The sequence below is a fragment of the Podarcis tiliguerta genome, assembly GCF_965153285.1.
Source record: "Podarcis tiliguerta genome assembly, chromosome: 4".
NCBI lineage: Eukaryota > Metazoa > Chordata > Lepidosauria > Squamata > Lacertidae > Podarcis > Podarcis tiliguerta.
This window is the reverse complement of record NC_139537.1, coordinates 67,813,329-67,885,417: the sequence shown is the minus strand read 5'-3', so window position 1 is coordinate 67,885,417 and position 72,089 is coordinate 67,813,329.

Here is a 72,089-nt window from a genome sequence, read left to right as displayed (position 1 = left end):
CAAAGGAGGTTTGTGCTTCAGTTCACATATTGTTTTGGAAAGTGTGAATTAAGTAGGTTTGTTGGGAGAGCCTATCCCCATTTGCCTGTGCAACAGGGTTCAGTAGTAGATGCTTATGGAAACCAAATTTCATTTCAGTGAACTATCTGATAAATAGCCCTTCTCTTGAAGGTAGATAATCTCTGTAAATGTCTTTAGGAAGAAAACATGGACTTTCAGCACTATGCTACGGTGGAGGGTGCAAGTAACAGGAATGCATTTGATAACACATTTTTGAAGTCTGTAGCTTCTTCCACAGCTTTTCATTTATATCTGCCAATGCGTTTTGACATTAACAACCTAATCTGAACTTTTTACCTATGTCTCTCAAGTGGTTCAAGATATTTTTACTTGAACTGTTCACCAGTTTTCTGGCCAATAGGAACATGGACCATTAGCTGCAAGCTTGAGCTTTTCTAAAAGCACACCCTGCATATTTTTAACAAGAGGGTATTTTTGGACCCTAGTGGTTCTCTAGAGGACTATGACCAGGATACAGAAGCTTTTAAGCCAGGTGAAACAGGATGTGAACTCTGAGAGCTTCCTGTAAAAAAACTCAGATTGAATACCCCTTAGAGTGCAGCTGTCTAGATAGGTTTACTGTTCTAATTTCAGTAACAGTTTACACTAATGGTGCCTTGCATCTGTAATTAGGATCAGGTTTTTCGACCATCATTTTAACGAAATCCTGTGGGAAGATGAGATTGAAATATCACAATAACTTCTCCTGTCCTCAGAAATTATGTCTCTTCTGCCTCTATAATTTTTATGCTGTTCTGTTTGTATGCAATAACTTCTATGATTTTATGGCAAATCATTAACATATGATTGTCAGACTGTGAATCAGGTGTAGAATTGTGATAATGAAATTGCTAATTTAATCAAAATCCTGGTTTTATGTAACTTCCATATTATTCATGTAGGTGAAGACCTGGATACTTAATTAATGACTCCAGCCCTGGTCTACTTGTAGCATCCAATAACTGTGGTGCAGAATTGGAATGTACACATCTGTTGTTCAGGTGGTATTCAGAAATTCAGTGCAAATTTATTTATTTAGGAAGATTTTTATACTGCTTGATCATCAGAAACAATTTACATTAAACCTTTACATAAAACAATTTAAAATATACAGTAAAAATACTCATAAAATCAAACCTTAAAAACAAGTTGACATAAAAATGGAATAATCTGTTTTAAAAACAAATATAGTTAATAAAATTATTTGGTAAGATTGCGTGTCTGGGGAGGCTTGCCTAAACAAAAAGTATGTTTTAACAGGCACTGAAAACAAAGATGTTGGCATACTTCCAGAGGAAATATGCAGGTACATCATCATTAAAGCATCTTTCTACATGTGGCTCTTCCTTGCTGGACTGGTCCAAATGTGTTTGCAAATTATTGGTTTCCATACAAAGCTGCAAAATGACAGGCTGGTCAGTTTCCAGCTTTGTGTGAGCACAGATCAAGAAGGTAAGGTAAGCTTCTCATAAAATTGACACTGTACATTTCAACATTTGCCCTTCATGAGTTTTTGTTTCAGTTGCTTGATTTCCAGCCAAAAATGTCTCCTTCAACTAAAATCCTTGGAATAAAACAGCAGAAAGAATAAATAAATAACACATTTAAAGATAACTTCAACTGTTAGGTGGGGGAGACATGCACACCTCAAATAATATACAATGACTGAAGGTTCGAAATGGAATGAACCTTCTGAGAATCAACATTCTATCATGCCTAACAGAAGCTTTCCACATTATGAGATTTCCGAGGCAAATAAATGAAATATTTGAGGAAGTAGCCATGAAGTAAAAGAAGAACAAAACAAACCCTTGGAAAAGGTCAGGCATCCAATGTATGCTGAAGAATACAGATTGCAAAATCTGTCAAGAGCCTAGGACACAATCTAAATGAGAGATTAGAAGGAGCAATATAGGTGATAAAAGTCAGAGTGTATACCGAGGAAGATTTCTTGTATACAGGTGGAGAAAATGCGTAATAAAAAAGTAATCGAAAAGAGATGGATTGAGACACACAGAAGTGACGAGCCAATAAAAGGAAGGCTTTGCATTTACTAGTTATGAAAAAGTAACCTGAGTGGCTGGGATCATCAGAAGTGGTGAGATTATGGCATAGTGAATCCCAATTTTTGCAATAGCATTCATTTATTAAGCACCCTCCGCACAATTCACTGCAGGGGAAAGGAAATAAATCCATTCATGGATTTATTGTATGCAACCAAATAGTCCTGTTGGTTCAAGGACTTGTCTGTACAAGAGGACTTCCTCTTCCCAGATCTATTCTGTGGGTTCCCTCAACTGTCCTGAGTATTTTGGGTGTGGGAAAGGGGAAGGGAAAGGAAGTATTGTTGTACAGGTGGAAGTCTTTGCACTGAGAGGATGGCCTTATGGAATGCAACCCACAATCTTAACTATAGTATAGACTCAAGTTGATAAGTATTTGGGAAGGTATCTATCAGTCTAAATACAGTGATACAATAACTATGCATAATAAAAAGTATAATTGTATCACTACAGCATAATACCACATACACACACATACACTTAATAGTTTATTTAACATAAATTGGAATTTAAGTGAGCATAAAGTGAAACAATATGTCAAGTAAAAAAATATGTAATAACTTCAACATCCAAAAGTAGGCCCAAAATTTATAGCGTTTGTACTGACTACAATGTGTTCCATACTGGTGTCCCCCACTTAGGTGGGGATTACGTTTTGGGTCCCTGCACGCATAAGTGAAAACACCCTCTAAAAAGCTTCCAAAAAGCCTGCTCTCTCTCTCCAGTCCAGACCAAAATATCTAGAGGCCAGCTGGAGGCTGAAGGACACACAGGAATGTGGCTGCTGCAATGGGTCCACCCCACACATCAGCGGTTAGGCAGGGAGGCTGAGCAGCCTAAACAAAACTCCATTAAGCCTCAAGTGTCTTCAGGGCTTCCTCCACCCTCACTGACATCTTCTTCAGGCTGCAGGGAAGCCCTCCTCACAAGCCACAATGACTCTTCAGCACTCTCCCACCAGTTCTCTCTGCCTGGTATGATCCTATTTATTTATTTGCTGGCACTGTGCATAGATGCGGTCACGCGTGAGTTGAATGTGCATAAGTGGGGGCGGGGTGCCTGTATTTTATGACTCAGATATCAGAGTTATTCTGGAAGCAACTGCCTTTTGAAGGCTCTCAAGGCTAGATGATGGGGCAAGGCAGGTGGAAATAATTGTCCTATGATGAGAAATACAACGTCTCTTTTCCCTCAGTGTCAGGCATGGTCAGCAGCTTTGGCCCCCATTGCCGTCCTGCTTCCCATAGTACAACAGTGATGTTCACCATCTGTGAAAAAGCATAGCTGTGTACTTGATGTAGTGTTGCAAAGAACATTTACAGACTGGCTCTCACTGACAAGGAGTCCACATGTGTAGCAGATTATCCATTTCTCTGCAGCAAGAGCACAAGGGGCATATTGCCCTTCTTAGGAGAGCTTGCAGTTTTCAATCCATCCTCTAGATACACCTATGGCACATGAGGGGCAATTTTGCCTGCTTTTATGTCTTAAGCAAATTCCTCACATTGGGACATTTTGGTTCCTTGCTCATTATTATATGGGGGGGGGGGGAGAGAAGAGTAAAGTTTGACATTACATAGCTTGTTAAGAGCTTTCTTTGCTTTTAACAGAACAATGGAAGCTGTCTTTGAAAGCCAGATTAAAAGAGACTCAAAAATAATTGCTGACTCAAAAATGCTATTCATTTCCCCATTTCTGGGAAAAGCATACTTAGCATTGATTTCTACACACACACACACACACACACACACACACACTTCCCTACAATTACTATGATAAAGAAACAGAACTTTATGCAACAATAGAAATGTGTGGCTTAAAAATTGTTTCCTCAGTGAGCAGAAATTTGGCCTCAAATGTTTATGTTTTCTGGAAAAAACACCAGAGTTTTCTTTCTTTGCTCTTCATAGAATGGGAAGAAGAAAACAAATTTATTAAACCTTTTCTTGCTTCCCAGGAGTTAACAGTTGGTTTTGGCACTCTTCTTATCCATTCTGCTTTCTAACATAATACATGCTGCCTCTTCCTGATATAACTTTTATCTCTGGCCACAAGAGGGTCTTCCGTTTTGACCACACATTGGATCAGTCACTGTTCAGCTCATGAAAGCCTCCCAAATCAGACCCTAATAGTCCACAACAATCATTTTTTGAGCCCAGATATGGAACTCCACTGCTGCAGTCTATATGACAGCCTATTACAATTGTGGTACATAATGTGAAAGAGATCCCAACAAATGGTGTAAGTACTTGGCAGAGCAAGTAAAAAAGAAGACACTCCAGAAGGGCCTCTTACAAAATGAGCATCTGTGCTGGCTTGGTGAAAATACACCCCACGTTTGATATTTTGAAGAGAGTTTAGTCCCCATCCCCCCCCCCCAATATCTACAGGTCTATACAAATACACAGAGAGATCTTGCAAAATGTGATGGTTTTACTTCTCCTGCATAGTCTTAAAAGGCCTTTTAAAAAAATAAATAAATAGAAAGGCTGTATAAAATTATTGGTAATATGTTACTTGCAGAATGATAGCTACCTCTTGGAAATAATATCTTCTAGGAATAATTAAAAATGGAGTAATAAAAAGTGTATGAAGGAGATATATAAGCTGACATGGTAAAAACAAAACAGATCCTTTGAAGAGAAACACACACATGCTGCAAGTGAAACCTAGAATAAGGAACTGTTCTGCAATTTTGAGGTTGCCTGAGTTGTGTTATAGGGATCAAGAATCCTAACATTCACACACACACACACACCCAAGCTGCATCCAGTGCTAGCTCTCTGATGAATAACTGCAAGGTACACGTTTTCAAACACTTATTTGTTACATTCACACTTTATATTTTTTGGCATGCACTTAGATGTACTGATAAAAAAGTGATGAGGCCTAAATATCATAAAAAGTACAGGCAACAAGAAAACCCAGTTAAATCTTGTGACATTCAAGTGGCACCCTCTACCTATTGCTACAATTTTCAGAATTGTTTCAGAATGGTGGGAACAATTATATCCTCATTTTTTTTGAAATTATGGTAAACCAACTACTCTTTGTATTGTGTGCAATGATCGAAATTTCAGTCTAAAATGAATCTGTAATTTGAGACAGCCTCTAAAACCTGCTGCTGCTGCTGCAGACTATTCCCACTGAGACAGTGTCAGGTTGCTGCTAACTGAACAAACTGTTCGGTTTTCAAGGACATTTAAAATGCAAGTCCACAACAATGTATGTAAAAATGACTCCATGATCTGGGGAAAATTCTTTGTTATCTTGCTTTATGGGAACATATACCATTTGCAGATATGGGCAGTATGGAGGCCATATGAAGCACATATCTGATTCCTAGATATCAGGCTGGTTCACACATGCTGAGGACAGAACCAGGTACCGACCTGTAAGTGCAAATGAGATGTCATAGACCAACACAGAGAACAACATCCAGTTGGTGTTCCTAGTACCATAATTCCAATAGGAGGTGCTCACTAATGGGGGTGCAGGAGGAAGGGGAGATCTTTGCCCATTCCCTTGTACCCCCAGCAACAACCAGTGCTCCTCAAAATCTGTTATAGTGGAACCCAACATTGTAAGGCTTAGCTTCTTGACTTCTTTCCTGAATGGCCACAAAACAGTATATTCAACAGTGTCTCTCTCTCCACTGTGGAGTGGAAGATATTAAGGATTTAAATTTTTTAGGTTTCTCCTCCTCCTTCCATGTTGACCTACTGCTCTGAACAGAGGAAACTACATCCAGCAATCTCAGTACTATAGGAAATAATCCTTCCAAGCATGTCATTTCTATTTCAGGGTCTTGAATGGCAAGCTGTATATCTATAGAAAGACTGGTCTCCTTCCTTCTCTTTTGAATTTCCACCCCCCACATGTAATTGTAATTACATGTTCCAGGCTTGCATCGCAACACTGGAAACAAATTCAAGGGCTTAACACACGTAAACGCCTGATGTTGTTGGACTTCCAGTTCCATTATCCCCAACCATTGTCTCTGTTGGATGGGGCTGATGGGAGATGGGATCTGACAACTTCAGGACACCTCTGGCTTAAATAAGCCCTGTATAGGTTAAAGTAGTCACCAGTTAGAGATGTAAAGAAAACTGTAGAAACGGGGAAGAATAGCCATCCATGTTTCTTTGCTTAGATACATAGATCTAAACCAGGCTTCCTCAACCTCGGCCCTCCAGATGTTTTGAGACTACAATTCCCAGCATCCCTGGCCGCTGGTCCTGCTAGCTAGGGATCATGGGATTTGTAGGCCAAAAACATCTGGAGGGCCAAGGTTGAGGAAGTCTGATCTAAACTCTGCATTACTATAATCTCAAAAAATCTGAAATATCCTGAACCACATCTACTAAAGAATTTTCAACAGATTTTCTTATTTTAAGCATTAGTTGAGTAGCTTCAGAAAAGCAATAGGAAAGAAAAGGGTTTTTTGTGAAAGATCTGATTTCTATATGCTGATGTCATCCTAGGCTGGGTAAATCTTTGGTCTAAGGCAGATCACTGAGCCATTTCTTGCATTATGAGTACGTGTCCATCAGTCTCCACAGGCACATTCAATCCCTTGAAAAGCACATTTCCCCCCAGCCACACAAAAGCTAAAGACTGCCCTATTAAGCCTCAGCAGAGGGTCACCACAGAGATGATACCTCATTCAATTTCCACCAAAGGTTCCATATTAGGGATGTGAATTGGCTACATTAAGTTACTGCACATGGTTTAGCAAAAGTGATTGAACATTAAACAGTACAGAAATGGTCACATTGACATTTTAAAGCTTTACTCAAATCCATGTGTTTCTTAAATTCACATTTTCTGAAACCCTTGGTGGTTTGTGTCATTTCTAATTGTTTGAATAGATGTATCCTACTCTTCTGTTCAGAATAGATTGACAGGGTGGCTTACAACAAAGATTAAAATACACCATCCCAAACATGCAAGTTAAAAACAACAAGCAGATAAAACAGAACATTCCTGCCATCTAATTCTGTTATAGATTTGCTTTGAAGTTTGTAAAGTTCAGCTAAGGATAGATACAAAAATTGTATGTTATCAGACACTTGCCATTAACAATTAGGATGTAATCCTATACACATTTCCTGGGAATAAGTGCATTTGCATTCAACAGGGCTTAGTTCTCAATAGATGTGTATGTGCACTAATTAGCTGATTAAGTAATCAATTTAAAACATTTTAAACATTTTGACTGATTGCATAGGTGCCTATGACAATTCAGGAGCAGAATTCTCCCCTTCCCAAGAATACATGTATTTGTTTGAAAAAAGAAAACTGATGACACAGTTGCAATCTTTGAAGGGACACTCTTCCTCTTGTAGACTAAAGGGAATGACTCTATTAAGATGGCAACACCTGAATGCCTCACTTAAAAACAAAGAGAAGGGCCACCCCCCTTCAGAACTATTGTATTCTTCAGCTGCAGATTTATTCACAGTACACCTATTTTTCTTCTCCACAGGATACTCCCCCCCCTTATTATTTTTCAACATTGTTTGCCGAGGGAGATGCTGAATGTGCAGAGTGGAAAAGTCGCAAGCCTACTTTTCCAGTCGACACACAAATATCCCTCACTGATCCTGAGGGACAGTCACCCAACTTCCCCCTCAATAGTGACCAGTGTCCTCAAGACTTAGCAAAGCACTGTAGGGGAGGTTTCCCCAAATCATTTCCCCAAAGACTGCTTGGCAAGCAAAGATGGCTTGCCACACATTTCACACACATTGATGTGACTGCTGCTTTGTTACCTCACACCCTCAGCCATAGTCTGTATTCAACACATGCATAGAGATGTCTGGACCAATGATGTGGGGACTGCATAACACCACGAAGACAGATATCTGGGGTCATTGTTTGGTCAATTAGGTTCTAAGTACTTTGCAGAAATGAGCAACAATTTCCCAATAACAGTGCTGGGGGGGACGGGACAGAAAAGTCAATACTCTTCCGTTTCCTCTGTAGAGTTATTTTATTTTTCTCTCTGTAGGTTTAATGGCCATGCTGGCCTGCTAAGAACCAAGTTGTACTTTCAATGTACAGTCCAGGAGAGATGGTAGTCAATCAGACAGGATTTCCTTTAAAATGTCCCCTCTTTTCAAATCAGCAGTGAAGCTAGTTGGGTTGACTTGAAAGGAAGGATTGGAAAGGGAAAGGAGCCTGTTGCCATGCAAGATGGGGAGAAGTGCCAGTGAGAATGGGGTAGCATTTCCATTTCTTAACCACCTTTACCTTGCACTTCTGTCACTTTGCAAGAGGCGGCGAGGGGGGGGGGCAAGAAAAACAACACAGTGATTATCCAGGATCTTAGACTTGAGCATATACAACAATTCCCAGTCAATGCAAGCTCGGATTCACAAAATTACAAAAGCATGATTAACTGTCCAGGGCAAGTTCAGACATTGAAACAAAGCATAATTCACATCTTAGATTTACATGTAAATGCAGCCAGTGAAGTTAAATGTCAGTATTTTAACAAACACCTGCTATATATCTGGGAGGAATCCCTTTTGATATGGGATTCCTCCCAGGCACACCCCACATTGCTGCTTGAGGTGAAACGAAAAGAGCCAGCCTGACCTCCCGGTGCATCCCCTCCCACCATCACCATACTTGCCGCTGCCAATGCTATCTGTGCACACCCTATCTGGTGGTGCAAATTTCAGGTAAATTGCACCCATTTTGTGTGAGATTTCACCCAAAATCAGTACCGATGGTGGTGCCACTTATCTGCCAGTGGCAGGGGCAGTGTGGCAGATGGAGTACCCACAGGAGTGCTGCCTGGACGTCTTCTGCCACCTGAGGCAGCGGCCTCACCCTGTCTTATGACTGGTCCAGCTCTGATTCCTCCCCTTACTTTACAAAACCATATAAATAGGGGGCAGGTGAGCAAATTGGCAGCAAATGGTGCATCTATTCTCTTAGGAGTCATGAAGAATGCCTGAAGATTGTCTCTGACATTATATATGCATACACACATAGTATGGCTTATGCAATTTTCAACAGGAGCAGAAAGTGTGCTGGGTTGGCGTCACTCACCTGACCACCTGACAGCTGAGTCACTGCTGTTTATAGATAAGGAGATGGTGGGGAAAGCAAGAACAGTGAGGTGATGGTGGTGGTTGTTTTATTTATATCCCACCCATCTGGCTGGGTTTTCCCAGCACTCTGGGGCAGGGTTTAGCTGATCCACCGGTACATTTGCACTTCACAACCTGGCCCATCAACTTATCCCACTCTTTTCAGACAACTAGGAAACTTTTGCCACACATTAGGAAAAGATGGAAAATACAAGCACGAGTGCCCTTATTTACCACCTAAATGGAATTCCCCTGCAACCTGGCTTCCGTCACGGTGTTCTGTTGCGCCGGAAGCAGTATAGTCATGCTGGCCACATGACCCGGAAAGCTGTCTGTGGACAAATGTTGGCTCCCTTGGCCTGAAAAGCGAGATGAGTGCCGCACCCCACAGCCACTTAGACTGGACTTAACCATCAAGGGGTCATTTACGTTTCTACCTTACCTATTTACCACCTACAAATTATCTGAAAATCAAGTCTTTCCAATCACATGTTTGGGCCTCAGCTGCCTGAATGGATTGCTGTCCTTTCTGCATCTCCATTCAGGTCAGCAGCTTCTTCCAAAGGCAGCGGGTGGGGTAACTGTAAACACCTTTCCCTTGACATTACTCTGTTGATTATATCCTTATGTTTACCTTAGTGGGGATTTTATTGCATTTCAGAGACAGGTGGGGGCATTAAGTGCTTCATTCAAGCTTTTGCCAATCTGATGCTTTCCAGATATTTTGGACCACAGTTCCCACCTTTGCAGCCAGCAAGGCAAAACTGGCAGTGGCTCATGGGAGTTGCAGACCAAACCACCTGGAGGGCACCGGGCATACAGCAAATGTCGCAAACACCCTTGTATTTAAAGAGGTCAGATTAAGTGGGGGGATTAAACTTTGAGGAAGTTTGAGATCTATTTTAAGCTAAGCAGAATAGAAATCTCTTTTTAAAAAACGTTGCCAGTAGTTGTAAATTGTATCCCCCACCCCCGCCTTGGGAACTGTCAAGATAGCAGCTGAGTGATTTCCTCCAGGGGTGAAGCAGCGCTGGTATGCCACAGGGAAAAACAAAACAAGAATCTGGAGCAGTGGAGGAGAGGGAAAGAGGTACGTTTTTAAGCTATTGAGGCTATAAAGCTGTGGCAGTGACCTAACATGTCAACCTTTGCCTGTTAGTCATGAAGAAGTAGTCAGATGTGCCATTTCCCCCTCCCTTTCTTCATCCCTTTTGACAGATTGCACCTGAAACAAGAACGTCAGCCAAGGAAGGTAGTGTGTGTGCCTTGTCACTTCCTTGCTGGTTTATTATTAAGAGTGCTTGCTACGTAAGGAGACTCCCCCTCCCAATGTCAGTATTAGGATAGACATAGCCTGGGTTGAACTTGAGATATGTGTATTTATCATAGAAACACTGAATCATAGACTAGGAGAATTGGAAGGGACCCTGAGCATCATCAAGTCCAACCCCACGACAGGTGACCATCCAACTTCTGCTTAAAAGCCTCCATGGAAGGAAAGTCCACCACCTCCCAAGGGAGACCATTCCACTGCTGAACAGCTCTGTCAGAAGGTTCTTCTATCGCAGCCCAGAATCTCTAAATCCCATTCAGGTGCCCATATATGACTTAAAGGAGAAGGAAGGACATCAGGTTTGAATATCCTGGTTCCTCCCACCCCTAATTGCTGTCCTAGTTGCCCTACCTGAGCCAGAAGGCAACTGCCTGAAGCAGGGAGTCTGCATTCCTGGGGGCTCCCTGTGCATCTTAAAGCCCATAGTGGGAGACTAGAATGGCAGTGGGTGCAGAGCTACTACACTCTAGTAGTACATCTGCCTTGGATGTTCCTTTATATTGTTTTCACTTTTGGATTTTCACTCTGACTTGTGGCTCGACCAAGAAATATTTTCTTAGGGGTGCCTAAGATTCGCACATGATGCCATTCTCAAAGGAAAATGCCATCTTCCAGGAAAGCCCAGGTGCTGTTCTCATTCAAAGTCTTGCTGTTTTTTAAAGGGTCTCAACTAATCGCTCCACCAAGACTTGCGAATTACCCATCTCTCCCAAATTAATCTATATGTTCACAACAAAGTTCAAACTGCAGAAACAGGGTGAGTGGGGGAATTCAATTCAATTCACATTTAAATGCAAACCTACCAAATTCCCACTTTCTGAAAAAAAAAAAAATGAAAATCAGAATACAGCAATCCCTCAAAAGTCACACTTGTCTGAATTTTGCAATGTGGTTTTCCAGCAAAGTAATGTGTACAAAAACGCACATACTAGGGTAAAGTGTGCATAAAAAAGCATACATTTGTGAAAATAGTATTTTAAAATGCACTATATTAGGGGAAGTTGCTTTGCAAAAATGTGTATATGAGGCAAAATTGCATTCAAAAATGTTTATTGGGATGAATTTGCAGATAAATTTTCATGAGGACCTTTTTCCCTTAAAACCAACAAACGTGCAAACTGTTGTGGAAATGTGTAGAACTGAAGTTCAGATTGGAAATATATTGATTGATTGATTGCATTTATATCCCACCTTTTTCTCCAATGATTTCAAGGTGATTTGCATGATTCTCCCCTTCCTCATTTAACCCCCACAACCACCCTGTGAGGTAGGTTAGGCTGAGAGGCAGTAACTGACCCAAGGTCACCCAGTGAGCTTTATAGCCAAGTGGGGATTTGGCTCTGGTTTCCCAGATCCTTGGCTCATATTCTAAGCACTACACCACACTGGCTCACACTAGGTCCTCACATGCGGAACTGAGAGAAACCAAAATTGAAAGTTTCACTCATACCAGATGTGGTTTTGGGGTAGTACAACCAGTTCAGCTGCCACTGCAGGGAGCACCACAACAATGTTGTGGAATGGCACGTGAGACGCAGGGAGTGCACAGGGAGCTGATGAAATCTGAGAGCCCAAAGCCCGCCACAGCTCATACAAAATAGAATAGCCTGTGTTGCTTAGGCCTCCCTTGAAATCTCCTACCTCCTATGTCTGTCTTTTACAAGACTCAAGGTATGTACATGAACAAAGAAAGGGGAAACAGGTGTTGTACACCCAAGGGGGTTTGTTTTCCTTAAGTTCCACATAATTTACCCTAATGCTCCATGAGAAACCCCTTTTGAAAAGAAAGAGAGATACATAACAATTTGCACCTGCAGCAGCATAATTTAGGTGAGCCCATAGTCACTCTTTAAAGTCTTGCCAAAGACTAGACATGACCAGATGAGGAATGGTGAGAACTCAGATCAGCTTCGCACAGAACAAATATCATTTGTCCATGGTTTGTTTATGTACTGATATCAAGCTATCTTCCATATAGGTTTTGTGTGGATGGTCAAGTTTAAGCTCAATAGCACCCCAAACTACTAATACTGTACTTAAAGGGATACCTGCTAACAGTTCTTCCATTTAATATATTTTATCAGAAAGATGGATAGATAGCATTTGTGTTGGAGTGGTATAATCATCCTAACTGTTCATCTGATGTAGCAAATAAAAATGAAACACATTCAAGAGAAAGGTTTAAATAAATATGTTAGAATTACAGCATTTCAATGGGGGAAATGCAACTTGTCCTGTTTATGACTTAATCTTGTTCTTCTTCACTGGTTTGAATAAGGAAATGGGAAACAGTATGATTATTAGTTACCCCTTTTTGACCTCTTTTTCTCATTCTTGAGCACTTATCATGCAAATAAGATTCTGAAGTATTATTTCATCTGTTTATCTAATCAGATGGATATGTTTAGATGCAATTTTCAACTCTCCGGTGTTTCTGGTGGGTTTTTTTTGGTTTTGACTGAATGAATTCTAAACTCTATTAGTACTTTTCAAACCGTGAGACAAAAATCATTCCTTTATTGCTTTCTGTAATGCACCAAACACATCTTGTAACTGAAATTTATATGGAAATCTCTCGCATTTCTCATTATGCTCAAAACATTTTGTAACATGGCTTCTTGATAATATTTTTAAGCTTGAGAAAAAGCTTCAGCATCTAACAAACTCAACAAAATGTTCTCTGAGCCGTACATTAAAATGATCAGATGCAGATAGATTGGATTCATTGAATGTATGATGTGTTTATATGAGATGTTAAACTGGGTAAGTATAAAATATAAGCCCTGTTCTATGAAATTCTGAAGTAAGAATATATACTGAATCTAGAAATCAAAATGCCACAATGCTTAAAAACAGAAAGCTTCAGTTGACAGGGCATTGATATTACTGTTTTAAGGATGGATAAAATGAGGGAAACCTTTTTGCCTGTTCTGAAGTTTGTGTCCAATAGTGTGAATGGAATACAAATCTATATATTAGATATGTCATATGGGCCTGCTGTGAGACAGAGAGGAATCGCCCAAAATTTGGTGGAGAAAACCTGCACTCTGTTGGTGCAAGATTCCTCCTCCTCATTTGGAAATGATCCCCACTTTCCACTGCAGACTCATATGACACAGCCCGCACTATATAGTAGGTCTGTCTAGTTTCTTCAATAGCCTTCAGTTGCATCTCAAGCTTGGGGACCATATGTGGCCTATCTATCTGACCCCTGAAATTCTCCCCAGCCACACCCCTCACTGTCCCTGACTTACATCCTCATTGAGTGTTTTTGCCTTGCTGGAATGTGTTCTTGAACTCTGATAATGCTTCTTGCTTGCCTGGATGAAGGACAGAATGGGATGCCAGCACCATGCTGAACTTCCCAAACCTCCCTTCTTGGTAACTAGCAGTGGTGCTAAGCCCCTGGAAACCCAAGTGAATCGTGTTGGCCTGCCTGCATTGTCCCAATGACCGCTGCTGCCTGGTAGGGTGTTCAGAAGCATGTGACCATTAAAGTGAAAAAGTTTTCCCATCTCTGCCTATCACCTCTTTTCAACTATTGCCTCATCTTTTCATCTACACTTCCACCAACTCCCGTCCCTCCCCACTGTGCACAATATTGCCGTCATTGTATACATAAAAAAATCTCATAACAGTTAGCTTCTTATTAAGGGGGAGATTATATTTTTGTGCATTTCATCCTTGGATTTTAAAATTCTCTGCCGAAGGGGCATTCATTAAGTATTAATTTCGAATTACCACATGGGTAGAAAAGTGTACAAATCTATGAGAGAGCGGGAGATCCCCTGTCAAACTAGGAAACTTGGGATATTAGAAAGTTACGATCAGTTACTGCTAGGCAAAAAATAAATCTCTACGGTACACAACAATCCAGTCCATCAGGATCAAACAGAAGGCATGTTCCTGGGCCTGTCTGCACTGTTTAAAATCACTACAGAATGTTCACTCTTTGTATCGTTTACCTAAACAACATATGAGCAGGAATGAATATATTGTTCAGTGAGGGCAGGGAACAATGACTTAACTATAATAAATATGACAATTAAACCAGGCACATTCCTTCAGGTATATTGGACTTTAAAAGGAAGATTCTTGTGCAGTTTAGCTTCCAGGCGAATACATACCATACACTGATACACATGTCTAAATGGGACAATATATGTTCTCAGGCACTGATAACATATCACTGGGAAATACAGATAACATATGGCTGCTTTCTGGCACTGCATTTGTCAGGATTCTGGGTGATGACACCTCTTTTGTTAAGGCTGTAGGAACCCAACACAAGCACCTAGCATACCTTGCCTTCTGTTGCCAGAATGACTGAATCACACTTTTATTAGCACTTTCATTTCAGCTCTCCAATGTAGACTATCTACTGTTTGATGATTCCCATAAGTAATAATGAAAGCTCATCTATAAATTAATGCAAGAAGTTCTGTCTTAATAAAAATTGAATAATATAGCTGTTTCTGATCTTATTAATTTTCTTTCATTAAGCCAAGAATTTAAGCTGTAGTACAAAAAAATAAATTACACTGAATAAATGAGTCTAATGTCAAAAATTAGAAAATTAGCAAGAAGGAAAAAAATTAAGTGAGAAATCCGAAAGCTAGATGTTGCGATGGGTATTTTTAGCAAAAGTAATGGAGAAGAGCGGCTATTAGCGGCATGGTCATTGTTTGGGCTAATTCTATTCATTATCCAATATGTTTCTGGTTCAGACAGATGCCAAGCTCCCACTGAGGCATCTTGGGACCACATGGGGGCAGTCACTGAGATCACAGCTCAACACCTCATGCAGCAACTCCACATGAGGGCTATTCATGGCTCATGTGGTAGTGACAGGAATCTCATTTTGGGAATGAATAACCTCCCCTATTTGGCAGTGCTGATTCTCACAAACCATCCCTCTACATAAGCCTTCCACTATTGACCATGCTGGCTGGAGATGATGAACATTGTAGTAAACTTTGTGTGTGTGTGTGAACTGACCTATATACAATCTTATGCACACATTTAGGGCACATTCAAATGTGGGATCTATTGCCATCTGAATACAGTCTTAACCAGTGCTTTTTTTTTCTGGGGATACTCATGGTTTGCAGAACTGTCACCTTTTTTCTAGAAGAAAAGCACTGGCCTTAATCTCCCTGATCCTTGCCACTTCCAAGTAATGACTTTTATATTTTAACAAACACTTCAGTTCTTTCACTTCAGTCCTTTTGACGATGACAGAGAAATCAGTCTTCCCCTTCTTCACTGACTAGTCTGTGGCTGCCATTTCCTGACAGCACCACTGAGCCAGATCACAGAATCTGAGCCAGAATGAAGTTGCTCCCTACCTTCAGTTGGGGGTGGTTTTGCTCCAGCCCAAAGAAGAAAGGCTCACTGGTCATCTTCAGAGGACAGGCAACTTCTCCTCTTCCACATAAGTCACACTAGCCAGCACTTTCATTTGGTTTGGCACAAATCTTCCTTGTTATATTTTAATACATATAACCTTTCACCATATCTCTGTGTCAAGTCTTCATTCCTGGTGTAGGGCAAACCCAGTGTGTAGTCTGAAGCACAAATGCTGAGATTTAGGGGGCTCAGCTGGGAAACAGAACAACTAGTATTGGTATTTGCTTAGTAATTCATGGAACCAAGACATGAACATGACATGTCCTACCACCGTGATGGTAAATTAAATTAGATGTAAGATATCAGACAGCACAGACAGATCCACCGTTAAGAAAGAAAAGAATGAAGTCTTCTGCATTTCCAAGGGCCTTTTTGTCCACAACATTTTGAGCAATGGACTTTTGCCCTTCAGCAGACGGTGGATGCAACCCAGGAGCTAGGTAAGTTCCAGAGGCACTATGGTACATGTTGGCAGAGCATCAGCAACATCCAGTACACAATTAGTTTGTAGTTTTTCCAGACGAGAAGGGAGAACCCTAAGCTGTGGTAGTGAGGATGATGATCAGAAATGGGCTGGCAGCACTTATTCCCAATGCTTAGTCGAGTAGGATTTGAGAAAGAAAGATGCTTCATCGCTGGCCACAAATGACAAGAGTACAAAGAATGAAGATCAAGCCAAAAGAACATCTGGCTTCCTGGATAGAGCCTCTTGTGACAGCAGTGATTGCAGTTTAGGTGGGTTATTTATCTCAATGCTGCCATACACTGTCCATAAAAACAATACACTCTATGTTCCTCTCCTTACAGCAATTCTGTGTACATGCCAACATTTCCTACATCATAGCTACATTTGCAGCAGATTCCATTATGCATTAATGAACTAGCACCAACTTATTTTTTAAAAAAATTCAGATATACTTAATTGTCCTTAAACCAAATCAAATAAATAAATAAATACAGAAATACAGAAATATAAGACTGGCAATAATGATTAACTAGAAGAATGTGCACTGTAGTGAGTTTCCATTTCCCCCCTCCAGATTTCAGATACTCCTGTGAATGTCGGCCATTTGTGGGGCTGTGCAGATATGTGCACAAGCCAGTTGTTTTTGAGCAGAATGAGGACTCTTCCTATACAGCAGGATTGTAATAGAAATGAATGAAGCTAGAATCAGAATGCATTTTAAGACTCATTAATTTTGAGTGCTATTACATATCAGGGTCGTTTCTGTGTTGAATCACCAATGAATGTCCTCCTCTGATGCAGAGCAAGAGCACTAGAGTGTGAAAGTCAAAAACACATTTTGGAAGAAGCAATATTCAGATTGTTGAAACAGAAAAGTAATACTCTGATTAGCCAATGTTGTCCTTTTATTCTTTCTGTCTTAAAGCAATGTTTTCTTGTTAGTTAGAAACGTACAGTGAAATCTAATGCATGCTTACTCAGGAGAAAGTCTCAATGTGTTTAGTAAGGTGTGCAGTTAAGTACCCAGGTTTATGACTGTTCAGTGCAATCTAAGGTATGTCTACTCAAATGTCCCACTGAAATCAATGGGGCTTCTTCCATGGAAGTGTGCAAAGGAATGCAGCTATAGTGTTGTATCCAAATAAGTCCTAGTCAAATAAACCAGTTGAAATCAAAGGACTTGTGTTAGTGATGTCCATTGAATTCAATGGGTATGACTTAGCTGGATATAGCCCAGAAGCATGATATGAGGGCAAGAGCCCCTTCCCACTGTTGCTCTCCAGGGATATAATAATCATTATGACTGATAGCTTTAAAGGGTGATTAGCCTATGAGTGGCTATCACAGAGCTGGGAGTAGGTCTCATTGGACTCAGCTGGACTTATTTCTGTGTGAACATGTACAATATAGGATTCTGCTGTAAATTGGTGGCCAGCACCACCTCTTGTGGTAGTGAACTCCATACTTTTAAAGCTCTGATGTGTAAAGAAGTGAGCTCTGCTTGCTGAAGCTATTCTTGCAGTAGGATAAACTCTGAGCCTCGTATGTCCATGTTGATACGGGCTCACTTGGTCTGGCTTGGAAAGTTAGTGCCAATGAGAATTGGGCCTCTTAATGGGGATTGGGCCTTTCTTGGTAGCACAGCATCCTGCCTATACCGTCTGTTTCTGCAGGATGGATAATCTGGGATATGCAAATTAGCCAGACACATTGGAGGGGCTGAGTAGGGATTTTAAAGTGCTTTCTGATTGGACTCAGGTACTCCTATCTATCTGTCATCTATCTATCTATCTATCTATCTATCTATCTATCTATCTATCTCTATCTAACTATCATCTATCATCTATCTATCTATCTATCTATCTATCTATCTATCATCTATCTATATCTATCTGTCTGTTTATCTTCCATCTATTTTGCCTACTTCATACTGTTGCCCACTGGGTTGGGTAATTGATTGGCTAATTTGTTGTCATAACTGACAGGATTTTCAAGGGCACCAGCATGCTGAAGGCATGTTTGCCCAGCCTACCCCCTTGTTGCTGACTGGCCTTGTGATAGTCACACCTCTGAATGATCGACAGTTGGGATGCAGGAGATGCAATTCTCAAAGCCCATCCCCCATTTTGCATTTAAGGTGAATGGGCTATGAAGGTTACGGGTAGGGTAACAGTCCAAAGTAAGGTGGAGTTGCCCTGGTAAAAGAATTCCTCATATCACTTTCACCAAGTTAGGTTGCTTATTTATTTATTGTAATATAGGATGGATTTTTAAAAAAACATTCTTGCAGATCTGTACATTTAATAAAGTTGTAGTCTTAACTCCGTATATGTATCATACGATCATTCTGGGTTTCAGGGTCATCTAATTCATTTTGTTTATTCTGAAATCTGCCATGTGAAGAGCTCCAAAAGAGTCTTCAGCTGATCCTACAATGTCTTCATTTCAAGATAGGTCAAAATGCATGATAGAATATGCATCTCCATTCTCAGGGATATTTAATTAAGTAGGGCATTCTATTGATCTTGTTGTCAATACAAAGGGTAACAAAATTATCAAGTCAGCTCTAAAGAAATTCAGACTACTGCTGCCTGTCAATTTTTACCTTTCGAGACTATTTTGCAATATGCCACAGCTCAATAAACATAGTTCTGGTGGAACTTTCCCTATTAAGACTCTCCTGTGAATATCTACAGGAACTGGAAACTGAAACAGCACAGAAATCTGTTGAGTTTACAAGCTCAAAACATCTTCATTGTCCTTAGGAGTTGCTCTCCATTAGGATCTAGAACGATCAAGTGAGGATTCTGTACACAGCTTTTCATTTTGCTTTTTATTTTTTTTAAGAATTCCTCTGCAATCAGTTTTAAAAAGTAATTTCAAGGACTGCCTAAACTTATAGTTTGAAGGTTTAGTGCCCAAGTAGATTTCCCCTTTTTTCTAGTCCAGAGTTTACCTTGACACATTTTTGCACTAATCTGCATTGTTTTTCTTTTTAAAAGCTATCATGAAAATCCATCACCATTCTGCTATGCATTTTAACTCAAAGAATAGCTTTATTATTCTTGTATTGTTCTAGCTTTTATGCTTATTTCTCCATCCAGTCCTTATGAAATCCTATATTTTCTTCTTTTGTCTTATTGGGCAAGTTGCCTGGAGACCAAAGGTGACAGGCTTCCATCCTGGGCTTTGGCATCAATTAATCCGGGAAAGTTCTATTTTATCAAACAAACCTTTTTGCACTGATTTTCAGATAGGTTATCTAAAATAAAGGACAGTTCATCACTTCTATCATATGGCAGTGGATGGGTGTGCAAATCAGGTGTGTAATCCGTCTTTTGTCCTTTTCAGTTCCCCCACTGAGGATAGCAACAGTGTCTTAACCCCTTTCATTTTGCTAACTTGACACTGGTGATCAACAGACAGCTCCAATTTTGAAAGCAACAGAGAATATTCATATCTCTTTGGAATATTAGATCAAGAAAATTAGAAAACTTGCATTTCCCCCAGAGGCTAAAATGCATTTATTTACAAATATACATGTGTATAATTAATCCTAACTACTATTAACTTATGCAAATATGGATTAACTTCTCATCCATCTACATGCAGATTTCGATCAATCTTCATCTTTATCTAAGAGTACTGATTTAAGAGATACAACATTTATCTTGATTAGTGCTGCTGTCTTGTAAAATACAAAACAAATATACTTTTAAATACTTAAAAAAATAAAGTCACATTTTCATACTAACATCGTATTTGCTTTTTTGTTGTCATACACTTAGCCTTAAAAAAACACCCATGTATGTCTCTCATGTAGCGTGGGAAGAGAAGAGCCGGGGGGGGGGGGCGTAGCCCCGGGTGCATGTGATCGACGGGTTGCGAGCCAGGTACCCCCATGCAGGTATTCCTGCCCTGCCTGTCACCAGGGGCTTTTTGTCCCCAAAGCCTGGTCTGGCCCTGCCGCTGTGCCCCAGCCCCTTCTCTAAATGGTCGCCCAGCCAACATTGTGGAGATGCTTCTGCCAAGGGCCGTGTTGGCTCCCCTCTGCATGGACAGCTCAGTGCAGCAGAGTCCCATGAAAACTCTGTGTCCCACACCCATCCATCTAGGGCAACTATGGTTGTGCTGGCATGGTGGGTTTTGTTTACCATTCACACCCAGGCCCTGGTCCCACCTGGTACATGCACATACGCACATGCCCCAGTGAAAGATGCAACACCACTGTCTCCTTCTAAACTTTAGAGCATAGCTGACAAATCGGAGCTTGGAAGTGAAGGGTAGGGAGTGCCAAAGACCACTATGTGAGGGAACTTGTGTAAGCCTGGAAACCTGGACTGCACTGTTTCAGGAACTGCTGTCTAGAACTCTGAAGCCATGACCCTATGTACAGCTATGCCATGTGGTCAACCACCACACTACAGGTTACAATATCTCCCTGAGCAGTGAAAGATTTCTAGGTACTGAAGTGGCTCTGCACACTGAACCTAGTCACTAGCTTACCTAAACAGGGAGGGGTATCAAGACTTCCTGTTCAGACTAGGAATTTGCTTGAGCAAATGTTTGTTGTCTTTCCTGATTCTGGCTCTTGGCTTGTTCCAACTCTTGGCCTATCCTCTGAGTCTTGAGTTTCACTTCCTCATTTCTGATGCCTGGTGTAATTCCTGGTTTCCAACTCACACTTAACAGCTGTTTAGCTGTTTGTGATTCAGTGTGACAAAGCATGTTCTCCTTCATGGAGAGCACGTGTTGCGGTGGGGGCCACCAGGACACTCCAGAGTTGGGGGCGGGCTAATTGATCATTGGCCACTGATGCGATTAGGGCTTCCCTTGTTGTTGGGAAGAAGTTAATGTTGCCATTTGTTGATTGACAGCCATAAATGCTAAAACTCCTTGCTTTCTCTTTTCGACCGTGCATCGGATTGCCCATCCCCCCCCCCTAGAATTAGGGTTGTTCGCTTTGACCTTGCTATGCCTGTCATGGGGTTATCTGCTCTTGGGGCAGGGGCCCGGTAGGAATTTTGTCCATCTGGCTGATTGGCTGGGGCCATTTGGTTTTTGCCTACTGTGTAGCAAATCGTCACAACTTGTAAGGTTGCGGTTAGGCATTGGTTTATGGTTTGGTTGGTTGAGGGGCATGGATTGGCTGTGCCTGCCCCTCTAATGCTGCTGCTGCAAGGGATTCCATTAAAGGAATCGGGGGCTAACTATTGCTTGTCCACTCTGTCAAGGGGGCTCGGGCCATAGCAATGAGCTCCTGGTTGCATTTGGGGAGGGCTGAGGGCAGGTTCCCTGCTCTGTCTCTACCCCCATGTGTATTCCCCTTTTCTGACTTCCACATCGTGCAGAATGTCAGTCTGTCCCCCATGGTGGAAGCAGATAGTCGCAACCAATGCCTAAGCAACCACTCACATTTTTGTATTTTAATAAAGTTGTGGCCAAATTTATGCCAAAAACCTCCCATAACCATTGACAGATGATATGAGGCTCCAGTTAATACTGAGAATGACACAGCAAGGCTGGGATAATCAACTAATTGGATAGGATTAGGAAAAAAATATTATTCCAGGGGATGACAAAAATTCTGCATTTGCTCATCCACATTCTCATGACAAGTTCTACAGTGCTGATAAAAGTAATTTTTAAATAATGGGAAACCTTAGTATTCACCAGAAGAAGATAATGCACTTTGCCATGGTTAGCACTTCAAATAACCAATTCCTAATCCCAAAAATCCTTTCAAAATGAAACTAAGGCAGTAATTCCCAGTCCAAAACCGGTGCCCAGTTTAATGGCCAACTGTCCGGGCATCAAACCTACTTCCTGTAAGACTGTTCCTTACAATAGTTATCCCATCACTAAACCATCAAAATCTATTATCTGCCCAGAAATCAAGTCAGCCTTTCCTGCACAAAACATTGAACTATTTGAAAACAGGAAAACAATCAATAGTAAAATCTTACACACACACTGACCATAATCTAAATAAAATTATTATCTAAAAATGATTGGGACCATAGGGAAAGGATAAATTAAATCTCAAACATACATAAATAGGAACGTATAATGTAGAGGTTATTGGGGGTGGGGGTGGGGTGGAGAAGGGAGTTCCTAATGAAGAAACACTTGTGTTTCAAAGGCTCCAGTCAATTATCTGGTCTAAATCCTCTCTTCTTTCACACACATACATTCAGGCAGAACAACTGACATTTTAGTTCATTGTGCACAGCAAAATACTGTAATGTTTACCCATTTCTGGAAAGCTGTGCAGACTATATGCCAAAGCACAGTCAATTGGCATTAGCTTAGAAGGTCTGTACTGCATCAGTGCATTTTAGCTCTATTTCACCCATTATGGTGCAGAGATTGCTCACTGTGTTCCCAGGGATCTTTTGTATGAAAGAGCTATCGTCCTCGCTGCCAAAATGGCTCTGCTCTGTGAGATTAGCTTTAATTAAAGTGAACCACAAGACCCTGCACAATGCTCCAACAAGATAGCCGAAACCCTATTGAATAGCAACGTACAAGGATAAAGCTAGAGGATATAACGTATAAAAGACAGTTGCTTTAGTGTTCTACCCAATTAGAGTACTCTGAGTGAGCTCTTGCAGTGAGTCACTGCGTCAGCATGGTGAATGCCTTTGGTCCACTGGTATTCCTTGAAAAATGCCTGCACAGAAAAATAGGCCGTTCCTTGTCATGGCTGAGGAGAGAAGTGGCTGGATGTGAAAGGGCAAATGTTTCATACATATATTCTTTTTAAATCTTTAACAGCAACACAGTTCTTGCCTAATTTAAGAAGGTGGGGATGAGGGGAATGTAGAACTGGACGTGACTTGAAGATCAGGATTTGGACTCTACAGCAGGGAAATCCCTGGGCTCAGCTCAACTTAAATCAGAGTCCATTTCAGAGCAAAGCAGAATGCGTCTGAGAGCCTACAGTGGATTACTATTTCCCATGGAAATATGGTGCAATCCACAGCAATTAACTCTCAAGTCAGACAGCAAGCCTAATGTAAGTCTACTCAGAGATAAATCTCACTGAGTTCAATAGGGCTTCCTCTGAAGCAAGTGTGCACAGGGCTGCAGCTTTACAGCCCAGGCTTAGATGAGTCTGCTCAGAAGCACATCCCACGGTGTGTTTAAGGCTTACATCTGAAATCAGTCAGTATGTAGAACAAGGAGAAGAGTTTTGTGGCAAATGTTTGACAATATTGTTGAGTATTTCTCAATAGGAGGATCGACAGCTTCACCCATCCTTCAGTGTGGCAGTATTTCCCAGCAACAGGTATTCAGAGGCTTACGGTCGACATGGTGGGTGCAGAACATAGTCATTGTGGCTGGACTAGTTTGTATAAGAAACCATTTGCTATCCCAGGACATCTCTAACAGCTGCCTTGTTTGGACAAAAGACTAGCTATGCCTCCTCCTTTAGCAGGTGATACAACCACAAATACTCTTTCAAGGTCCCAGACAGAGACTTGCATTGAGAACCACTATGAGGAGTGAAAACTAGAATTAAATCCTGTGTGGATCTGCATGAATACAGAAGTTTAAATAACCTTTTCTGCAATGCTCCCTTTCCCCGGATGAAAATTAGTAACTTGGAAAAATAAAGTGTGAACACTACTGCTGACAAAATAAACTGTAAAAGCATTAAATAGAGGTCATTTTCTAATCAGGTAGCTCTTTTCCCTCTTTGGTTCTGGTGGGTAATAAAATATATAGTCTGCTTCCATTGCTTTGCTTGCAAGTACAGTACATGCTCTGCATATGTAATACCTATTCTTCTTTCTCCTTTAACCATAAAATGCAAAGGAGTTTTTAAAAGCAATTTCCGTGATAGTAGTTTTCCTTTACCAAGGCCTCCACAGGCTTTGTAGTTTCATATATTTGAGTTGGTTAGAAAGTTGGGGAGAGAGGAATTGGCAATTCCTGGGGGTTAAGTGGAACCCTTCCATTTCATATGATTATGGAGCCGATCATTATGTACACTTAGTTGGGAGTAAGTCACATTGAGCTCAGTGGCACTTACTTCTGAGTAAGACTGTATAGGATTGTGCTGTTAGTGGAGTGTTGTGACGAAACACAGCGCTATAAATCTTCTCACATACTCCAAAGTCCCATTGAAATCAATGGGTACTGGAGAGCGAGTGCCAAGGAAGGCTACCATGATTTGACTCAGTGGTGTGTAAATGTCATCCAAGAGTTATTTATAGCAAATGTAATTGCATTTTGTATGCTCTGTGTGTCACATAAATATCATAGCTCAGGGCAAATGGTGCTTTTATGCTGTGAATATTAACAAAATGATGCATTTTCCCCCCTTAGACACAAACTATGTTCACATAAAGAGGTGCTTGTTACTACCAAGCAGGTTTCTGCTAAACATCCCCCTGGGCCAAACTGAAGCATCCGTTTCTAAGATGAATGTTGCGTTCATTTCCATGGAAAGATTCTACTTTAAAAAATGGATGGCACAACAATGTTGGCCTTGAATTGAAGCTCTAATGCACCTGCCTTCTTTTCAGCCATCATAACCAATTCTTGCTTGTGTGTGAAGATAATTATTCATAACCTTGGACAGTGCCAGAGCCCGGCTATTTTGTGCCCTAGGCAAAGCTAACTACTTTCACTGCAAACCCCCCCCCCCCCCAAAAAAAATGCTAACTTCAATTTTCGAAACAGATGTCTTGTAGAAAAAATGAAGAGCACAAAACCTGAAACTGCTAAATTTATTTTAAATTGCAATAATAAGTGATGCAACCATATTTGATTATCTTTCTCAAATATAAAAGAAAATGTTTTCGCACACAAATCATTTCAAATAATTTTGTGAATTGTAGTGTTAAAATTTAAATCTCTAAAAAGTTTCAATTTTTAGCAGTTTGTTAACTTCCTTTGCAAATTTTGTCACCAATTCCTTCAGGCCAAATGTTGATGCTTGGGCATGTTCAGTTGAACATCATCATCATCATCAACAACAACAACTATATGGCCGGTACGTCATCTATCAGCAGAGATTTTCCTGTCAGTCACTTTGAGAATATACTTAATTGGAAAATGACTAATAAATTTATTGAATAAATAGTAAATAATACTTGTTTTATCACACATTTAACAATAGTGTGAAGAAAATGTTATGATGGTATCATATCATCCTGGTACTTGCACAGTAAATAGCAGAACTATGGAATTTGCCACAACAAAATGTAGAGAGTTTCCCTTATAGTTCCCCTTATGTTGGCCACTGGGAGAACTGAATGCTAGACTAATGGGCCTTTGGTCTAATCCATCTGGACTCTTCTTATGTTTGTATTTGAAATGTAGAATCTTTGTATGGTCTTTTATACAGCTAATCTGGAACGTGTGGAATTATTTTCATTTCTTCAACCCTTCTGAAGGAACACACAATGCACCAAATTTCTCTTTCTTAGGCAAATGTCCCGGCAGCAATTGTTGCCCCTATTCCATATGCAACAGACTGAGCTAGATGATGGCATTTTTTGATTGAATGGCTTGATAGCAGCAATCAAGAGACATTACAGCCTGTCATAGATTTATGCATCTGAATAGGGGTTCCATATACCTGATGCCTTTGGTAAACAAATCTCAGAATGGGGGGAATTGTGGCTAGGGCTTAGAAGACTATCCATTGGGAGACACCCGTACAAAGCAAGCAACAGCGCTGCACACCTGAGCAAAAGAGAACTGTTGATGAATATGAATAATGTATTGAGAAATGAAAGAGCTGAAGTAAACTATTTGTCATGCTAGAAAGCTGAACAAAGTTACCAAGCTGCATCCCTAGACCCTGGGATCCTTATTCAGTTTTGTCAGTGTTTCCGTGTACTCTGGTTGTTTACTTCGGAGCCCAGTCAAAACAACTGGCACGCCACTGTTATCTTGCCCCAAGTCATATTGAAGATACGATTGTGAAACACACAGTCCCAGTGAGTATTGGAGTTTGAATGACTAAAAGAACCCCAGCCTAGTCTGATCCACCGAGCACAGCTCCTAGATCCTTCCTTGTTCTGCAATGGCTGTAGCTAAAAGAACTGCATTTACATGTGAGCATCAACTGTCAGAAAACCTATATTTACCATTTATGTCAAGAATGGTATTGCAGAGATCTGTTATGATAGCACTGGTGTTTGCTAGTGTCTCTGCAGCCCTGCTCAGTTGACTAAACCAGGGGGTAGTCAATGCATCAAGGGGGTGGTGTATGGTTTTGTTTCCCACACATTATCTGGGCTTTCATTGCAGAGTGTGTAAGCATATGTTTAGGGGAGGCAGCTGTGGGGGGGGGGGGGAGAGATATCAATTGGTGGCAGTGGTAAAGTTTTCAAGAATAAAGGTCTGGTTTACTTACCGTATGGTATTTCATTTCACTCTCATGGTGCAAGTCACAGACTGTGCTGTCACAATAGGCATGTTTGGTTGTGGTTGTTTGGTTGTGGTGTCTTCTGATTCTTCAGATGCTGATTTATGGAAAAGTGAAGGGCATTAGGCTGTTGATTCAGAAAGGGGTTCCTCTCAATACCGTGAATCACTGTTTGTGGTCCAAGTCCAACATCAAGTCCTTTTCCTCAAGAGGTCTTTGAATGTATCCCAAAAGACTGTGTTTTTGGCTAGATTGTAGCATGTAGTAGAACCTCTTAGGCCACAGCTGCAGCATACATTTAAAGCCCTTTAACCACCATGTCTTCTCATGAAGGAACCTGGGAACTGTAGCTTTTTAAGGGTACTGCAAGTTGTTAGGAGACTCTTATTCCCTTCACAGAACTATAAGTCCCAGGGACCAGAATTTAAGGTCTTGGGCAAGTATACCCATAATTTGCCACACATGCACTTTAAAACATACAAGAACAAAATAGCAGCACAAGTTGAATTAAGCCACCCAAGTGATTTGGTGTGTGAGAAATTAGAAAGCTTTAAGTGACACTATGCCAAAGAAACCCATTCATATAGTGTTAGACATAACTGGCATCAGACTTAAAATGGGTCACCATTCCTATGCACGTGCATTAATAGCGCACTCACCCAGGGTGACGGGTGCCTAGCATGTTCATACTCTATGAAAATCCAATTTCAATATGGCATGTATTCTCAATTTATATTTAATCTGCATGAGAGAAATATCAATTTTGTAGAAGGCCTTATTCTGGTGTAAAAAAAAAAAAAGGATTAGGCAGCAGCTTACAATTGTGGAGATGTGCATTTGCCCTCATCTCTTTTCTTAGGATACATCTCTTTCTTCACCATATTAATTACAAAATAGCTACCAGCATCACATCACTCTAAAAGATTTACTGCTAGACGCATAGTAAGAGTTGGAAGTTAACAGTTAAACACAATGATTTGCCACCTCTATGCATTCTGCGTGTGACCATCTCCACTGTCCTCTTTCTAGCCACCCAGTGTTTGTTTGTACTCTCACGCCTTATCTAAGTGCAAAAGAGGACACTGCAGAAACAACAGGAACACAAGTGCAGTACAAACAACATTATGCTCTGCTCTAACCAAGACGATGAAGCTAAATTTCAAACACTGTCATAGGAAATCATCTGCCTCATAAATGGGTAATAAGCAGCACCAACAAATCCATTGTGTATGCAGTACATCTGCTTGCTTGTTCTGCAGGTATTTTCAAACTAACAAGTCTGCTATGCCAACAAGGATGTTATTTACTTTTAGATTCCCAGTATTTCTTGTCTCTTTAGAAAGTTTTTTTTAATGAAGTAAAAGTGATAGTATAATAAATAAAACATATAACCCAAATCAGAGCTGCATGCAATCTACGAGCTCAGAGTTGCGTGCAATCTGTTTTAGTTAAGAACATGAGAAAAGCCTGCTGGATTAGGACAATAGCCCATCTAGTCTAGCATCCTGTTCTCACAGTGGCCAATGAGAAGCCTACAGGAAGCCCACAAGGAAGACCCAAACACAAGAGCACTCTATCTTCCTGTGGTTTCCAGCAAATGGTATTCAGAAGCATTACTGACTCTGACTGTGGAAGCACAGCACAGCAATCATGGCTAGTAGCTATTAATGTGTCAATGAATTTGTCCATTCCTCTTTTAAAGCCATCCAAGTTGGGGACCATCATTGCCAGTTCATTTCCCAACTCATCACCATACTCATATGCCACCAATGTATGGAGAGAGAGAGGTTGGGATGTCACTTGCTGAACCCATTCCCCAAATTCCATGTGTCGATTAAGTCATGTGTATAGATACTGCCCACATGATCTGTAGCCTGCAAAACTGCAAGGGGAGAGACTGGCTTGGATATATAGGGCATATGGAATGAGGGGGAAGGCATGTCTGTCAAATTCTTCTGATTTCTCCCATCCTACTGAAGCCCCATGCCCCATTCCGAGCTATTCAAAAGCATCGCTTTTTGGGGGAGGGCAGGGAGCTATAGTGAGGAGCTATAGTGGGGAGCTATAGTGGGAACATAGATCTATGAAAGTCACACTGTCTGGGCAGAGTTCTATTCAGTCGTCTCTGGATCCAACCCCATATGTAGCGCTTGTAGGCATGTAGGCTGTGTCCAAAGTACCCAATCAATATAAAGGGCAGGGGAAGGGGATGGGGGTCAGTGAGTATAACCCCTCTCCTCTTCTCCACAGTGATAGTACATCAATAGGTTGTCTGAGCACTCCAACTGCCCTTATGAGATGAGGACAAATAGCTAAAATTAGGAAAATGCTCAAGTACTGAGAGTCTCTCTCTTATTTCACCATTATATTATCCAGCTTCCAGAGCTAGATAGAGGCCATGGGAGCAGTGAGAAGAAAATTGCTGCTACTGCTCCAAAAAGATCGTCATTGGTACGCAGCCTACATTGCAGCGATGTAAAATGCATGCAGCAGAGCCAATACAGTCCTTTTGCTGATGCCAGAATTAAAAACTAGGGCTATGCAAATCCCCCACTAGATTTTAATCATTCTCCATCAATTAATGAGAAAAGAAATTGTATTTGAAAGTCACCAAAAGGGAGAATAAATTTTGGTGAAATTTATTGGCTGGGATGAGGTGGGGGTTTGTTGCACTCACCTTACTTTTGAGGTGGCCAATGAGGCTATGGTTGTCTTTTCTTCTATTCTACTAACTACTCTTGTGGCCTGCATCCTGTGGCCTTTCTGGGTGCCCTTGATTCCTGAAAACCAAATGATATCTTCAAACTGGGCTTTTCTGTAAGCAAGGGGATGTTGCAAAGCAGTGTACCATTCCCCTGGTAGCTGTCCATTGCTATTTTATTTTAAAACGTAAAGCCCTTTACTGCTTTTAAGTAAGTCAATGTGGAAAGTTGTTGGCGGCATGTGTGTGTGTGTGTGTGTATTTCCCTTAAAAACAAAATCAGTGACTGCAGTGATCAATTAGTTTCTCAGGCTTTCTGTGCTTCAATCAAAGCCTATGAGAAGACTTTGTTAGGTAACTCTTCCCATGAAGCTTTTTTTCAGATTGGGAAGCATGGGCAACTGGGGAGACTGCAGAAAAGTGGGGACATGTTGAATGGACCAGGAACAACACACACTATCCTCACACCCACTGAAATTCTAAAGAATAAGAATGGGGAAGAAAAATGGAATCCTTTTTCTAAGTTGAAGTATCTTTCGTGAAACTGAAAGCTTCAATGCAGCACTATTAAAACTGTGCAGTAAAGTAAAAAAGCAAATTTATTTCCTTCTTGTTGTACATCTATTAAACTGACCTGTATTATCTCTTCTTCATTTTCATGTTATTATGTCCTGCCATAATACTGTGGCTTCCCATCATAGGCTTAAATTTCTGATATTATTACAGAAATATGCTGACTTAATCTCACCACATTGTGAAAGTTGTATGTTGCAGAGCAGTAGGCAAGGGGTGAAGAGATGAACACAGGAAAAATGTAAAACTATAGTATGTAAATTAAAAGCTTCAAACTGTTGGTTCAAGGCACTGTGTGCTCTCTGTTTAACTTTATATAGAGAGAAATGTTCTAACATGCCTTCAATGAATTCCTGCAGTTTCCATATTTGAATTAATTGCTGGACATGGGGTTTTGGAATCCAGCATCAGTTTTAAAGATTAATGCATTTTAAGTGAAGCAACCCAACAGCATTAGTTTGGATGTAAACCAAGTACAGACTCCATTTAGAAAAAGGGAAGGAAGAATAGACAAAGAATCAATGGAATTGCACCAGGCTATTTAGTTTGAGTTGCAAGCTGAAAAATGCACACAACTACAGTACTATTAACTGTACAGATTAATTTGTATAGTTCCTTAAAGGCTTCATACTATAAAGTTTATAAGCATCCTGTCTAACTTGTAAAGCACTCGGTGATAGCTTGAACTTGTTTCTGATAAAGTTGATGTTGTTTTTACTGGCAATTTCTTACATTGACCTGAATCGTAAGATAAATTATCACAAGGAAGTTCCTGGAAGGAATGTTTCCCATCTCCTCTTCACTCCTGTGGTGACTTTTGACCTCCCTCGAGATGATAGCTGGCTTAATTAGGCCCACGGGATGGAGAGTTCTCCTCCACTGCTATATAGAGGACTCATGAACAATGTGGGCTGGAACACGGGGTGCTTCTGGGAAGAGGAGAAGGCAGCAACAATTTCTTCCTCAAACTTCATTCAATTAAATTTCCTTAGGGTCCAAGCCTGATTTCTTGCATCGCCCAGAAGTGGTCAAACCCATGACATATTGTTTGGTAGAACTTTTCAACCTTCTAGAGATGGCCAGGAGGAAGGAATAGAAAATGTTCCTTCATTTCCTTAAAAGACCTTACTTTAGGATTACGGTATGTTTTTAGCACACACTGTTGGCCTGACAAAGCTACACTTAAGCATTTTCCAGCCTCATTCAGCTCCCTCACTGGAGGGCTGGGCATTGAGAACTGTACAGCACCCACTTTTCCAAAACATGAGCCAGGAAGAGTTTTAGGTAACTCTTGGGTCAGTCAGAGATGTATCACATATAACCCTTCTAGGCCTTCCGATTCTGTTTTATTTAAACATATAGAGGGGGTTAGAGGAAATGAGCATGCTAGTTCCATCATTCTTGGCACCCTTCACAAGTTGGAGGGGTCACTGTCTGAAGTGGGAAACTGTACATCCTGTACAGATGTAGGTTCCCCATACATTTTAGAACCGTGGTGTTCCAGGGTTCTAAAATGCATGGGGAACCAATATGAGTACAGAAAGTTTTCCATTTTGCACATTCATGCTATGCTAGCACAACAGCCCTTCACTGGCAGTCAGAGAATACTTGAAACTGGGCCATTGTCTTTATGTTATTCCACCCCACTCATTTCAATGCAAATGAATTGCAAAGCAAATCGGTGTGTGTATGCATCATTTGTGGACTGAAAGCAACATCAATTTCCTCTCCACCATTCCTATCCTCAGCCCTGCACCCTTGCTTGCACATTTACTGAAAAAAAGAACATCCAAAGAGGTTTATGTAAGGTTACAATCCTGTGTGCCAAAAGTTGTTGAGCTTTTTTCAGACAAAGCCCACAGCTGTCAAGCTTTTCCCCTCAAAAAAAAATGCCAAAGAAATGTGATTTTGTGATTGACTTGCAGGACAAAGCACCATCCCGGACGTCAGTTCTGGAAATATGGCAGCCCTAACAGTGAAACTTACTTCTGAGTCAACATGCAGAGGGTTGTGCAATCTTATGCAGGTCTATTCAGAAGTAAACTCCACAGAGTTCATTGAGAACAGGACTGCACTGTTAAATGTGATGTTTTAGAGAAAAACAGAGGGTGTTTTTTTATTTAAATAGAACACAAAACATGACAATGTAAAGAGAGCATTGCTTGGAAGAACAACCAACATTTGCCTATGACAAACAAAACCAGTGTTGAAACCTTTAAGAAATGGCTCTTTTGGTTGGAGAAGTTACTGCTTCCAAGAAAAAAGACTTTAAAAAATATCTCTTTGAGTACATTCACCTTACAGATGCGGAAACGTTTTGTCAGATGGTTCACTGTATCTGATGTCAAAGCCAAGACAGTTCTGTGGTTATAATGACTCAGGCAACAAATCTGAACTGCCCTTTAAAAAGAGCACGTCATGCCATAAGAAGGTCACCCTAACTCTAAATATCTCTCTACTTGCTATTTAATATTGAGCAGACAGAGAGTGGGGAAGCTTAAGAAAACTGGGTGTATAAGTAACATTCTCTGAATGATGACACAGAGGACAAAACATTAATGGCAACTTTTAATAGTGAAAACTTTAGAAAGCTGTCTTATACTCTCAAGAGTATTTGTCCATGTAGCTCAGCAATATCTAACTGGCAAAATGCTCACTGGGAGTCTTTATTCCTCACCTGTAAATGTCACATTTGTTGGTTCTGTTGTTGTTTACACCTTTCATTGCAAGACAGAACTCATAAGACTCCTGGACAGTCTCCCTTCCAGGGACTGGCAAGACACAGATCTACTTCAGCAAGGCTGCTGTATTATTGTGTGCCTTCAGACTGTGCTCTGGAACTTCCAAATATTCACAATACATAAACAGGCTAACCTGCATGGAAAACAGGGGAGTAGGAAGACAATGTTTCACTCTCCCCTGTTTGCATGCAGCACTGTTTCTATGTCACTGCCATTTATTTCCAGCACAAAACCTTCTTATTTGTCTTGCTATCTGCTGTGGCAAAATCACATAACTCACATAATAATTGTGAACTATTGTCCCATAGTATAGTCTTTTGTCTATAATGCATAGTAAAACCTTTAAGGAACAATATTTCACAATTATGAGTTATGCAAAAAAACCTATGTGAGTCCTACATGGAAGACAATCTTCAATTAAAGCTGAAAGTGGGGGCTTCAAAAAGAATGATGGCAAAAGAACCATTGCGTTCAACCTCCCCTGGCTTTCTGATGTCATCAAATAACTACCTTGACTGACAACAAAGTGATATGCTATCATCACATTTCCTATGTGATTCCTGACTGGCTGGATCACATGGCCTTTTTTATTTTCATAAACAAGACACCTAAGCATTGGTTGAGAAAATGGGGTTGAGTCTGCTTGGGAGGCTAAGACTGTTAGTATTATTTATTGCTGTTGCTAATTTGTGTTTTCGTGTTCATTTTGCTTCAAATGCTGTTTTGCTTTATTTTGTGTTGGAAACTGTTTTGGGGCTGCATCCATGGTGAAAAGCAGACTACAATTTTTATAAATAAATATTTAGGACTTTTTCATGCAAAATATATGCATCAATGGAAATCCTAACTAACATATATACAGTAAGGGATAAATGATATTTCATCTGTTTTTGTTTCTTAAAAAAAAATGTTTTAACTTTATCCAGGGCTATAAATAGAGTTTAGAGTTTGATTCTTCAGTTTAGTAATCTATATCTTGTCACTCTCTATAAGCCTGTTTAGACTCTGCTGCAATAGAATTTAGAGAAAAATAAAGGAATATCCAATTCAGGCTGCTCAGGGAGATGAAATGTTCTGAGTGTGTCATTTACTTTCCAATTCTCATTCAAAGATCTGATTCTTATGTAAAGTCGTGCAGTTTAATTAAAACTACATTTAAAGTTGACTGAGGGAAACTGAGCAACCTCCTGTTGTGTGAATACTTAGCAACACATTGCAATTGCCATATTTTTAATTAACGCAATCAGCCATTTCTTGTATCCTTAGATAATCTGTAGTAATAAAGCTTCTTCTTTTTTTTTAAAAAAAGTCCCTAACTTCACTTGTTAATGGCACGAGAAACATTCATGTAAACATTAAGCTTTATGCTTTATAACCATAACCATAAATATAGACCCTTGCACTGCTCACAAAATAGTCAGAGAAAGCCAACATTGCGTTAGTTTTTAGTTCTGCTTGGAATTCAATCAGGAGATTGTTTCCCAGACAGGTGCAAGTTTGTGCCTCATGAGTGTGGTGGAATCTTTTGCTCACCTTTGTGGTGAGCAAAGATGGTGGTGGTTGCTGCATGGCAGAGTCCTACCACCATGCAATGCATTGCAATCCAGGTGCTGCTGGTCAGCGGCAACATAATCCCACACCTACTGGTTATTGAAATTTGAATTTGCCAGCCTGCAGATCGGCCAATTGCAGAGTTTTTTCTTCCTTTTCATGGAAGGGAAGCTGCAATGTAGCATGGGCTCCTGTTTTACTTGTCTACATAGCCCAAATCTTGTGAGTAGCAGACTGTTCAGCAGCTCTTTGTTGAAACGTATATCCAGGCCTTAGAGGAAAACAGGAAAGATAATATGGATCAGTATTTCACAACTCTTTAATCTATCCCATCAGTTCTTCAGAATCGAGTCATTTTGTGTGCTGAAAAGAATCTCTGCGTTCTGCAATATTGCTGTAGGCTAGGCATTAGATTAACTGCTACCCAAAATAATGAGACTTCAGTATAGAACTTTCTCAGTGGTTGTTGTTTTTACAAAAAGCAAATATCAAAGAAGATTACTAAGTAATTTTGACCTCTTGACTTGATGCTGACCAGGTCCAGTCCATCCTTAGATGTTACCTTTCTCATCCCTATCAAAATGTGTCTGTTATTCAGCCTTGCTTTGAATACAACCAGGGCTTCAGAAATCTTTGCTATCTTACCATTGTTTAACCTGTGGTATATTTTGTATCTATAAAAATAGCTCTGTTCTTCATTTAAAATTCGGTTCTGGAAATTCTGCATGACCTTGACAAAGAGCTGAAGTATCTTGCTAAAAACTTTGGCAAAAGCTGTACATCTACCGTTATTTCAACTGTTGGCTCATATGTAAGAAAAGGTGCATGGGGGGATATTCTTAAAATTTCCCCTCAGGATTCAAGATGACCTTTACAGATTGGAGAACTGGGCCAAAACTAACAAAATGAATTTCAAACAGAACTGTTAGGATATTTCCGTTCCACCTTAAAAAGGGGACAGGCTGTTGTGAGTCACAGCCTACCTATTTCCTGCTCACAGGAAGTTTCTGTTTGTTTATTGCTTTCGTTTCTCTCCCTGTGCCTCAGACATCGAAGCAGGCAGTCATGTTTTTTTCTTTGTTCTGACCAACGCTGAATAAACTTGTAAATATGCTCTCCTAAGTGCATCTTTTGCTGTACGAACTCTGCTGATAGAGCGTGCACGAGCTCTGGAATGTGAAAAGCTATTTCCGAAGCTTCGTGTCGCTAATTGACTGATACTGTATCTACGGGAGATTGATGCCTTGTCCAGAGGCGACGTGGGGCATGATGGCCTTTGTCTCCCTGGCAGTATCCCAACAAGAACAAATGTAAGGTTCTGCACTTAATAGTACCTTAAAATGTAAGGTTCTGTAATAGTCCCACTGTACTCTGCCTTGGTCAGACCACACATAGAGTACTGTGCCCATTTCTGGGCACCACAGTTTAAGAAGGATATTGACAAGCTGGAATGAGTTCAGAGGAGTGTGACCAAGTTGTCAGTTTACATGCAGATGCCAAACATCTGATATTGCTTTGCACCATCCTAATGGAAGCCCCTGACCCATTTCATTCTGTTACAGAATAGAGTGGTACTATTACTTCCTTTGGACACTATGTGGCCTCCCATGTGAGTTCACTTCTAGTGTCAGAGCCCAGTTGCAAGTGGGACTAAGAACATAAGTTTCACCCCGTTGCCTATGCAACTTCTGAGCCCTTTAAATCAGGGGTAGCCAACATGCTACCCTCCAGATGCTAGGGACCACATCTCTAATCATCCCCAGACAACATGGCAAATGATCAAGGGTGATGAGAGTTGTAGTATGCAGTTTGATTAGTCCTGTCTTAAATTATCGAGCTGCCCTTCCTTTTCCACATTAAGACAAGGATAGGAGAATTCTCACATATTCTCATGAGAGTAACTTTCTGGTGATGTGCCGCTCATAAATATCAGCAAACCAAAGCCCTTTGTCTGAATTACATGAATTAAAATGGAAACAAAATCAATGAGGAGATGTTCAACGCAATTTATTTATGACATATGGCAATTGCCTTCATTTGTTCTACAGATTAGAATCAAATGACTATTAATCAAGCCTTGATCCAACTAACTATGCCATATGCATAAACCTAACATGTAAGGCATACCCAGAAGTTACTCTTTCCAAGTTAACCACCTCAGTCATGGAAAGAATTGCTGGCAGCTACTGCTGGATTCACCCATGAACAGCCCAATCCACAGATGGCACAGTATATAGTAGGCCACAAATTACAAGTTATCAGAACAGCTGGACAAATCTTAAAGAAAACAAGTCTCTCTTCTTTAGCTTATCCTGGGTCTCCCCTTTGCTTTGTGTTTAGCATGCTGTGTTCAAGGCACTTTACCTTCAGCTATACCTATATTCAAATTTCCTACCTTGAAGGATCTTTTCTTCATGAATTCAATCATACACATTGGAAAGGATTCTGAGTCTTGCATTAGAGGAAACATATGGGCATTGGCCAAACTTGCTAGACTTCACTGTTGCCATTTGAAATGTGTGGGCATCCACCCCATTTGAACATATCTGTTTGTCATTAAAATTATATACCACCCTTGTTGGGATTCGCAGGATGATGAGTAAGTCTGCAGGCTTCAAAGGCTGATGCAATACTCTGTAAAGTGCTGGGTCAGAGTGACTCAGCAGGAATGTGATTGGCTATCACCTGTTTTAAAAGGAAAGCCTGTTTAACAGTAACTGTGGGGTGGTTGTGCTGTGGTGTGGTGGTGCTGTGGTGGAGAGTATTCGTTTGCCTTAAGGAGCAGGTACTCTGTATGGACTGTTTTTGTAAATACTTGTATATAGCACACATTAAAAAGACTGCACTGAAAAGAAACCTGGGACTCTAAGCATTTCGCTAAAAAGCGCCACAAGGAATTCGTGACAACCCTTTCCTCCAAGGATCTTCAAGGTGGCATGCATGGTTCTCCCCTTCCCATTTTATCTCCAAGCCATGTGTGGTGCTCCTCCCTATTCTACCTAAGGGTTCCAAGGATCTTCAGAAACCTAGGGTGTCCCTTTCCAGAAAAGAGAATCCCTTACTCTGCGGGTATTAGAGCTCTTATCATTTTATCCCCTCTGTACATGGATTTGTTTTATTTTGTTTGTTATAGTATTCCCGCAGGACTACAGGTTCTTTGCAGCTTAGGGCCCTTATCTGTCCCCACCTATACCACCTTGGCTCACCACTGGTGTGGTTTGCCCCAGATTTACATCAGCTTTTCTTCCCTTCTGCTGTGTCCCATCTCCCTTAGGCAAGGTTTTCCATTTCCCTATCTCTGCACCATCTCTCTTTTCTGCAGTTCATTTGCTACCCTCACTGGCACTCTTATTTCCTTCATCAACATGTCCACCTTCTGCCTTCCCGATGTATCTGTTTTGCCCTGGACTTGTCCCATTACTCTGCTCTGTCACTGTAAAGCACAACCTGTCATCTCTGTTTGTTTGTTTCCCTGCTTGGGACCCCTCATTGATGCTCTGCCAGCTGCATATTTATTCTCTGGCTGGCTAAGCATATCTGTTTATCCCACAATCTCACCCCATACAGCCCCTTCTGGCCCATCTGACTCAACTTCCAGATGGATCATAGAACCGACTGACTGTCAGCAGAGATGCTGAACCAGCTGCTACTGACACCCCCATGGTTTACTAAGGTCATAGCCTCTCTCTCCCCTGCCTCCCACAAGCTAGACCTGGTCAGGCAGCCATTAAAGATTCTGGTAGGTGTCTCTGGAAGTACTCGTTGATGTTAAATTCATTACACTTTGCCTTCCAGCACTTCTCTGTATTTTCCTGGGTACCTTAAAAACCATATATGCTGCTCAATATTTCTAAATCAATTTGTCCTCTGCCAAATACTTGCATTTTATAATGTAAGTTCATTTCATCATGTAAGTTCACGTGTTGTCCTGGGCAGGGCTACTGGATTTTCTTCATTGCCTTCTGTGACCATAGAATGCAATCCAGAACACACCCAACACTCTTCCAATTGCACACCTCAAAGGAAAGGTTGACAAGATGGGAAAGCTGTCATACAAAGAAGCTTGTCCATCATCTATGATCTTTGTGATGAGGAGGCCCTAATTATCATCTGAAGCAGCTGTGGATTTCCCAGAAGACAGTTTTGAAAATACTGCTTTGGTGCTATCACTGATTTCACCAGGACAGCATACTTTTGTGATCCTCTCTGGCACCACATGCCTCTGTTTGCTTCTTTTCATTGGCAAATGTCATTGTACAAAGATGGATCTGAAAGTATCATGACCATTCTAATAATATGTCACAATCCTTAGAGCATGACTTACTTCTCTGCCAGTGTTTTCAGAATGTGACACATTTACTGCTGCTGTGCTCGCCTTGCCCATCTACCAATTGTGGGTGGATGGGTTGATAAATATGTGCTTAGGATAGCTACATTTCAGGCATCGACATCAGCTGTAATGTCAATACTCATGTCCCGTCAAAGAAGGTCAAACTGCTGTAGGAAAATAAATAAATAGGTCAGGGCATGACATTTGTACTGGGAAATGTGCTTTTAATCTAGACCCTTGCCAATTGCATTTAAATGCACGCACAAAAAACTATCTGAAATATTGAACCTGAGACCCAATAGGCAAAATAGGGCTTTGCACATTAAAATCTCATTACATAGAAGGATGTCTATGTAGAGCTTGTTGTACAATAAGCCAAATTATTTCCACCATGAAATTTTCTATAAAGCCCTATGCTAGTACTATGTGTCAGTGGTCAATGGTCTCCATTTAGTTGTCTCCAGGAGCTCACAAAGCACACTAACAGGCATTATAATACAAAACATACCTAGCTCCTTCAACCATTCCTCATAAGGCTTGGTTTCCAGACCCTTGATCATCTTGGTTGCCTTCCTCTACACACATTCCAGCTTGTCAACATCCTTCTTAAATTGTAGCAATCAGAACTGGACACAGTAATTCCTTCATCCAAAACATTTACAAAGATGTTGAACAACAATGGGCCCAGGACAAAACTTTGTGGCATCTGGTGCATATATGCTGAAGTGACACTCATCCAATTTGACCCAATCCAAAGGCTAACAGTAGCTCTAACAGCAATCACTATAACTTGCATTACGGAAAATCAAGGCATCCCAGTATTGCCACAGAGAGTGCAGGTACCAACAAAGGGATGATAGGGAATCTTCCAGGGGCCACATGTCAGTGGAGGGTGGGGGCAAGAAGCAAAAAACAACCATAATGGGCAGGCCCAGCAGCAAAAGCAGGCAGAGCAATAGATGTGCCTCTCACCTTTCTGTAGGAGACTACCTTCCAGTTAGAGGTTTATTTCAAGGAACACACAGAGAGCACCCAGATAACCAGGATGCATTGTCACAATTCAAGGATACAGGCAAAAGTCCCCCAAAAGAGAGCAGGGCATGTGACTGCCATTTCCTAGTGTGATGGAGTGTGCAGTAGGCATGGACTGGGAGAGCCCCAGAAAGGCCTGGGTGGCCTTATTCAGCCACAGAGGCTGGTATTCCCCACTCTCCTGATCTCTTTTCTGCTTTGTGGTGAAGAACCTATAAACAACTGGCTGCAGCACATTCTTATCATTAACCAAACTGTAATAAGGAGGTATCCTGAAAGATCCGTGTGACCGAACACAGAAGCAGCAGCTCTACAAGTCTTTGAGTTCCACAGGAGAGCTTGGAGCAGGACCCAGATTCAACATGAAACTCATCTGAAGCCATTTTCTCTACCAGCTCTCTACAGCTCCCTTGAAGATAGGAGAGAAGCAATTGTCTTCTACCACTCTTGTGGCCTGGATGTTATTTTAAGATCAGCCAGGGAAGTAAGAATGAAAGCAAGTCGCTGTGGTCCCCATGCCACTCTATTCAGTTCCCGCAGAGTTCAATTAAACTATTCTGAACCTTCAACCTCAGGTCAAACTCACAAAAGCCTTTTAAGTTCTGTGAAACTAGAACTCGACTTTGTACCTCTGAACTTGCAAGCTTTTTAACATTCCTTTTCATACACTGCACTAACATCGCACCATTGTGCTCCTTGCGAAGAACACTAGATAGAAGAAGAACACCAGATAGAAGAACTATATGGGGTTAAGTTGCTTGGGTATATTTCCCCCAACACAGTCTGCACAGTAGTTACACAAGAAACTGCCACCAGCTTCTCCTTTGCCCTTGCCAAATACTTCTTTTTCCATTTTGTTGAAGAATAAGAGAAGCACAAGCTATCAATTTTCCACAGGTACTGAGCAAACTGCCTCTAAATTGTTCTTTTAATAACTTCTTGAGGGAGAACGCTTTGGCCTTTCAGTCAAGGATACTTCTAATTGTGTTGGATTTAGTTGACATTTTCCTAGGATCTCGGGAAGTGATGAGAAAACTAAATTTGACAATAAACTCAAATTTTTGACATTCATGCGGTCTCTAGTGAAGCTAGAATAGCAGTGCTGTTCAGGAACAACAGGTTCCCTGGGATTCACAATTGTGTACCTCTCCATGAGAGGAGAGGGGGGAGGACTGATTCATACTCCGCAATTCTGTTCATAAAATGCATTTCACGCATCTCTACTTACACACACTTTCCGACAATGAGATTAATTTTTGAGTTCCCCAAATGACTGAAGTTTAGTGCTCCATGCTAGCTGGCCTCCTTCTACACCCTGTAAAAGAATCGTAGGAAGCTGCCTCATATTGAGACAGACCATTCATCCACCTTGCTCCATATTATCTACACTGATGGGCAATGGTGCTCCACAATTTCAAGCAAGAATATTACCCAGCCCTACCTGGAGATGCTGGGGAATGAAACGGACCTTTTGCATGAAAAGCAGGTTTCTGTGGCCTTTCCTTGCTCTCCCCACCTATGCAATTGCACTCATGTCCTACTTGTGGGCATCTGATTGGCCATTGTGAAAACAGGATATTGGATGAGATGAGTTCTGCTCTTATGGTCTTGCTGTCTCTCTGTCTAACTGGCCTCATGGGCCTGTTCTGAGGATGAAAGAGAGAAGCAGAACCATTTACACTACCTTGCACTCCTTGAAGAAAAGGTGGGATATAAATGTGCTATTCAATAAGAGTCACCCTCCTTGAATACCCTGCAGAAGAAGACAGACTATGGTCAGATGCAGAGTTCTTTTCTTCCATGTCACTAGCAAAATAGGAGCTCAGGTTCTTATCGATGATTTGGGCGGAGGCCTAAAATCTTTGGGGGTTTTTCTTGAAGATCTGTAACTTATTCTATGCAATTCAATAAAGAGTTCTCCACTGCACCCTCACCCCACAGATCCATGAATGGGGACAAGCCCATGCCAGTAATGACCCTTGGTGCAACAGGGTCCTTGGGGGAGGAATTTGCCTCACCCCTCTCTTTCCTTGAGATTTATTCTATTTTCCCACTACCTACTTTCTCAGTGCAGCTCAGTAGACTACAACTCAGAAATGTATCTCTTTTTTTAATGCACAGGTACAGATCTAACACAAATTCTGCAGCTTGTACTCATGCCTGTTAATAGATATTTAACTTTAGCTGATGGCCGACAAGTAATGGTATCTGTTATCTGAAAGGTTAACAGTTGGCATGCCATGGTATTATGAAGAAATCCAGATAAGTACCATGAAAGGGTCTAGTTTCCTTTTGAATGAGAGAACACTAGGAACATATTTGTCACTGTAATTTTTGAAATGCATTTACACATATGCAAGCAAAGCATAACGGAGTAGTCTATCAACAGGTAACAAATCCATTAGCCCATTGTCAGATTCCCAGAGAGACACTCTATTTGCAAAGACACAACACTGGGCAACACACACAGCTCCCCGTCTCTCCTTGTTTCATTTTTTTTTAATTGAAATTGCAAAAGGATTCAGTTAGTTGGGTGGCCTGCAAGAGGGGTGGGGGCAGGGCAGGAGCACTTCCTCACAACTACCAAGGAGCTATACCATGTCTAAGAAATGCAGTGGTTGAAGACGTATCAGTTGGGGGAAGTCCCTTTTCCAAACTCTGCTGCATACTGTATTCTAAGAGCTAGAAGGAGAAAGAGAGAAAGCTGCAGAAATATAGAGAACTGCCTTATACCAGGCCATACTATTTCCCCATCCAGTCTTATATTGTCTACCCTGATGGCCAGTGGTTCCCTGGGGTCTCAGGCAGAGGTCTTTCATATCACCTGCTAGTTAATCTTTTGGGGGTTGAACCTGGGAGCTGTTGCATGCAGAGCATGTGCTAAAACACCAAGGGTTTAGCCCATTCCAAGATCCCCAGTGACCAGAAGAACCTCTCCAGTCAATAGCTCTCACTGATGAAACATGATGGAACACAGACCGAATAATTCTGGCCTATTAGCAAGACATCAGACTAAGTCCTTATAATGCCAACATCTGTAACACTGTTTTGTATTTGACAGCAGTTGATACTCCACATCTTCCTTTCCATCTAGTTCATCAACAGAGAGCAGATGTGTGCAACATCCCTGCCTTGGCAAACAGTGTAGTCTCTTTAATTCAAACGTACTGTATTGTCATATAAAGACATTGCTTTAGAACTTTCCTTAGGAAATTATCCGGCGTGTGTTCTGAAATGTCTTTCTGGGTTATTACCCATTATATTGCACATATAAATTGCCCAAACTACACAAAGCCCTACAGCCCACAGATGAAATATTTATGGAATACTCTAGCTGATGTCTGAAAACTGCCAAAGAGTAACAGATGTATTTCTCCCCACTCCCCAGTAATTTTGTATGCCTCGCTCTTTGACATAGTGTGAAGAAAGCATAAAGTGCATCCAAGGCAATTCTAACTTTTCATTTAAAGCGGGGTAGGAGGAGGCCAGATGAGTTGGTATTGATTCATTCATCTCATAAAGTATTGACAAAACAATTTTTATTTGAACTTTTCCCAGCCTATTGTCTATGCTTCGGGCAACAAAGATCCCCCTTAGTCTCTCCAATCCCTTGCCCCCTTCAAGACACAAGAAAATTATTTTTAGCTAAAATCTACCAGAAGCTGTGATTACACAAAACTGAAAGGAAAATAAAGTGTCAAGCCTTGCATGAAACTCATCAATAACATTATTTATATTAGGAAAGTGGTCCAGAGGATATAATCTCCAAACTGCTAAGTCTGGTGTACACCACAGAGGCAGCCCTTGTTTTGTTATCTAGCTTCTACACACAGAGACACATGCTACTACAAAAAACAATGTGTGTGTGTGTGTGTATGTGTGTTAGTGTTACTACAGCATACAATGCACACCCCTCCTGCTCTCTGCCATCTACATATAGAGAGATGCATATGAAGGGAATATTTCTATAGGAAAGAAGCAAAACCAGAGAAGAGCAAACTCCCTCAAATTTATCTTAGATTAACAGAAATCACTCAAATTCACCATCCAAATTCTTCTGAGAAAAACTGGAAGAACTCAGGTAATTTGATGAGGCAAGCCATAGGCTAAGAAAAATTAACTGCCTTTGACTGCAGGTTCTCTTGTCCTCAAAAGCTGTCCCCCCCCCCCACTGCCCCAAAATTCTCTTCTCCTTACCTTCCTTTAACTTTAATTTCTGGCTATGAAAGAAAGCAGGAATGGGAACTGGAAGGACTTAAATGTTCTCATGGTCTCCATACCCCATCATACAGCAGCAGCACCCGAGAGAACAAATATCTAGGACTTGATGAAATCCACCTAAATAAACACACACACACTCATTCTATGGAAGATCTGGAAAATTACAGACTGCTTAGCTTAACATCTGTTCCTTGCAAACTGGTGAAAAGCATTGCAATGTAAGCAAATGTGAAGTGATTCACAGTAGAGCAAATAATAATCCTAACTTCACATAGACACTAATAGGGTCTGAACTTGCAGTGTCCTGGAAAGTCACTCTTTCCAGGAAATAAATTTTGGGGTCATGGTCGATAAAAATAATTTCTGAATCAGCAGCATGGAGGCATAAGTGAGAAGTGGTTCCGGAATATTAGACGTGCACATAGAGATGACCCCATTCAACAAGCAGAGGCTTCTCTGCCTCAGACTGTGCTAATCTATAATGCCGTGTGCTTCCATTTCAAATTAGATTTAAATAAAGTTCTGCTCATATGGAAAAATGGTCCAATTGTACTCATATTGATGTGGGATGGTTATGAAATGCTCATTTAACTCAAAATGTAAACCAAGAGAGTAACATTTCTCTTCCTTTTTATCTACAGCAGTTGACACAAATGTCACTCGCGTTCCTGCGAAAACATTGTTTGAGATTTCATAATGAAAAGGTCAGATCATGCTATCATAGACTACACGAAAAGAGCAGAAACAAACACTAATTAAGAGAAGCCAGACTGCTAAATAAAAGCAGCATCACTTCTTGGCACATCCAGAAAGAGTCAACCTGACATTAACAATGCCTGACCAGGAGTAAACCTGACAGGGGTGGAATCTACCCAAACATAAAAACCGTTCTGCAAATGCTTTTTTAAAAGTGTTTTTTAAAAATACATTGAATTTTCCATAAGGCTCACCATTGCCATCTAGTGTCACATCGTATATTGCACTTAAAACACACTCAATACGTTTTATTTGCAGCTGTACAGCTGAGTCCAGGGTTCAACAGGTGTAAGTGTGCTCTGCAGGGTTGGCTAATTTGTGGCCCTTCAAATGTTGTATTGCAGCTTCCATCTTCCCGGACTATTGACCATGCTGGCTGGGAGTGATCTGGATAGTCACAGGTCAGCCATCCCTGGTTTATAGAATTGCAGCCTCAGTAGGTACATATACAATTACACTTTTGGCCTTTTCTTTAGGTGAAAAAGAGAAAGACTTAAAACAGATGCTTTCTATATGCTTTCTTTGCCATCTGACGTAATCATTCATGCTTCATCCCATTGAAACTAACATAGGCCATTAACCTCTAATTTGTAACATTTTAAAAACCAGAACCCTACAGAACCTGAGCTAGTTTCCATAGTTGCTGTTTGTGTGAACTTGACCTAGAATCAGTAAAACAGCACATGTCAAGAAAGCCTAACCTTTGATTAGCCAGACCATTTTCCGGCCATTTGTTTCACTGTGAAAAATGGTGGTAAAAGAAAAAAGAAAGAAAATGTTATTCTTCCATCGGGGCAGTTGCTGTTGGATTATTTGCATGGTCAAATAAGAGCTCAGTTCTGGAAAATCAAAATAGTCTAAAACATCTTGAGAAGCTGCTTTCCAGAGTTGGTTCTCACCCAATTCCATATAGCACAGCGCAGGAAAACACTCAGGCATAGCAGCCTTTGTGTGTATAGTATAGTTTAACTGAGCTTAGGCTGCTCTCCCCTTAATTCTTGACCATCCAGATTCTGTATGAAAGAAAAACTGCTGGTATTCCTGAAGACACAGAGCATAGCTTTAGGGAGTGGGGGGGGGGGGCTTATTCACAGTTTCCAAAACTTTAATTGAGTTCAGATCAGAGCCCCAGTTTTCAACACCATAGAACATTTGAATAAACATTTTGCTACCAAAAATCTTGAGGGCAGGTTCAATCAGCTGCCGTCCTTTATTGTAATAGAAAGCCATCAATGCCCCTGTGGTTTTCTGTACTTTGACTTTCATTGCCTCCATATGACATTTCCAAGATAGGATTTCACTAAAGAGAACATGCAGGTATCTAAATGAGCTAGTTATTTATACCTTGAACTGTGTTTGCACAAAATCATAACCGTGGGCATAGGGTAAATCATACACAGACTTTCCTATTCACCAGGCAATCATTGAAGGAGAAAGACAAGATGGTGGAGATATGGTTACAAGCACAGCCTAATTCCACCATCTATATGGCCATGCCCTACACATGAGTAATACATGAACAGGGCTTGGAGTTTGAGACTCAGAAAAAGGTATCATTCAATACTCAGAATCTTGTGACACTAAAAACACAGAAGACCTTACAGCTGTAGTCAGAACACACATAGAGTGTATGTGTGTGTGTGTGTGTGTGCGCGCGCGCACGCATACTTGCACCCACACATGCAGATGTGTGGAAAATCAGAATTCACAGGCTCACAGTGTATATTTTTCAATCAGGGTAAGTCCACTTTCCTCCCAGATTGTGAATGACAGATGAGTTAATGAGAAAATCAAACACCAGATCAGTTAGTTGTCTTGTCTTGTCTCCACATACTTCAGGTGAACTATCTGCCTTTAAAAATAAAAAAAAATGCAGCATGTACATTCAAATGATTGCATATGCTTTACCTTATTAAAACAGTTTTACAAACCACAATTTTTTAAAGTTAAAAAAAAAAAATGCCCAAGAAATAATGGAAGAAATATCCAAGGGATTTCTCGGTTTGAGCCAGTCTGTTGCTACTGAACACATCTGACTGACTGCAAACAGGAATAATTGATTTTCCATGAGCTTAATCCTAAAATAATAATAATAATTAATTAAATATGGTGGCTGAACTTTCAAAGCAGATTCACCTCTTAAATTGCGTATATCTGGATGCACACAAAGCAAAGCCTAAGCAGAAATGAACAGGAGTTCAACAATGCAGTTAGTTTTATCGCAGTTAGTATAAAGAGAAGACAGAGTCTTGTTTTTTTTAAAAAAACACACTTTAAAATGTGTTGCATTTTAAATATACCAGATCCCACAGAATGCATTTAAAATGTTTTCTGTTTTACAATAGGAGTGTAAAATGAACATTGTGTTCAACCCTGTAAATATGGGTAAATATGTGTGAAAATGTAATGGTGTTTGATATTCAGGCTACTAATGTTTAAGGCAACAAAAAACAAACCAGACAAAATATGTTACTTTTTTTTCCTCCAGACACACTACTTTTATACCAGGGGTGGCGAACTCCCAAGAGACTACTCACATAGTTAAAACCTGGCAGCGATCTTCCCCCTTTTTGGGGGTTCAGGTCAAAGTTTTTGAGCTTTTTTTTAGGGAAGAGGAAGGCCCATTTTTGGGGTGAGCAGGGCAAAAATGTTGAGCTTTTTTGTGGGGGAGCCAAAGTTGTTGAGCTTCTTTGGGGGTGAATCAACAACAGTCATCCAGTGATCTACTTGGTAGATCACGATCTACCTGTTGGGCATGCCTGTTTTATACTATATAGCCTGCAAAAGGAGCTCTAGGAAAAATGGTATCTGCAGTGTACAAAATGCTATTAAAATCATTTTGCAATCTAAATTCCTAACGCCATCTCACATTAACTCTCAAAAGATTATAACATTCCGGCTGCGAATTTTACATTAAATGTCAAATATAATTGGACACAGAGGAGGAAAATAAAGGAACACGTGACAATCCTAGGAGAACATTTGACATCTCCACTGACACTATGTATGTGGCCAACTGGCAACAGTATCTAATACATCTTACAAAGGAAATTTAGCTGCTTTGAAATCAATTTGAAAACACCCGACAGAGGACAATTATGCAGTGTTATACTTTAGTGCACACTGACAGGTTAAACTTTTGAAAAAGGCAAGAGAGATTGCTTGGAAATGGGGGTGGGGAGGTACCTTAATAACATTGCTTCTGTCAAGAAGGTGAGAGTTTTGTTCTCTTTGAAGAATTAAGACTGTAAAAGGTGCACGGACCCCCCTTTTCTCACAATATTGTAAGGAAGCTGTGATTGGAATAACCCAAGAAGTGTACTCCAAAGTCTTGGATTTTTAAACAAAAGAAATACACAACAAAAAGGAACAGCCTAACACCATTGTGTGTTGGGATTGCAACAAATGGTAAAAAGGGGTTCTTACTAGAGTCTAAGTTGACGATTCTGAGGCCTTGCACTGCTTTGGAGTTTGAAGCCTGTGACATCCAAATAGACAAAGGTGAAGAAGGCTGGCTCCAAGGCTTCACAACTGCTTTAGAGTCGTTCAACTGCCAATAAGGCAGGTTTTTATGGTAGACATTTTGTAACCTCTCTTAAATTCTCCATAAATAAAAAACGAGAAGGGTGCGTACAGAAAGGCATAGTTCTGTAAGTTCGTTTACCTGTTAGCTGGTGTACGGCGTTGCAGCCAGTCAGCCAAGCCTCAACAGTTTTCTGAAGAAGGGGAAGATATGCTGCCTTCCCCAATGTGTCACAGCCGGCTGCGTCATCCGTGCTGGGAATAGCCAGCTCACTCTTCCTTGCCTTTTTGCCAACCCTGAGTTCCAACTGGGGGTGCCTTTATGTGGCCTCTCCTTCTACAACCAATTACAGTGCTTTGGGGAGGGACTATGGATGTAAGAAAGCAGCAATTTCTATTGCAACCTGTATTTGTCAAAATTGGCAACATTTCCATTCTGTTATCACGACTTCCACCCAAGACTATCTAGTGGCAGTGAAAGTAGCAAAGAAGGCAAACTTTCCTGCCTCCATTGCACCCTAATTGTGCCACCCAGCAACACTTTTCTGGGTTGTGCAGGGCCTTTGATAATCTGTCCTGAAGTGTCAATACCCATATCAAGCTTTCTTTTGGTCACAGAGCAGCAAAAGATAAAAAAAGAAAGACAGATAAACTGAACAAATAAGACTTAAAACAGATAAGGGATAAAAACTAGTAGTTAAAAGGTGATTATATATCACAAAGGTAAAGGGACCCCTGACCATTAGGTCCAGTCGTGGCCGACTCTGGGGTTGTGGCGCTCATCTCGCTTTATTGGCCGAGGGAGCCAGCGTACAGCTTCCAGGTCATGTGGCCAGCATGACTAAGCCGCTTCTGGCAAACCAGAGCAGTGCACGGAAACGCTGTTTACCTTCCTGCCGGAGGGGTACCTATTTATCTACTTGCACTTTGACCTGCTTTCGAACTGCTAGGTTGGCAGGAGCAGGGACCGAGCAACGGGAGCTCACCCCGTCATGGGGATTCGAACCATCGTCCTTCGGATTGGCAAGTCCTAGGCTCAGTGGTTTAACCCACAGCGCCACCCGCGTCCTCGATTATATCATACATAACTTCAAAAGATAGCAACTAGGACAAACGGTTAAAAATGGGAGTGAGCGTGAAGGAGCATAGGTTTTGCATTTTGGGCCTAGTTTGTGGCGCAAACCATCCTTTGACAAAAATGCATCATGGCAGTGCAAAATCTAGCAACTGGGTATGTTACATATGGGTTTTCATCTTGAAGTAGTAGGGAGGTATAGAGTTGTTCTGTGTGACCTGTCCTGAAGTAGGTGGCACAACTGATGGTAGCTTGTTGTGCCTTGTTTGCAAAGTGCTTTGAGGATTAACTCATTTGCATCCTCCTGGACCTTGACTCCATTGCTACAGCAGATGAATCAGGACATTGCCTAGTTCTGTTATTTTGGATGAGTTTCTGTTAATAAGGCTTAAGGATGTGGACAAGTTACTTGGATCAGTCAGTGCTCTGGATTCTTGCCCCTCTTGGCTAGTACAAACTAGCAGGCAGGGAGGTGATTGCTTGCTGAGCCAGGGAGGTGATTAATGCCTTCTTGTAAGGGTGAGTGATCCCTGCCTGCTTGAAGGAGGCAGGGGTAAAACCACTGCAGTGTTACCTCGGGTTACAGACGCTTCAGGTTACAGACTCCGCTAACCCAGAAATAGTACCTCGGGTTAAGAACTTTGCTTCAGGGTGAGAACAGAAATTGTGCGGTGGCGGCACGGTGGCAGTGAGAGGCCCCATTAGGTAAAGTGGTGCTTCAGGTTAAGAACAGTTTCAGGTTAAGTACGGACCCCCGGAACGAATTATATTATCAACATATGCAAGCATTTGCTAGGAATCACACAAAACAAAGTGATACTGATAAAAAAAAGTTCCAGAATGGCAACAGAAAGCAAACTAAAAATGCTTTTGCAGTTCATCAAAACTATCCAGCAATATCAGGTTATAGGAAAACTGGTGCTATTAATAGTAATACTTCTAGTTGCTTAATTGGCTCGGCAACTTCCATGCACATTTCCCCCAAGAGTTAAATGATAACTAATCAGAGGCAGCTACAGGAGAGCTATGAGATTCAGGTGAGAGTTAGATGACTTGTCAATCCCAGCAGGTATATAAGAGGGGCCGCACAAGTGGAATAACCTAGGGCCTCTCTTCATCTAAATCCATTCCTGCCTTGAGCCACTATCTTAGCCAATGAGGCAGAGTCCAAGGAAAATGGGTGTGTGTGTGTGTACACAGCACTAATTTCTAAATTGTTGGCCTCCTGCCCTTTCTCCAAAATAAGCTTGAAATCATCCTGATTCTTCCCCACTAATTTTAGACCATGAAGACGGTTTTCAATCATGGGCAAAATCTTATATATTATTTCAAATGCATTAGTTGTAGACAGGATCCATCTCCAGGATAACAAGACTGTGTCATCTCTTGGTGCTACAGCATGAACTATAGACTGCTAGTGGAAATTTCCTGCTAACTGAAATACTAAATATCAAGGTAATGCTAATAATATGATTGCGGGCAGAGGCTGAATGCAATTTCTAATTATTTTCTTTAAGCCACAAAAATGTCATTTTTCAGCCCTTATAATGAAGAACTTTGGGATGTGCAAAGTGCAATGCAAATTGTCCTACGTGAAGCAAATGAATTTATAGTTTTGCTGGTGTTGTGCCAAACTTTAGACCAAATCAAATTTCAGGGAGAAACAAGGGTTTGCAAAAGAGACAAAATGATTCCATCCTACATCCCTTGCATGTGCAAATTCTTATCTCCTTAAAAATTAAAGGTAAAGGTACCCCTGCCCGTACGGGCCAGTCTTGCCAGACTCTAGGGTTGTGCGCTCATCTCACTCTAGAGGCCGGGAGCCAGCGCTGTCCGCAGACACTTCTGGGTCACATGGCCAGCGTGACAAGCTGCATCTGGCGAGCCAGTGCAGCACACGGAACGCCGTTTACCTTCCCGCTGGTAAGCGGTCCCTATTTATCTACTTGCACCCGAGGGTGCTTTCGAACTGCTAGCTTGGCAGGCGCTGGGACCGAACGACAGGAGCACACCCCGCCGCAGGGATTCGAACCACCAACCTTTCGATCGGCAAGTCCTAGGCGCTGAGGCTTTAACCCACAGCGCCACCCGCGTCCCTTAAAAATTGCTTATTGCCAAATGTTTTCCTATGTATGGGCAGACAAGGATTTAGCCAATGCTGGTAGTGGCACATCCCCACAACAAACTGGAATGAGTGCTTTGTTACATTTTGAATGTTGATTATAATTTCCTTCCTTGTGTGGGTAACAAGGGGTAAAAAAACACCCCACTATCCTAGCTAAGGCTGCCTAAGGAAGAAAGACCACATAGAGTAGCCAGAAGATCAGACAAAGACAGTGCTTAAGATGGAGGCAAAGTTCTGAGCCATAGACTAATGAGCATAATTGTTGTTTAGGTTTGTTTGCTACTAAATCAACTAGTTTGTGTGTTACATCTAGTGAAGTGACTACATATTTTCCGGAAGATAGCAAATGTAACATGGAACCTCTGGAACCAGAAGAAGATTAGCTCAGCCTTTCTCAGCCTTGGGTCTCCAGATGTTCTTGGACTGCAGCTTCCATCATCATTCACCACTGGACCTGCCAGATAGGGATGATGAGGGTTGTAGTCCAACATCTGGGGACCCAAGGTTGAGAAAGGCTGGTTTAGCTGGATCAGCCAAAAGCTCATCTAAGCCAGCATTCCTTTCTCACAGTGTCCTACCAAAGAGAACCTGATTGCAATAGCACTTGCTCCACCTGAGATTCCCAGAAGTTGGTATTCAGAGGCAGTAGCAACAGAGCATGCAGATCTGCCTAAGGTTAGCCCAAAGGTAACAACTTCAGTACTAATTGATGGTTATCTGAGACACCTGAGATTGCCAGTATAGTAAAAACAATATCTATTTTCCTGGGCTCACCTGATGTGTGCAATTGCCAATTTCTTGAGGTTTTCCTGATTGTATTGGCAGGACCATGAAAATGCCTCAGCCCCACTCCCAAAATTCATCCCATGAGTTCCCCACCTCTTTGAGCTACCTCATTGTCCCCTCCCACCACCAAGGAGCTTCAAAAGTGGTTTTACTTCACAATGCATTCATTGTTGTTTGGTGTAGTTTCAGTGTCTTTTTAAATTGTTATTATTTGCTATGTTCTATGATCCTTTTTTAAAAAAAATATTCAGTCCTGGACTACTTTGAGCAGCATTTTTACATGAGTCAGCTCTGTATAAATTTACATTTAAATAAAACACCAAAACAACAGATTCCATGCAGGGGACACATTTCAGTCTGCTTAATCATGCCAATGAATGATGTTAAAAATAGAAATCACCTTTCTTTACTGAGGCAAGGAGGAAGCTACTGAAAGCTTTGGGATGATTAAGTTGTTTTTCCTGGAGCATGTCCACAGGACTGCCATATGGTGAATGCAGGCAGTGTGGCAGAAAACTACAGTTATTTGGAATTGTTTACTTATGCTTGGCAACTATTTACTGTTGCTTTCTCAGGCTAACCCTGGAATGAACTCGGCTCTATGCACTCGAGATTTCTTTGACTTACCTGCGCTAGCTCTTTCATACAACTAAATCACCTACTTGTAGACATCTGCTCTTAGCTCCAACTGTCCTGCTGCCGACATCAAATGCCTCCAAGTGGAAAAGGAAACAGGCTCTTCACATGGAGATAATGTTTCTCTAGTGACAGATCAGTTCGCCACAGTGATCAAAATCCATCTGTACTGAGTAATGATGGATTCATCATTGTGCTACAAATATTGTCCTCAGAAGAGATCGTGCGAAGGAGAATATATTATGGTTACACATCACCTCTATCTCCATGAGTGGTGCAAGATTCCAGGGGTTGCAGGCTTGTGTTCTCTTTTGGGACAAGGAGGCACAACAGAAACTGTGGTAGCTTTATGATATATGGCTTTATTTACACATATATACAAGATGGAGGTATTGCAGAGCATTCAAATCCTATGAGGGTGTGGCTTCCCCATTAAGGACAGCACTGGATTTAAAGGACAGCAAAAAGCCACCTCTGTGTCTCTTAGTTCCAGCCTTTCATTCCCAGTTCACATGGAGTTCTGCCTCTCCTTCTCCCTGCTAACTGACTCCAAGGATCTCCCCCAGCCTACATCACTCCAAGTCAAAACTCTAAACCAGGCCTTTGCCTTTGCCTATTAGCACCCTGCTTTCCTGGCAGTCTTATCATCTGATGGTTTCCTTGATGGGCCATCACTAAGCTTTGTCTCCTGCTAATGGTTCTAGAGAGTCTCTTCTAGCTAATGGTGCTAAAGATTCTAGTTAACTGGAATGAGACAAACCATGAGCCCAGGTTAGATGTAGCACTTAGGTCGAAGTGCAAACTAAGCCAGATGTGGTCTTTCAATTATTTGGGTTTCTTGTTGTCTAGGACTTTACACACTAATGTGAGCACATGAATAGAGCCCAAAAATGAACTGGAAACCAGTGCATTTGTATCAAAATAGGGGTTATATGAGTTTTAAATGAAACCCCAGACAGTAATCTGTCATAGCGGGAAATCTCCAAGAAGGTAATACTATTGAGTATACTATTCAAGCAAAAGCTCTGCATAATATATACAGAAATATGTTCAGGCCTTCAACTGATCCTAACATTAAAACGTTTCTGCAAATGGCCTGAATCCGGAAGAAAACATGTGACATCCTGAATTTTGTGAATGCACTCTAGATTTGATCAGTAAAACATATAATCCAAAACCACAGATATGCCAGAATTAGAGATACGCATGCTTTTTTTTTCTCCTTTCATTTTTCCCCAAGGCTCATGAAATGCTTTTTCTATCAGCTGCATTTTCAAACGAGTGTTGTAATATCTGCTTCACATTTATCTGTAAGTGAAAATCTCAGTCTTCTTTCAAAGTATTGCACTTTTAGCTACCTTTTAATAGCCAGTAAATACTTTTAGCTGGAGATATAGTGATTTTGTAGGAGTCTTGTCTTGAGGCAGGTGTAGCCAACATCCATATAATGTTGTTCTACCACAAAACTCACCAGCCCCAGGCAACACAATCAATGGTCAGGAATGATAGGCGCTGTGATCCACAGTATTTGGAAAGCCCCATGTTGTCTATGTCATAGCCTCTACTTGGACTTAAATGTTGCATTGCATTTTGGGGCGGGGAGGTATAAAAGTCCAAATAATGTGCAATGAAATTAATACATGCTGTCATCAAAAGTCTTGTTAAGTATGCATTAGCCATACACAGAATTCAAACATCATTATAGGAACATTTTTAAATTGCAGAAAAAGCTATTAAATAGTGCTGAAAATAACCCACTAAGCATGTGTTGTTTGCATCTGGAACCTGACAAATGTAGCAAACTGAAGGCCACCTTGCAAAAAGTAATTTGACACAGTGGAACAAATCATTTTGTTTAATTTAAGTTGCAATGCAAATTCACAATGCTATGGTTGCTTGGCACTGGGTCAATTAATTAATCAAATGCTGCATTAGTGGGTAGAATAAACCACTGAAACAGAATTGAATATTGATTAGCATTTCCCCCCTTTTAAATAGAAACTCATTACTTGGGCAGGTCCTGCTGAAACAAATAATTTTTGTTTAAAATTTCAAGGTAAAATCAAAATAAAATGATACCACCATTCATTTTTAATTTTTCGGAGCCCTTGAGATTTGAATGTGCTCACATATTTCCTCTGAGTTACTAAACAAAAGCTGGACTCATTTTCAGCTTAGGTTTTTGAGTTGATGGCTGCCATCTTCTAGGGCCAGGATAGCCAATGTGGTGCCCTTCAGATGTTCTTGGACACCATATCCCATCACCCCCAGCTAGCATGGCCAATGGTTAAGAATGATAGTAGCTGTAGTCCAGCATTAGGAAGTCACTATGTTGGATCCCTGTCCTAGGACAATCCTAATGACAACAGTTTCAGACAAAGTTACTGCACAATTTAACATTGGCAGTGGCCAGTGGCTCAGATGGCTTATTGAAATTAATGAACATGAGTAACTTAAGTCTATTGATTTCAATGGGTCTACCATGAGTTTAGTTGGTTACAGCCCATGTTTTACTGAAACAATATTGCATGCTATTTGATGCAATGCCTCTCCATGACTTTTATTCTATGCTACTAACATCAGAAGACTGGGAGATGGTGCCTCTAAAACCAGAAAGCTAAAGGCTTCTGTCTCAGGGTTAGAGGAAGCCAACAAGAAACCCTACTAAACACTGCAATATTTGTTAAACCTATTTTGAAACCTGGGAAATGTTCCAGCATGTAGATCAATACATTTAAACAAGTGAGCATTCTACAGAGTAAAACGAATTAACTGGAACCAGCAACTTCTGAAACAAGAATAGCTTCACTGAAACCAAGCACTATTCGGACATGGAACACTTAATGTAAATAATACATAATTCAATTCAAAAAAAAATTGGATGGTCTGATCCAAACCTTCAAATGCTCTTTGTCAGCATCAGCAAATTTATAGGTAGTTCAAAGAAAGAGTCATTCAATTGGCTTAGCCTTTGTGATTCTATTAATTGATGGAGAAAGATCAAAACAAAGAGAAGGGGCTCTCGTACTGCTGGGGCACGAATCCTATACCATGTTAGAATGTACTCTTACTCGTGGCTACTGAAAGGAAGCACCATCAAGTTCAATGGGACTTCTGGGTAAATGGGCATAGGCCTTAGTGTTTCAGATTGTGAATCTGCATCACCTTTGTAATACACGTTGTGCCTTAGCTCAAGACCTTGCCTTGCATTGTAGTATTTGATTTCCCCCTTCTGACAAAAAATGCTCTCCTCAAAGGTGATGGAAGGATACTATGTATAGGCCCCATTCCTTGTTCTCATAAAGAAATCTAACCGGATCTCATAAACCCTACTCTCGTGAGATTTTTGACAAGATGTGCCTAAGAATCCTGCAACATCTCATGAGACTATCAGATACCTGCCTTCTTCCAGCCCTGTGCAAAATCTGCCTCCCACCACATTGGACCGGGCAAATGATGCATCTATTTATCATGTTTGCATGGCCTATATGCAGTTTATTAGCATTGACATCTGTCAGCCCATCTCCATTCCCAGTGGACATTACTGTTTTTCTTCGTTTCTACATTCTTTTGCGATACATAATATAATGATCAAAAGGTGGATAAGATGCCTCAATCATTGTGTGTTCTCTTTAAATAAGCATGCTGAAATCACAAAAGGATACTATCCGCAAATTCATGTGTCTTTTGGAAAGTCATAAGTGACCCAAAGACCTGTCTCACAAATGTGACAATTGACAGGTGTTGACATATCCTTAAACGCTCCTCTAAGCTGTCCCTTTTCTCTAACATAGTGGATTTGACTTAACCCAAACTGCAAAACACTCATACATACACATCTGAGGGGATGGCATTTTCTTGCTCAGAAACCCAGCCAAGTGTGCACAGGTAGACTGTTCTCTGGGCATTTGTTTGCTATTTGTAAACAATTCGCAAACAAGAAAGTGTGGTCAATGGGCCAAATGAATTGCTCTGTGTGAATTGTTTGCTCAGCTGTCCTTACCAATCTTTTCTTTTCATCCACAAATCCATTTTAAAGCAAAAGCAGCATTGGCCGGGCCATTTTCCACAACAAATGGACATGACCAAGCATTTCCTTGTCAACGGGGAATTGGCTAGATGCGTTTTAGAGCATAAATATCAATTCTCCAAGCAGAGGGGGGATTTTATGCCTTACTATTAAGCCTCCACCACAGGCTGATATCAGAGGCAGAGACTAGACTAGATGGACCTGTTCTGTTCCTAAATCTTATGTCCGACACTGTTTTAAGAGGCTGATAGTAAGAAACCCACCAGTCTATTTTTCTTTCAAGCTCTCACTCTGTTCAAGGACATCCAACAGCTGAGATTGCTATGCTACTTCAGTACTTTTAGAGGCTCATGTCAAATTCATCATTGGATTCAAGACTCCCATGGTAATACCATGGAATGTATTTTTAGCACAGCATCCAAGAGCAATAAAGGTTTAAGGACATCCAAACAGAAATAAAAAAGCCTTTAAAAAGCCTGAGTATTTCTCTCTCTTTCTTCCAGGTATGCACTTCTTTGACAACAATAGCCGCAACCATTAATTCATTTGATTCATTCAAGTTGATCTGAAAAGCACTTGAAACCTGTAGTATTACTTTGTTTTTTATTTCATGCCAGGCAAGGTATTTTTAGCTAGTATCCTTTCCTTTTGAGCATTCAAGTTATTTTTCATCCATTTAAATACAGTAGGAAATATTTTTGACGCTTATTTGGCGTTATGGTGTTATAGATTTGGGTGGGTGAGCCCTGCTAAACCCTAGAAATTAATAATTGGTAGAATTTTGATTATTTGGGATGTGAAGGGAGAAATACAAGCTGCAGAGGAATTCTGGGGCTAGCTTATGAAAAAAAAGACCTGGCCAAGCTGGGGCCATTGAGAAACAATAGAGTGCCACTAAGTGTCATTGACAATGCAAGAGAACTGTCATCCCCCCCCCCCCCATCCTGAGGTGTAAACAGAGACAGGGGGTTGAAAGGTTGCCAAGGTAACTGTGTGTTTGGGGCGACAGAAAAAGGGAGTCTGGTAGCAGAGCGATGCACATACTGTGCACCTGGAGACAGGGCACACAAGCCAAAGGGGTGGCACGGCAAGCATCCCAGAGGGGTGGCACGGCGAGCAGGGGGGCAACAGTACCCGTGATGAGCACCCCAGAGGCTGGTTTGGTGAGCACAGGTTCGGCAGCACCCACGGCAAGCACCCCGGGGGCAGCACCGCCCACGTCGAGTGTCCCAGGGGGTGGGGCAGTGATGTCATCCCCCTCAGGGATGACACCTAGGTCTGACCACACCCCCTTCCTCCGCCACTGTCTGATAGCAAGGGGTTCTGGAAAGGAGAAGGAGGAAGGTTGTTTGGGATCCATCTTTAGGCAGGCTGGCTGCAGAGCTGACTGGAAGAGATACCTTGGACTTCAGGGCTGCACTGCTGCGGGGTAGAAGCCCCTCTTGAAATGACCATGCTGTAAGAGGGGAACTCCTTCCATGCAGACTGAAGGTGTGAATAGGTGAATAAAACATCTTTCTTAAAGCTACAACAGTCTCTGCTGTGTCTCAATTCTCCAAAGGAACACAGACCCTGGGCAAGTACCTGGAACCCCATGGGGTTTTGCCACCGCTCAGCAGAGAGAGTAGAAGGCACCCAACTTTTGTAACAACATATAATTTTACAAGTACAGCACTATTCAAGAAGAATAAACACCATGGCCTTCACAGGATAGAAAACCTGCTTCTATGTAGATCGGAGATGACTGACAGGTGGCTCTCCAGATATTATGAAACTATAGCTCCCTCAGCTCTGGCCTAGGTGTCTGGAGTTTATGGGCATTGTGGTCCAGCAGGATCTGGTTGCCTACAGGTTAGCCATCCCAGATACTGACCCCAACAATTGACATTGACCTCCTACAGCTCACTACATTCAAATGTTATTTTACTTATGAAGCAGAGTCAATTGACATGATACTACTCCCTTGATTTAATAATATTGATATTTCCTGCTACCATTGACAAATGATATTTGCCCATATTACTATTCAAAATGCAGGCTTTTATATCATTATACCAGTGACTCAATAGTTATCAGCCTGTTTGCCAGTTCACACAAACACTTCAAAGCTACATGGCTTTAAGGGATAAAATATGTTATATCATTCTAATTTTAAGAATCATCTCCCTGAGTTCAAGATGATCTGGTTGTCCTCTTGGCCAAGGAACAGAACAGCAGAAAACTTGGGACTCAGCTGGTCAGATGAAAATGGTCTGATATTATTTCAACATTTCAGATCATTTATGTACAGAGTTTTTTTTAAGAACAGTTTGGTTGATACCATTTAGTAGCACCAGTTTACACAGCAACGATGTGGTAGATATGGAATAGTTATGAGGGGGTTGCGTTTTTTTATGAAGATGCATTTGAAAGTATTATCTGATTTTATCATTGCATGGTATAGCATCAAGCCTCTCCTTGGCAAGAATTTAATTTCCACCCAATAATCAAAATTCTGCTTCAGAATCCTGGTTTTCCAGTGTTCTACGTAGGGGAAACACATGGGGAGTCCATACAAGCAGGCTCATCTCTGCTTCTGCCTCCTCCACCCAATGCTAATTGTGCCAAGAAAGGAAAGCTGGACTAAAGGTAAGTTAAAATGGGCAAGTTAAGAATTAGACATTCATTCATTCATTCATTCATTCATTTATCACTTCCTAAAAAACATTCCATAGCAATTTAACAGTAAAAAGCATATATAAAAAAGCCATTTAAAGTCCAACACTGGATCAGTTCAAGATAAAAAATTCAAATTGTGCCTCATTTGCAGCCAGTGCAGTTATTTTCAGCAGCAGTGGAACACGAAGGCTGTGGCCCACCTCAGTAAGCAGTTGAGCCTTTGCATTTTGAACCACCTGAAGCTTCTGGGTGAACTCTCAGAGACAGCATCAGGATTTACTCTTGAGCAGACATGTACAGGATTGTGCTGTCACAGTACAGGGAAGAATTTTCCACAAAATATCAAATTTACATTGCAGTTTTAAACCCTCTGACATAAGGAAGGGGGGGAGCTCAATTTCTGATTTGATATGCAGAGGATAGCACTGTTATTCCAGTAACACAAAAAGCCAGCATATTATTTCACCTTTACCCTACTAAGCTAAACTAACAAAATTAGTGAAATGATATATTTTGAATCAGAAGAAGAAGGAGAAGAAGAAGGAGAAGAAGAAGAATTTGGATTTGATATCCCGCTTTATCAGTACCCGAAGGAGTCTCCAAGCAGCTAACAATCTCCTTTCCCTTCCTCCCCCACAACAAACACTCTGTGAGGTGAGTGAGGCTGAGAGACTTCAAAGAAGTGTGACTGGCCCAAGGTCACCCAGCAGCTGCATGTGGAGGAGTGGGGAAGTGAACCCGGTTCACCAAATTACGAGTCCACCGCTCTTAACCACTACACCACACTGGCTCCTACAAGAGCAGTAGAAGGGGAAAAACATTTTCAGGAATCTTTAAAATCACAGAATCATAGAGTTGGAAGGGTCATCTAGCACAATGCCCTACAATGCAGGAATCCTTTGCCCAATGTGGGGTTCAATATGCAGTCTTTAATATTGTATTCAAATTCTGTTACACTTTCAGCCCTGAAATGGAGATCTCCTATGCTGTCAAATACATCAAAAAGAGATAGAAGAAAACATGTTTACTGTTCAGAGAGAGGTTATTTTTAAGGGGGAAGTAGAGTATAATTTAAATGGAAGATGATTAAACAGGAGCAACCACCCTAAAGCTGTTACAATAGTTGAAATGAGAAAGAAAGGTATTAATCAGAACTTTCTCAGGTAGAATAATGCCAAATTGCCTCTATATAACACATAAGATGAGTGGGTTTGCTCCCAAAAGAAAATTACATATTTAAAGGGGGGTGTATTCAGATTTTCACTCAATGGGCAGAACAAAGATTTAAATGTTTATAATTGAATAAACAAATAAGTTGTCATAGCAAAAAGAAAAGAAAGATTTTCATCACTTCAGAGCTAACAGCAACACATTCTGTTATTTTGAAGTACATTGCAGTACACTGATTGAAGTATATGCATCACTAAGATGGTTTGCAAAGGATTTCAATATTTTATTTACAATGCAGATACAATAGTCAGCTGATGGGATAGGATGCACATAATTGTATCTTGGTGGGAATATTTTAATATTCTGTTGTTTATGCGAAATGGTGGTTATGTGAGGTAAGCCAAAATAAATGTATTATCAAAAGGCCCCTCCTGATTAGGTCTGGAATACTATGGCGTATTATTACAGATATATTATATAAATATTATTACAGGCACAGGATGTGTGGATAGCTCAGATTTGAGTGAAAGAGTTTGGAAAATGGAAGAAGCAAATGGTGGAATGGAATAATAGGTGAAGAAATATATTAGTTAATAGTGACAAAACAATGGCATAGACACCAAGAATGGATGTAAAAAAGAAAAGAAAGAATTGGGTGAACAAAGGAACGTGAGAGATGGAGGATGAAGGAGGGGAAGGAGGAAATGAATGAATAATACTATAGAAAAATAATAATGGAGGAATAAATGTTTTGCAAGGAGAAATGAGTGGGAGGGAGGGATTAACGAAGGCATGAGAATGAATAGAATAACTAAACACATGAAATGAAGGTGACAAATGAGATAAATGGTTCAGGCAGGAGAGGGAAGGAAGGGAGGAATGGGAAATCACCTGAAAGGGGAACTCCCTCATTCCCAGTCCCTTGAGATTCGCACAGATGAACATGTGCCCCCTCTCTAAGCCCTGATATTTCTATTGCTTTGGCAGGGGGCGCTTTGTTCAATTGACATATTTCCCAATTCACATGCACATGGTCCCTTTTCCCAAGGTTTGATAAGGAACTGGCATCCCTTTTAGAGTCTGTCCACATTAATGGAAACATTCAACCTTATTTTTGGCATGTCAAAAACTTCTTGTTTCCAGAGGAAAACAGAGAAGAGAATTAAGCCACACACACTACCTGGGATGGATGATTTCCAATCCACATGATACTGTAACAGGCCAATGCTACAGGATCTTAAGTTTGATACTGTGTTTGCATGCCTACTGATATTTGTGGGTTTAGATCTGCATAAATCTGCAAAATCTGCAATAATGTACTTGAGTCTGATAGGTGATTAACCTGTGGTCATCCAGATGCTGCTGGACTACAACTCCCATCATCCCTTGCCATTGGTCATACTGACTGGGTTGGGTGGAATTTGGAGTCCAGCGATATCTAGAGGGTCACAGACTCCCCTGCATTGGGCTAATGAATAACAACTTGCATATGATTATCATAGAGTCAACAATTGACTTGTTTCTTCAGATGCCTTCCCCAAACCTATATTTCAGGGATGTATATCTGATGGGGTGTCTGGGTTTTGTACTGGAATCAAGCATATTTTGGGCAACTTGGTCAAAATGTATTTTCACCTTTTTTCCCTTTGAGTTTCTGTGAGTTTGTAGCGGATTCCCCATCTGCTGCTGAAGAGGCAGTTCAACTTACAAAATCCCATCAAAATATTCAGGAGAAAGATTATTCTGCATCACCTCCTGTATCTTTCATTGGGATGAATAACTGACCAGTATTGGAGATATCCTGATTGCAACTGAATTTTCACCTTGAAAGGTTTTCATTCACTTGCTTTCAGGTGCAATAATCCTGTTTGTTTGTTTGTTTGTTTCACTGAGGTTAAAGGTAAAGGTAAAGGGACCCCTGACCATTAGGTCCAGTCGTGGCCGACTCTGGGGTTGCGGCGCTCATCTCGCTTTATTGGCCGAGGGAGCCGGCATACAGCTTCCGGGTCATGTGGCCAGCATGACTAAGCCGCTTCTGGCAAACCAGAGCAGCGCACGGAAACGCCATTTACCTTCCCGCCGGAGCGGTACCTATTTATCTACTTGCACTTTGATGTGCTTTCAAACTGCTAGGTTGGCAGGAGCCGGGACCAAGCAATGGGAGCTCACCCCGTCATGGGGATTTGAACCACCGACCTTCTGATTGGCAAGTCCTAGGCTCTGTGGTTTAACCCACAGCGCCACCTGCATCCCATTCACTGAGGTTAGGACACTCATTTAATTGTTTATTCATTGTGACCTCTAGTTATGCTTCCTGGATGATGTCCATACTTGGACAACTGGAAAAAAAACCTGCTTAGTTACACAATTACAAGCTGTTGATAGAACATTCTTCATTACTATTTTAAGTCATTCCACTTGTCATCTTCGGTGTTCACTTTTTTTGACCCACAGTTTCAAATTCAGTAACAGTCTTGCAGTGAATATTAAATGTTGCACAGTTAATTGTGTGAACTACTGTTCTTCTTTCATGACAAGTATGATGACTGGTACTATGGTTGGCAGGATATGTGTGGAGAGAAGAATTGTTTATTGCTGTGACCCTTGAAGACACTGTCACTGCCAGTGAAGTCTGGACCACCTATTATCAGAGGTAGATGACAACTTTTGCTTGCTCCACAGTTACTCCCAAGAGCAGTGCATTTCCTATTCAAGTGAATGGTAACTATTCACCTAACAGTGGGACTTGCAATGTGGAAAGCTTCTGTACACCAAAGAGAGCCATTGCGTTTCCCTTTAGATGTTGTTGGACTACATTTCCCATTATGCCTGATCATAGGTGAGGCTACCTGAAGCTGATGGGAGCTGCAGTCCAACAGTACCTGAGGGCACTACATTTCCTGCTCTGCTCATGATCTTCGTATTGGATCACAGGATATGATTTGTGGCTTGGGGTTGAAGCTCCATCCACCATCTTCTTTGTGGGTGAATGGGTGCCCTCACACACACGTCCTCTGTGTGGCAATGTGGGCAGCACAGAACATCTGAGCACAATTAGGGCCTGATCACTCCCAATTCCTTCTCCTTTTGGGCTGTTGCATATTGAAAGTTCTGAATGAGTTAAATCTAAACAGGAAGAAACCTTCCATTTTCCAGTCATTTTCCTATTTGCTTAGAGAAGCTACTGTATGAAAGTGACTTTCCTTAGCTAATGAACTATTCCTAATGATATGCATGTGTCAATATCTTGTTAAGATTGATCTAATGGTTTGTTTTTATAATTGAATTTTACTTAATCACTGATCCAATTCACTGACATTTTCTTAGCTTATTAACTGTTTAAGCTACAAACATTAAGTTGAATTTATGCAACAAAATTATTTTCTTTTTGGTTTTTTAAAGATCTCAACCAAAACGGTAGCTGCTAAAATGTTCTAGTTGCAGATGTACCAAACAGAGCTGTGAAATCCCTAAAGCTAGTTTATTAAAGCAGCAAATCTCCCTCTCTTTTAAATGCAGGATAGCTAGGTACTATCTTTAGAATTATCAAGGCATATCCCAAGGCCTGATGTCACAAATGCTTATTTGCCCTCCTGACCCCATTCATAGGAAGATTGCTCTAGACAGCTGTCTGTTAATCATGCTGTAGGAGGGATGAAATTAATGATTATGGGGTGGCACCATAACACAAATTTTCTTTAGAATTGTCCTGCTATCTAAATTATTTTATTAGGCTTACAGCTTTCATAGGAGGGTGTATAAGTGATGTGTGTTATTCTTTCGCTCCCAGACAAAAATGAACTGTTAACTTCAAATGAAATTTTTCCCCGCCATATGTTAGGAGACCCAGACTTCATGTTAAAAACATCTCTTCGTAGTTGAAGATTGTCTTTTGGAGGTGAGATTTAGAAACAAGTCTAACTGTGCAGTACAAATCCTTCCTTAAAACAGTGGTAGTACAGAAATTGTGTTCTTCTGGCTGATTACCAGCAAGAACAAAGAACAGTCGTAAAGATCCCCACAATGCAGGAGACAACTGACTTCAATGTAATTCTAAGATAAATTGGTCTCCACAGTGTGCAGTGCATTGTACCTGAAGCGACTTCTCCTTCCAATAAAGCAGCTAAATTGTTCCCTTCAATTGCAAAACCAAATAAAAAACCCTGTTCTATTACTATTGTATTGTGATAGCTTTTGTTCGGCTGAATATGTTTTTTTAGAAGATGCTCAGCCCTATAATAGGAAGTTCTAGTAATAAATTCATTGAGATAAGGAAACATAAGATTGATTTTTTAGAAAAGTGATGAGAACATGCCATTTTGACTCTCAGTATTCTCCCCTTATCTGCAAAAGGTTGTATCCAGCATTAGTCAAACTCAAAGTATACCCACTGAAATGAATAGACCTGAGTAACATAGTTCTATTCTGCATATAACTCGGTTGGATACAACCCATAAAGTTGAGTTTGAATAAATTTATATGTAGGGGGAAAATGACAGAGCACCAAATATATGCATAAGTTCTCAATAGATACTGCCTGATAATGCCCATAATTTATTTATTTATTTATTTATTTATTTATTTATTTATTTATTTTAGGCAAAAGGAGAACTATTGCCATAAAATACAATATAAACCTCCACTATTCATAATTTCTACATCAATTTTCAGGTCAAAAATATTCCTTTTGGGGAAGCCAATGTTATTTGCCCAGGCAGGCACGTGACCCAAGAGAGCAGCAAAATAACCAGACTGTACAATGGTGGTGGGATAAAATCAGACCAAAACTTTATTGACAGCAGCAGGGAGTTTAAGGGTTGGCATGGCATTGGGACCCAGGTTCAGTTCATCATTCCATAAGTCCCATGTTGATGTAATGGATCTGCCCCAAACCCATTCCTTGGGAGTCGGCCAGTGTTGAACCTTGCTGTGGCGCAAGCCAAGCAGGCAAGTTCTCACTGGGTGACCAGGGTACAGATTCCTACCAGGCAGATACCCTGGGGGTGCGGTAGTCAATCCTCCCCCTCAGGCACCTTATGGGCCCCCTTATACTATGTTAATCCGGTTGAATGCCATTTTCCCCCAATACAAACAACGCTCTTCTGCCTAACAAAGGAAGGCCATAATTTCACTGAGGGTGGAAGTTGGAGTCCAGTAACATATGGAGACCACCACATTGTCTCCCCATGAAATATACAGTCACTTGTGGATTATGTTGATAACACAGGTTCACAGCTTTGGGGTTCTCCTTAATCTAGCTCAGTCAATATAAGCACCTTTCACTAGTTATGGCTGATATGCCCTTTCCTTGAAAACTCAGCCCTGAAAATCATTCATGCTGCAGTGACCTAAAGATTGAATCAGTGTCATGAGCTGTAAGTGGAGGTGTCCTTGAAAATAAGATGGAAACTTCAACTGGTGTAAAACGTTACCATCAGATTATTCGTTAGGATTGGCCATTCAGAACCTATTAGTCCAGAACTGTTCAATCTTACACTGCTTGGTTACTCATTTGCAAGGTCAATTTAAGGTACTAGTTCTTACCTTTACAGTCCTAAAGATCAGAGTCCTTTAAGTATCATCCCCTCTCATATATCCCACTTATATACCTCCTCTCACAACTTCCACTTAATTTCTGAGGACCTATTTTGTGTATCCGCACTGACATGGAGTTCAACAGTTATCCACTAGATCAGGGGCAGGAAGCCTCTGCCACTCCGGATGGTCCATGACCATTGCCCAGTAGGTATTGATAGGCTGATAGGAGTTTAAGTTTAACAATATATGAAGGTCCAAAAGTTCCCCATTCCTGTCCTAAGTCTAGTGGCATAAACTCTGGAAGATGCCCTCTAGAGGGAGGCACGCTCCTGAGTTCAGCACTGAACACCTTGTCCAAAAAATATATATCTTTTTTTAAAGGCCTTTGGAATAAATTGATTTCTATGTTGTTACCTTCCTGTGACTACAAATATGGGTTATTCTACTTAAAAAAATAAACAAACAAAAAACCTTACTCAGCTGCTATTTTAATTGACTGTGGGCGGAGCAATTCCCCTATGAGAAAAGGTCACAGCCTTTGCAACTTTTTTATTTTACAGAAAAGGTGAGTAAGAGGTGTTGGAGAAATAATAAAAGTTGGAGGCAATATGCTTCTGAATATCACTTGCTGAAAACTGCAGGAGGGGTGTGGTCAGATCCTGCATATGGGCTTTCCAGAGGCATCTGCTTGGCCACTGTTAGAGCAGGATGCTGGACCAGGTGGATAACTGACCTGATCCTGCAGGCTATTTGTATTTTTCACATGACAAAGCTGTATAAAATTACATGTAGTGCACCATTCAAAATAACTGCTGTTAAGCTCCAAAGATATTTCCATTATGTATTAATCTGTTGCATTGGATAACAATACCTAACAATATTAATAATACTAGCTTTCATCAATTTTCTTCCTCTTAAATCCCTTAAAGGATTTTTGTTTACTCTTTGGGAGATATGAGTAAGGCAGAGGGAATGCAGATGGACAAGTATCTAACCATGTTGGCAGATACTATAAGAAAACACTGAGTTGCATGGAAACAGCAGGTTGAAGAGAAGAAGGTGGAAAAAGGCAAAGATGAAAGATTAGCTACATGAAGTTTAATATACAAATGAATATAAATCCTATGCTCATCCTTTCACTTAATATTTTTATACGATAGGCAACAATCCAATAATGAAGCAAATGATACTCAGCAGGCTGTTCAAGGCAGCAATAATTTACAAAGTTAATTTTAGCTTAGTGAAATTATGCATTTAGGCACCAGTTTAGAGACTTCTGGTATCACAATATCGGTCCATCTTTATCCAATATCCATGAGAGTTTGTAGTTTGATGTTTATTGTTTTAATGCCTTCCCCCCAATAGGCTGCTTTGAGTTTATTCAAACTCATCTGGCTATATACATTTGAAATAAAACTAAAGAAATAAATATGAGGAGGCAAAACTTTAGCTTTGAATGAAAGCTAAGATTCTGGGAATTCTTTGTCAGTTATTGGATTCCATACAGCATTCTGCACAGATGGCCGCACAGTCCTCATCAATAATAGACTATTAATATTTATTTGCAGATTATTTCAAATGCACAGTGTATAATCTCTGTCAAAACTGGGAAGATATTAGACATGGGCTGCTAAGATATATGCACAATATTTACAGGACCAAGTGATAATGATGATGGTGGTGATGGTGGTAGTGGTGGTGGCGATAAACATAAGCAAAAGGGAAGAATGAGGAACAATTAAAAAACAAGTTGTGCTCTGTTTCAGTCCTGTGTTGTCATAATCTTGTGTTAATTTGCATCCTTGAATGTGTTCCTAGGTTTGTTGAGAAGTTTGACTGCAGGCTGAAGCCGATTATGATATTAAAATGTTAAAATTCACCTCATTACCCAGCATACTCATTTCAATTATTCATCTCATTAACCTGAGGCTAAAGATGCTGTATGTGATAGCCGCTTCTCAAGAGGTTAATCTCTGTGGATCTCTTTCAAGGTTAAATACTTATAACAGGCACTCTTGTAACAATACAGTTTGGAGCTTTTTCATCCAGTCTTTTAGTATATAACTGAATGGGAGAATAAATAAACTACATGATCCCCAAATCTGCTCCCCCCCCCCTTTTAAAAAGAAACCCCTTTCAATTCATCTGTTGATTAACTGAGGAACAAAAATGATTTATATACTGCTTTTTTTATTTCTTAACTTTTCTGAAATGGTATTACACATGAAACAGTCCCATAGTGAATCATGCCATTGGTCCCTGAAGCCCCGTATTATCTGCGCTGTCTGGTGTGGCTACCTGAGCCACCATCAGTAGTATTTCAGCAGACCTGCTTCCTCAGGTCCCTATGCATGCAAATTAAGTCCTCAACCACTGAGCTATGAACTGTCTGCAGTCAAGGGATGCATGTAGCATTTCCAGCCACACAGCTCTAGTATTTATTTATGATTTGAAGTGAGACCTATTAGCCGTGGGGAATGGCCACATGTAACTAATCAAGGCCTGTGCTGCTACCCTAAATTCAAGGTACCCGAAGTCTTAAAAGTGAGAAGGCAAGAATATTAACCAAGGGAAATCACTTTTCATTGGGGAAATACAGGTCGGACAGCCAAGCCACTTATCTCCTGACATCAGCATAGCTGCCTCTTAGCTGGAGAGGGCCGAAGAGGTCTTTACAGTGCAAATCTGCCACTGCCCTAACCTCACCACTGCCCACCCTCTTCTACTCCAGTTAAGCAGCAGTGATGTCAGCATTGAAGAAGAAGAGTTTGGATTTGATATCCTGCTTTATCACTACCCAAAGGAGTCTCAAAGCAGCTAACATTCTCCTTTCCCTTCCTTCCCCACAACAAACACTCTGTGAGGTGAGTGGGGCTGAGAGACTTCAAAGAAGTGTGACTAGCCCAAGGTCACCCAGCAGCTGCATGTGGAGGAGCGGAGACGCGAACCAGGTTCACCAGATTACGAGTCTACACCACACTGGAAGGAGGGTCTCTCCCCCCCCCCACACAGACACAATGCCTGCCATTTCACTAGGCTTGGGAAAAGAATGAATGGCCTTTACCTTCCGGAGGCCAGTTTTGTCACATGAAAACTAGTTTTTAAACTGTGAATGATGTTGACTTCCCATGTGATCTACGTTATTTGACTAGTATAGAACGGAGGCTTTGCAGCAGCTTCTACAATGCTGATGTAATTGTCAGGCGGCAGAGGAACCAACCCCCATGGCAGGTTGCCAGGAATGGATAAGACAAGGAAAAGTCATTACCATCTGCTTGGGAATGCAGCCTCTTGGAATAATGACATTGTGCTGAGTAAATCTCCACCCCCTTCGCTTCCACTTATTCATTAGTCAACAGCACCACCCCTTCTACAGTTGCCGCTTAGGCTCTCTCTGAGCCAGCTGTCTCTGAGCCCTTTGCTCTGCTAACTTTAAGGCTCGCCGGGTTCTGGGAGATGGTGGGTCTGGAATGCTTTCTAGTGATAACATGTCAGCCAGCTACTCCAGCTCTGCCCCTTCCTCCTCTCCCATCCCAACTTTCCCCCTCATCTTCCTCTGACCTGTGACCTCCCTCAAACCCCTGTTGTAATTCTGAACTGTCTTCTTCTTCTCTGGAAGGGTCAGGCTGGGGAGGTGGTCTTGCACCATTCCTCCTCTGCCCATTCCCTGACAGTTATGAGCAAATAAAGCTATTGGGTTCCAGTGCCTATCATCTCCAGCTATCATGGTCAATGGTCCAAGATGATGAGAGTTGTAATTCACCTCCCCTGCTTAAAGATACATTATACCTAACACGTTTGAAATATCATGGCACTCACAATTCTAAGGAACTGTAGGGATGGAAAGACTCCCCTCTATCTGATTTGGCAAAGGGTCATCAGGTGGAAGTATTTTTAGAAATAAATAAAAAATGTCCAAATTTTAAATTCACAATCTAGACAAGCTGGTACCCCAGATCAGGCAATTATGAATCTGGACAACATCACTGGTAAAATAAATGATATTGAATATGTCTGAGGGAAATGAGTGCTGTACCCAATGTTAGTAGGGTAGACATTGGTCTTCAGCTGGTGAGTTGGGTCCCGCTAGTGTGTCATGGCTTGGTCCAGATGTGCCATAACAAGAGCACTATCACAAGGTAAGCATGTGGTTAAAAATTTAAGAAATACATCCCCAAATTCATGTTTCAGTTAAAAGTAGGTTTTGGGTCTGAAAAGGTTGAAAATACCTGGAGTAGACCACATGAAATTAATAGACATGACTACGCTAGGCTTATTAATTCCAGTGGGTCTACTCTGAGTGTAGTTTAGCAGGATACATCCTTGAGGAATTAGAATGTAGAACATGCTAAGTTTTCAGACTGCACATTCATCCATAGAAAAAAGTCAACTTTATTCTGAAAGTGTTCATCTTTTATTCTATATCTTGGGAAACTGTTCTCAGTTTAGTCTTGAATGAATTATACATTGTTATGAACAAAATGATGGCCTAATTATTTTTATGTAATATTAGTGTTTCAAGAGTTGCAGAAGCAGCAGCACTTTAAAATATTGCTTGAGGGCTTTTTAAAAATACCTATTTTATGAAATCATCAAAATCTGAAGGGCTGTTTAAAAATTCATTTTGGAAGGATGTGCACGTGGGATGGTCTCCTTTTGTTCCGAAGTCAGTTTAAGCTCAAAGAAGTAGAGAAAGCTAAAAGTGATACTGCCTAAAGGCTGTGAACAGAGGTGTTCTGCCATATCATTTGCATAGCATTTGTGTCACATTTGTAACATTAATTAAATGCTTTAGAATAAATTTGAACGCAAGTTCCATTCATTTCTAGCATCAGAACATCAGTATGTGTTATAAACTCTGGTGGGAAGGAAGGTCTTAGGAAGAAGAGATGGAACCAAGTTGCTTGTCAATTAATTCTACCGGGATAAAGTTCCAATCAAGTGCTCAGAAAGCAGACTTAAATCTACAATCTGAAAAGTAAAGATTTATATTTTTCCCTTATTGACTTGGCGTGGGTTTGCATCAAGATTACCAAAGCCTATCTAGAGCAATACTAAATACACTGTTCTACCATTGTAGGATTGTAGGCAGTAATTTATATTCCCTTCCCAATCCACATTTCAGACACATCAGAGTTTGAGCTGGGAGTTCTGTGGACATCAGCCCCAAGCTGTTTGCACCATCAGAGTTACAAGTTGGAGAATGAAACTGAAGCGGAATGACAAGCCATGCTCCCTACAGAATCCTACTCCTGGGAAACCAGATGATAACAGAGAAACAATCCTGTGCCCAGTAGTGTAGCGTTGGTTGTTGGTGCCCAGGGCAGGCACGTGTGGCATGTGTCAGGCTGGTGGGGGGCACCAGCCCAGCCCTCGCCATCACTGGAGTGACGCCATCCCCACCCAAGCGGCCCTTGGTGGGTGGAGAGGAACACTGGGCTGGGCCATGCTAAGGTCACCAGGCGGAGGCACCTGGTTCGCATCTCCACGAAAACTGTGCACCTGAGGCCATGGCCCCCCGGTACCCCACACACTACACCCCTGCCTGTTCCTCTCCTTGCTGTAAATCCTTCAGTCTGACAGCTGGTCACTGAGCTAGGCCACCAAATATACTATCTACTATATATAGACAGAAGGTAGATGGATATTTGCTGACTGATCTCTGAGTGTTTCTGCTTTCCAAATGCAGTGGACACACCTTCATTGCTTTTTTTAAAGCAAAGGTTGGATGGTCATTTGTTACAGATGCTTTAGTAGAGATTTCTGCATTGCAGGAGGTTGAACCAGATGACCCTCAGTATCGCTTCCAACTCTACAATTTTA